Source organism: Vespa mandarinia, chromosome 2, assembly GCF_050613455.1.
Source record: "Vespa mandarinia isolate Hongniang chromosome 2, ASM5061345v1, whole genome shotgun sequence".
Taxonomy (NCBI): domain Eukaryota; kingdom Metazoa; phylum Arthropoda; class Insecta; order Hymenoptera; family Vespidae; genus Vespa; species Vespa mandarinia.
In genome coordinates, this window is record NC_140811.1 from 8289753 (window position 1) to 8361841 (window position 72089).

Genomic DNA, 72089 nt, shown 5'->3' on the forward strand with positions numbered 1-72089 from the left:
AGTTCCAGAAAACTTTTCTTTTGTATTAATGATTGCCCGCGGAAACGATGATTGTTTCGATTCCTTCTGCAGCGTTTTATTCGTAATTCTCGATCTTCAGAATATTATACGCGTTCCTTCTTCGCACGATACATTCGATGATAGTAAAGTCGAGAGAGAGAGAGAGAGAGAGAGAGAGAGAGAGAGAGAGAGAGAGAGAGAGAGAGAAAGAGAGAGAGAGAAAGAGAGAGAGAGAGAGAGAGTGAAAGATAGGAGTAAGCGAGAGAAAGGCGTCTATCTTTTTCTTTGAAAATCGTCTCGAATCGCCCGTGTTTTTCCGATGGATAATTAACTATTACGAAGCCGTACTCTACCGTTAATAATATTTAGAAACTATAGATATTTACAAATACAAAGAAATATGACATGTGTATGCGTCTATCTACGATGCATGCACATGAATATGTACAACACTTACATGTGCTTACATAAATACATACAATACGTAATATCGTACACACCGAACTTCATTTTTATGCTGAAAATATTTTGCTTCGCTCACGATTTTTCCGACGAACTAACAATAGCATTCACAACGAGTTTTATGCCGTTTTTATTAACGATCCTTATGCGAGTAAGCTTCGTATCTTCGAGTGAGAGTGAATAAGAGATAGAAAGAGTGAGGGAGGGAGAGAATCTTGCGGGACTCGTTTTATACGAGTTCTTGTGGAGAGACGAATGAGAGACGGGATTTCGCCGATACAAGTATAAATATCCTATAATCGCGATTCAATTAAAATAAGAATAATCGAACGTTTGCTCTGTGATACGGACACTCTATTGACGTTGCGTTTATAATAATGAGAAAAAGAAAGAGAGAGAGAGAGAGAGAGAGAGAAAGTAAGATGAAAGAAAGAAAGAAAAAGAAAATAAATACAGAGAAAATGTAAAGATGAAACATTGAAAAAGAGAGATTGTGATCTTGCAAAAAAAAAAAAAAAGAAAAAACGTAAATAAAACTAAAGAAGAAGATTGATTGATTAAACTGAGCACGAGTTTGAGAATGTATGAAAGAGAGAGAGAGAGCGAGAGAGAGAGAGAGAGAGAGAGAGAGAGGGAGGGAGAGAGAGAGAGCGAGAGAGAGAGAAAGAGAAAGACGCGCAATATTACGTTTCACAATCGTTTATTCCTTCTCCGATAGACGTAGACATTTCGAAAGTAATCCGTTCCTTAATTTCGTTTTTTTCTTTTGTCTATTCTCGCGGGGTGCAGTTCTTCAGATCGTATAATCGTGAATTGATGTATATTGAACAATGAAATAAGATATAAAGAAAAAAAAAAAAAAAACAAAAAAGAATATGTATTTGTTCCTGAAAAAATAATAAAAGTAGTAATACCGTAATATTAAATATTAATAATAACGATATCGATATAATTTGATGGTACATACTTTCTTATAAGTAACATTATACATTAATACGATTATCGTAGAGTTGGTACGGTCTTCGAGGATGCCTTGCCTGTAAATGTAATACACACACGTTAAATGACAAAAAAGTCTTATTACCTTGTAAATGTTTTACCAAATATAATCGATTATTCAACTTATAATTCGTTTATCTAGCAGAAATTCTTTTCTTCTTATCCCTTTACAAATCCTTTATATATATATATATATATATTTATATTTATATTTATAAAATATACATAAAAAATATGATTATATTTCTTTTGCAATTGAAGTCAATGTTTATTCGTATATCTACTTTATCGATAATTCATTGAAATTGTCATTCAATTTCTATTTTATGCCGTTGTGAATAGTCGTACAATTTTTTATGTGTCCTACGGTCGATAAAGTAGAAAAAGATATTATCTGCAAATATTAACTACAGTTCATTACTACGAATTAAAGAAAATACGAAAGAAACATCGATAAAAACGATTAATATTTTTGGAAATTTAGAAGTTATTTAACTGTTTAATAAAATCTATTATTAAAGTTTTTTCTCTAAAGAAAAATCTTATTGAACAATTTTATAAAACAAAATTAAAAGTGCAAGAAAATTCTCAACTTCAATTATCGACGTATTCCATCCATTATCTTGATATCGCTTTCCTGTTATCAGCGATGCTATCTCGATATCAAATCAAAAAATAGCAGGTATTTTTGAAATATTTTTTTGCTGAATCTCATGATGGAAGAAGCAACAAAAAGAAAAAAAAAAAGAGAGAGAGAACAAAAAGACCAGGATGTTACACACAATTATCCTTGTCGTTGAAAGAATCGTAAAATGGTATACATTTCGAAAATTAGCATTACAAAAGAATATCATTTGCGATAAACGTGAGGACAAATTAAATTCTGTAAAAACAGTTAACATGTAGGAAAAGAAATGTCAGGATAGGAAACCATCAGAGATAGACAAATTCGAAGAATGCACATTGATCCAAATATGATGGATGACGAGAAAATTTTTTTTAACGATGAAAGAGATAACACAACGTGGTCAAATGAAAGTCATGAAACGACTTAATATAATAACGTTAAAGTAATTGCAATTCGTTAAGGCCATTTTAAAAAAATTATTTGCAACTGGAACTGTAAAGATTTTTTACGATTATTTCATTTCTTAGAATGGTTACGACGTAAAAATTCTATCTTCAAAGAAATATCGGCATTGAAATAAATATGGCGAATTCAAAAGTTACTTACTTGGCGTATAGTACTTCTTATTAGTATGTAGTATAGCCGGAGGTTAAATCGAAAGAGAACTCGAGAGAGGACGTTCGCCACGGCACGCACAACCCTCGTGAATCCTGGCTGAGTGTTTCTCGCTTCGAAGGAAGGTCACGCCAAGGTCATCGGTTGTGCGAGCCAACGATCGTAAGACACGCGATTCGCGCCGCTTCAGGAGTTTCCTTCGGCCCTTTTGCGAACAGACCGATATCGTACTCGCTTTCTAATGCACGATCGAAATCTTTCCTATTTCTTCTTACCTTTTACGCAATAATTTCGAGCATTATATTTATTTATTTTTTTTTTCTTTTCTTCGTCTTCTTCTTCTTCTTTTTTCTCTCTCTCTTTCTCTTTTTTCTTTTTCCTTCCTTTCTTTTGTTTTCGTCAAGTTTGAAATAAAAGAAAATATAATATAATTGACGAGTCCGTAAAGAGAAAATAGAACTATAATCAATTAGAGCAAGAAATTGCACATAGAAAAATATAAATAGTGAAGCATTAAAATTGTTTCGAAGAAGAGGAACATCTCTCATCATGACGATATAGCAATTAGCAAATGCAAAATTCATATCGTCTTATGCCTCTTTCCATGTTTTTTCTTCTGGCAATTCATTAAGAATCGAGACTGTAGCCTATGAGTATTACCTTTTAACGACGCAATTAGAACTATTTCCTATCTTTGCTCTCTTCCTCTCTCTCTCTCTCTCTCCCTCTCTCTCTCTCTCTCTTTCTTTTTCTCACTTTCTCTCTATCTCTCTCTTTCTTTTTCTCTCACCACAGCACGGATTTGAATTAGGCGTGATAAACGGCGGTCACGGCGGCCTTTGCTTTTTGTTGTAATCAGACGCTAACAAATTTATTTGCGCGACGGTATACGGGCGCAATAAAGGACTCGCTGGTAGCCAGCTCATTAGTTCTACCTTGCACTCGTAATAAGCCCTTAATCTTCCTACCTCATGGCCGCGTACGTATGTACACCTATAACCAATAATCCAGCGGCAACTATCCTTTCCTCCTACGACGAATCCGAGTAGTCTCTAGATCGTAAATCTCAGTCGGATATATCACAAATAAAGTGAAGGAAGAATAAGAGAGGGAGAGAGAGAGAGAGAGAAAGAGAGAGAAAAAGAGAGAGAGAGAGAGGAAGAGAGAAAGAAAGAGTGGGAAGTGTATCCGCGTTTAATTGATTCATGCAATAATTTCATTATCCAAGATGCATCGATCAAGAAGAAATCTTCTTTTATACTTTATATTTTTATTATTTTCTTTCTTTACGACCAAGAGTATCTTCTGTTATAACAATAATACAGGAAATTATCGAGAAAATATGAGATTTAAAAATACTTGAAAGATAAAGAGAAACGTTCGACTAGTTTTGATTAAGAAAAAAAGAAAAAAAGAAAAGGAATGAATCAAGCTTAAAACACTCGTAAGGACACTTTGATACCTTTTATGTTCCCAATTAAATTCTGTTAATAAACTACGGAGGCAAATCGTTTCGCGCTCGGCGGAATGTGAAAGTAGATAAGTCTATGGTTTGTGACTCGGCCGAGACATTCCGGTAAGAACAAAACTACGCTGCGTGGTGCAACCTCATTATCGGATTCGGTCTTATAATTGATCGAGAATTAGCTTTTGTTCGAATCAAGGGTCGATCGGGTAGATCGTATATGTATGTGTATTCAAGTACTTCGGTAGAGAGTAAGAACGATCGATCGTTCTCAAATGTCATTATCACGATCGAAAGACGAGAGACGGTGAATGGGATTAGCCAACGTCATTGCGTTCGAATGAACGATGATCGATGAAGTTTGTGAGACTCCTTAGATCGATACAACTGAGTACTCTCTTATTATGGAAATGTTTGAATGATATAAAATTTTCGATTTATATCATGATGACATAAGTGAAATTTATATAAATCATTTTTAGTCGTCGATCGTCGAACATCATTTTGTCTCTTTAGAAAGAAATTAATGGTTTAATGAGTTTCCTCCCGTTTGTTTTTTTACGAGCAATTTGAACGGCTAAAGATAGGCCGTATCTCAAAAAAGTGGACATCGTAGTTTATGAGAGAAGAGAAAAGGGTAGAGAGAATCCTGAAGTGTCGGGCGATGGCACCTCTTAAGATGGCGTGACTTTGGTCCTATCGCATGGCAACCTCGTGGTGCATTATCGCCGCTTAATAATGCTACGTTCTAAGAAAAGGTCTTCAAGGATTATGTATTTTAAACGTCATGCATCCTGTATTCGTGGATCATCGGATATTTCACTATGCACGAGAGATTTCGCGGTTTTTGATAACTCCTCGGTTTTCTTTTTTCTTTCTTTCTTTTTTTTTTCAATTTACTATTTCGTTTGATGACCTTTTTTTGAAGGGGATTATAACATTTCTAACAAAAATGTTGCACTTTTAAATTCCTTCGAACATTTGTTTCTTTTCCTTTATCCTACGAGAGACGAGATCGAAAGATCTCGAGACGTTTTCGATAATGATGATCGAAACGAACCGAGTGACTTCGCGAAATGATCGAGCACATTCCTGTGTTCCTGTACGTCGTTCATCGGCAATGGTGATGGCGGAGGTGGTAGTGGTGCAAGGAAGCCTTGGGTGGGGTGACCGTACTGTACAGTTAGGATTTCGAGGAGGCAAAGAGCGTAATGAGAGAAACGTGTTGCCCTCTGGCCCGTGCGAGCCAAGCCTCTCTTCTCTTTTTTCCTTTCCTCTCTCCTCGTCGAATACATTCTCATCGAGAGACGAAATACTTTTTCGTATAGTTTATACATTTTTCTGGTTCGCAGAGAATTTGAAAAAAAAAAGAAAAAGAATAAAAAGAAATAAAGAAACATATCAGTTGTATGTAACATCGATGACCATTAAAAATAAAATTAATACAAATATATTTGCTCAATTAAGCGAATCATCTTTAATTATTTTAATTCTCTCTAAAACCTCTTCTATTGCTCCCTTCCTTCTGTCGTATACATTCCGATCTAGATACGAAATCCTTTTTCGTATTGTTTATTCCTTTTTCTTGTTCGTAAAAGACGATACATCGGTAAAATACGATACATCGGTCGTAAATAAAATCGATATATGTTAAAAGTTAATTATATCCCTGGTAATTAGTAAACCATCCAATTATTCCGGTACCGTGCTAATTATATATGTATCTCTGATAAATAAGACGATGATAAGGTAAAGGATTTTCTACACCTTTCACATAGTATGTGCTTTTTAGTTAATTAGAAGGATAGTTTGAAACGGAGTCGTAAGTCGGACGAGTAAGTATAAGAAAGTCGAGAGGCGTTAGCCGTGTCGCAATTAGCGTAATGCAAACTTCTAATCTTCATGTTCTTCGCGAGTAGGTCGCATCGCGCAAGAAAGGTGGAACGTCACACCCTCGCAAGGACTCCTCTTATTATGACCGAAGACGCACCTTGTAAAAAGAGAAAAGTGTAGTCTACGTAGGACCGATAAAACGTAGGTCGTTTTAACAAGCGAGTTGCGCAAACTACGAGTATTGGTCAGCTATCGTTAGAAATCTCTCGTCGTAGCTAAGCTAATACGAGAGTCAATCCCACGCCTCGATGACCGACCAACTGGGGATCGTTCGTTTCTCCGTGACGAACGAGATGAGTCCGAGTAGTCGACTAATCGGAAACCGGATGAGATATTACGATATTAAACCGTAACTCGCTCTTTATTATCTATTCTTCGATCAAGAAAAGCTTCTCTATCTCTATCTTTCTCTCCATGATCATTATACAAAATTATTATACATTTAACTTAACTCATTAGGATTTATAATGAATATTTACACTTTCACACTTCTCAACGAACATATTTATTGTTAATTATATTATTAAAAAGGAAAGAAAAAAAAAACGTTTCAATATCAGACATTAACTTACTTTTTTTCTACCTGATTTTTATTTAAAATTAAATATTTCAAAGACCGAGCATCATTTGCTTGGTAAAGGAGGATAATAAAAAAATTGAAAAATTTGTCCTACAGTTATTCGACTAAGATGTTGAAGTCCTCTATGCTGTCGGGGTAATTGCCAGTCGAGTTTCATATAGTTACATTCGGATTTACTTCCATGATGTTCCAACACTTCCATAGAACATTACAGGAGTGACGTGGATTCTCTGATGGTAGCAGGACTTTCAAATTGCTTCACCTCTTGACTCGGAAAAAGGCAATGCACAGCATTCCATACTTGCTCTTCTTCGAACGGCGCCATGTTCTTCTTAATAAAATTGAAATCTCGACGTCTCATAGTGCGTCTACGTAGACATATTTCTTATAGTTGAATAAATTTCAATAAAAATCATACATCTATATCTAGCTAAGCAAGCCGTATGAAGTTACGTTAATTATCCGCGTAGCGCGTTTTCTAATGAAAAAATTATTTCCATATCTTTATATTGATAACTTTTTTTTTTTTATAACTAAGACAGTCATATGAAATTCGACAAATATCATAGCGCATCGTGGCGACTACAGTTTGTAATGATAAAATCATTTAAACTTTATCTGATTATTTAATCGCCCTAAACAAGTTCTTTCAAAGTTAAGAGACTTAGTTAAATCGCTTTTTCCTATCCAAAAACGATAGGTTCATTCAAATATGTTAAAATTCTTAAACTTATTTTCAAGATAATATTGACGAATACAGAAGGATAGCTCGTTTAATAACGTAGGATCAATTTTTTATACGATGCTCATTGAAAATTCAACAGAACAATTATATTCTTTCAATATATACTCGAAATTTATGCTCGAAGAAGACATCTAACATCGACCGTCTTGTTTCTTTACGTGGGTAGAACGAGAATACAGTCTCCAAGGTAAGTGGCATGCCAGAGAGACGTCGATATCTTCGAGCTACGAAAGTAAAACCCGTATTCGCACGGTATTATCTCGTTCTTTCCTTCGAAAGCTAAAGTCTAAGAATATGGAGCAACACTAACCTGAGTTCTGCGTTCGAACAACGACAAACCATACCGTATAGTATGAACCATCAAATAATACTTATATACCCATCCCTCCTTCCTGAAAAAAAAGGAATAAGATAGTTTAAAAACGATGAAAATAAAGAACAACTTGAGATTCTGAACTATCTCTACTCTCCTCGTATTTCCCATTCCGGTTAGTGACCTTTATGTTATTACGGGACACGTGCTTTTCCATTTGCTCGGAGATTGAAGTTTCATTCGAGTTCAGATTACATATGTTAACTTCGCGAAATCTAAAAAGATAAAGACAAGAAATAAATTTGCAAAGATTAATATCATAGATTTTTCATATATGTATTTCGTATAATTTATTAAATAATACCTTTGTCAAATAAATCACGAATTAATTCTTTTTCTTAGTAACGTCATTACTTATTACAAATCGTTGAAAGTTTTTTGAACGATTCGATGAAATTTAAAAGAAAGATCGGTGTGAATAAAAATCAGTCGTTTCGAATTTTACTGCGTTATATTCCATGACGAATCTTTTTCAAAGTTTATGGAGGAAGAGAGAAAGAGAAAAAGAGAGAGCGAGAGAGAGAGAGAGAGAAAGAGAAAGAGAAAGAGATAGATGATTCTGATGAAGACGTCCCGGACTCTCCTCGTTTACGTACCACTGGAATAAGTGTAGGTAATTTGTTCAACTGGCTAGACCACTTGTTTTCTGGGGAGTACCGGTGCCGTTTAAAGATCCTTACGACGTACACATACATACGTACACGTAGTCACTTACGTGCTTGAATACACACATCTTTTCTCGCGTTCGTGCTGCCATTGATAACTTTCGCGGAAAAACAACTCTATAGGAATCGTTGGAAGTTGTAATCCTTGGTGAAAATCGTCGTCGAACTAACGAAACCATGATTATCTGAAAAAAAATGTTCTTAGAATTAGTATAAATGATAGAAAATAGAAAGATATTAGAAGCATTTTAGAAAGACCGATTATCCTGAATGTTAATTGCGAAAGAAAGAATAATAAATATTCTTAGAACTGGTATAAAGAAGAATATTACGGAAATAGAAATTAGAGGAATTATTAAAAAAAAAAAAAAAATAAAATAAAATAAAATAAAAATAAAAGAAAAGAAAAGAAAAAAGGAAAGAGCTTATCGTCAATGATGTTAATCGAAAAGTCGAATGGGCGGATCGATTTGATACAGATAAGAAGGTAACAACCTGGAACGAATAATTTTCAGTTTGATACGTACCGATCGAATCGTAAAATTCGATCGGTTTAGAAATAGCTTTCTGAAATGATTCGAAGGTAGATTTCTACGATAGTAAAGCCGCGCTTTCACGCGATTCTATTCCTTTAGTCTCGTGCGTGTACAATGATAGATATCACCGAGTCTCTTCCATTGTAATGCGTGTAATGAGAATCGCAAATAGCTATACAATTTGATAAGCTTGTCAACCGGCGTTACGGTTCGTGGATTCTCGGATAGAATGGAATAGAAGGATTACGGTTATATTCCCTAAGGGCGAAGACTAGGAACGAATGGGATACATGTTTGTGAACGTATTTCTTTTTCTCTTCTCGATGATTTTTTATTATGGTAAGTTCTTTTAACGAGATTAACAGAGAAAGAAGGAAGACGATGAGTTCGCTAAAGAGAGAGAGAGAGAGAAAGAGAGAGAGAGAGAGAGAGAGACTCTTAGTCTTTTCGATTTCGAGAACGTACGATCGTGAGAAATGAGAAAGTCTTCGCATAATCGGAAAGGTCGACCGTCATCGAGATCGTCTCTTTTCAAGTTAGGTAGAAGTATACTTCAATGCGGATAGCTTCCGAGCAGACACCTGTCATGTTTCTCTTACTGAAGAGTCTCTCTCTCTCTCTCTCTCTCTCTTCCTCTTTCTCTCTCTCTCCTTCTTTCTTTCTGTCTGTCTCGTTTGTTTCAATCCAACATATTTCGCTTTCACTGGATCCGATAACAGTATTGATGCACGTTATGAAATCAGTGCCACGGTTGAACGATCGATAAAATCGAGAAGAGATTTTTCACAGACATTATATCGACCTCATCGAGTCGCGAAATATCACGATCACGATCTCGATCTCGATGTCGATCCTCTCGATCTCAAGAGTTAGATGAGATTGGAGAAGCGTACAGTTCAGGCTGTACATAGAGAACGCGTATCGTGCTCGCACAACTTATCGTGCAATAAGAACATTCTAATCTCCGTTCTAGCGGTACAAAGCGCGCGTTAATTACCGTGATTGATTTAAGTCTCCTCGTCGTAGAGTTTAGAGCCTCGCCCGAACACGGCGAACAAGTGAGCAAGTAACCAAGCAGGCAAGAAGGCACAATATTGATCTCTTCGATCCCTTCATCGATCCTCGATCTTCGTCTTGCTAACTTCTGATCCTTGCTTATTTGTGTATGTTCACGACGAACGCATGTTTTATATTCGATAGACGAGAAAGAAACGCGGAATTAATTCTTGAAGAAGAAGAAATCTCTCGATCTCGATGGGAATAATTATTTACGTATTTATATTATAATCATTTTTATACATTAAAATTATATTTTATATCGAATTATTATAACGAATTTTATTCTACCTTTAAACCTTATTGAATATTATAGCACGTTTGTCAATTTCAAATAAATTCTGGGAAAATTTTAATATTATTTAGAAGAAAGATTCTCTATTTATCATTTTTATAAGTATGGTATTATATAGAAGTATTTATAAATGTTTGCGTAAGAAATAGACGTCGAAAACAAAATAAAATAAAACAAAAAAATGAAAATCAGCATTTTTTATATGATTTTAATTATCAATTTTATGAGCTCAAAGAAAAAAATTTGCGAAAGATTATCGAAGAATTACGTTTTAAAATATTACAAGTACAAATTGAAATTAATACGTTACGTGCGTGCGTATTGATACAAAAGGAAAGAAAAAAAAAAGAAAAAACAAGGAAAAGAAGGAAAAAAGATGATCGAGAGGATCTCAAAGGACGTTCTCTCGAGGAGAACACTCAAGATTCGACGAGCCAAGCGACAGCGTCGAGATCGCTCTCGATCCCTCCTCTTATACGCGTGTGTATACGCCTAACAGCGATATATCGAAGAACGGATCAAAAGAAACCGCGACGTTTACCGCGCGAATAGAACCAATCGCGACGACATCGATTTGCGTTTACTTCACTCTGTCCAATCGTATTGCCGTTTGACGTAAACTAAGTCCTTTTTCTTTTTTTTTTCTCTTTTTTCTTTTTTTTTTTCTTTCTTTTAACATCGTTGGAGCCGGATGTTCTTCACAGATGTGACTGTGGAGATCCTCGTCGACGACATTTCCGTTCTGAGATCTGTCACGATAGTAAACTCCACCCAACTAGATCCAGTTCGCATGAATGTTCTGTTAAAGTTACGAAGGAAGACTACAAATTCACATCGAGTTATCTTATTTTCTCTTTACTATCTCTATCTTTCTTTCTTTGCTCTTATTTTACGTCATTCTCTCTTTCTCTCTCTCTCTCTCTCTCTCTCTCTCTCTCTCTCTTTCTCTCTATCATTATCTTTTAGATTTATTTCGTATCTCTTTCTTTTCTTTAGGTTTACACGAATAATTCGATACGATATCGTATAATTGATACTACACTATTGCTATCGCTAATAATTGTGACGTTCTCGTCCTTGAAATACTATACAAGTATTGATATGCACAAAGTCTATTGCAACGTAACATGCATAGATAATAGAGAACCATACGAAGTAATCCGTACATAGTAGGACTCGTTGAAACGTAATGAAAACGTGCCTAACTAATACTCGACTCTCGCTTCGAACTTACTTAACGTAATAATTTGATGGTTATGTCTGGAATCATGTACTATTTGCTCCTTCCTCGCTTTTACGAACTTTTACGAAATTAACGATTACCTCATCAGCTCAACTATTGTTTATTCGTTCTCGAAAGTTAACCTATAGAACAGTATTTTTCTTTTTCTTTTTTTAAGATTTTTAAAAGTGATTCGAAATAATATCTAAAATGATCTAGACGATTGAATGAAAACAACGTTTGCACGTTGATTACTCGTGTTTCACGTTGCTAAAGGATGAATGTTAATTAACGTTTCTGATTACCTTGTAGCTCTCTTTCCCTCCACTCTCTCTCCTCTCTATCTATCTATCTATTTATCTATCTTTATCTATTTCTCTTTCGTACCATTGGAAAAATTCCGATGGAAAGAGATCGCACACGGCGAAGTTCGCGATAAAGTAATATTAAATCCTTTACGTAATCCTGCATCATTCGTAACGGCGTAGAAACGAGAAGGACGTGAGGTTGAAGCGCAAAGAACGTTTTCTCGCGAATCAGCTCGCGGATTAGCATCGGAAATTTTTAATAACCGGCTTGACTCGGACACGCATAATTTAGTAGCCACAGAGCCGGCTTCAAGTATTATATTTACGAGTATCTACTAGCTCGAGAACAACGGCATATATGTATAGAGACGCTTACATGTTAATAGTATCTATGTAAGTACATACAACATATATGTACGTAAAAGCGACATTGCATTTGAAAAGAGAGAGGGAGAGAAAGAGAGAGAGAGAGAGAGAGAGAGAGAGAGAGAGGGGGGAGAGAGAGAAAGAGAAAGAAAACCATGTCGATCGTCTATATATTCCGTCGATCAGAAGCGATTGCACGGTGTTCTGATCACAAGACACGCCGAGCACGCGGAACACCGTCGGCCTACTGCAAAGGGTGTCAATGGCCATGTGATCGTCGATCGGTAACTATGGCAAATAACGACGCTCCACTGGCTTCATATATCCATCATTTTGCTAAATCGTCGACCCAACGATCTGTAATTTTTTTATTATTATAAATATCTCAAATACAAGATGTTTTTATTTCCTTTGGATGAACTAGGAATTTATAAAGTTTACTTTTAGGGATCAATGATTTGTGGATATTATATAAGTAGATATTTATAAATAGACTTTCGATGAGATAGCTTAGAAAAGAAAAATTTCGAATGATTAAAGGAAATCTTATGGTATACATTTGTTTTTATGATTGATTAAGCATGTTATATTCTTCTTTTGCTTATTCAATAATATTTTTTCACGATGTGAAACACGATTATAGATTATATATAGACTATACTATATTTAGTGTTAACGTATAATATATAATATAATATATGTTATAATATATAATATAATGTATGTTTCGCCTATGTTGCCATGATTTTTTTTACGTATTTTTGGTAGTGTAACAAAAGAAGCTTATAAAAAATGATCATTCGTTGGCTCAATTTTCAACAAATTATAAAAATAAAAATTGTAAAAATATTATTTTTCAATAAAAAATCGATGACATTTTTATTTCTTTTAAATGGCACCATATAACTTTTTCTACGGTATATTATAAGTGACAATACGACAAATTCAATAATGTTGGACAAAGGTATATATCTTCAATAACTTGCTGAAAAAAATCATTTTTAATTTAATAATGATCCTGATGAATGCAAACGTTCTTCGAATTTTTCTCCCCATTGGACTCTTATTTATGGGGTATTTATGATAAATTATTTACGAAACATTCATAGATATTATTCAAGAACTTCGAATATTGATGGTATATGCATGTAGAACTATATACTATGAAACTTGTTTGCTGTTATGCATGACAATTAAAAAACCAACACGAACACGAACACATGTATACGTATACATATACGAATACGAACACACGATCACAAATAATATCGACTACCCAAATATAGGTTGTCATATGTAAGAACTATGACATAATCCTTAAATATAAGAAATATCTTAATCGGTAAATTTAACATTTATATAATCTACGATCGATATAGCAACATACTTATTGTCCAATCATTCTTAAATCGAAAAAATACGAGTATGAGGACTACGTTAAATTGTTACGTTCGATCTAATAAATTAACGTAAGAAAAGGCAATAGCAAATATTACGATCGTTGCGAAAGAATGTGAATAAAGTGAAATAGCAATAGGACGAGGAAGAAAAAAATTAAAAAAAAAAAAAAAAAAAAAAGAAAAAAAAAGAAAAAAAGGAAAACAGAAAAAAGAAAGGGAATAGATAAAAAAAAAAGTTCTCACCTCGTACACGATATTATATTATTTTTCCTTTTCACGATCGATTTCGCGTTGCGCTCGGACGCTGAGAAAGAGATAAGAATCGAGATGTTAAATAAGAAGTAAAAGAAATCATCGAGCGAAAGTGACTCGTGTGAATTGAGAATATAAATGGCTTGACGAGTTTATCTCGAGCGCATCTATCGAAAAGCAGGATGAATTGCCGTTGAAAGATTGATTTCTCGCATTCTCATATACACACACACACACACAAACACATACACATACATATTGTACAATGCATACGTAATATATTATACATATACATACACACACATACACACGTAATGTGTAGGTATACATAATATATTTCGCAATTTTCGAGGCACAATTCTCGAAATTATACATATAGCTTGATGTGCAGGGTTAAAAGTGAGTAAAAGTTCGTACGTTAGGAAGTACTTACTACCTGTAACGATCGACTCATGTAAGTTTAGCGCATAACTCGATCGTTGTGAAAAGACGCACGTTTCGGCACGCGTGCTTCAATCGTCTATTCGTGGTTACGCACTAACAAAGCGAATAGTGTCACGTGTTATACCTGAGACGAAAGTACGAAAGGAAGTATGCTTGAGTGACACTAAAATACTTGCTACTAAACGAAAACTAGCTCGAGTATCAGCTGTTGAAGTAAATCTTACGGAATTTATCTTACTTGAAATTATCAACGAAAGTACGAAGTATTCATAGCGCGATTTGGATAATATAATATTAAAGTTTATTATAGATACTGTTTGTATAGAAAAAATTAAATATAATAATTCAGTGGAAAGTTAAAAATAATAAAAAGAAAAAAGTACGAAAAAGAAATTCTTTTCGAATATCTGAAATTTTTTGAAATTGACTCGTGAGACACTAAATACCAGCTGTTAAACGAAATATTGCGAAATGTATCCTACTTCATAAAATATTAAAGTTCATTATAAATTCTCTATAAACGAAATTACATATAACAATTTACTGGACTTTTGTAAAAGTAAAAAAAAAAATTCAAAAAAAAAAAATTCTGATCGAATATTATCGAAATTATCAGAGAACATATGAAATATTCATGGCACGATACGGATTATCCAATATTAAGATTTATTTTAAAATTTATTATTTTAAAATATCGAATATTATATATCGAATTATTATAGTATAATAATTCGAGGGAAATACCTTAAAAATAATAAAAAGAAAAAAAAATGAAGTATAAAAAAAAAATTCTTTTCAAATATTTAAAATTATCAACGAATATAGACTCGATTAAATTAGAACACTCTGTAAATCGATGTGTAATAAATTATTATTACTATAATCACTGAAGTTTTCTTGAAGAAACAACCATGGCTTTGACTCACAAAACGTACGTTTTATTCTCGCAACTCCCACGTCTACGAGATCTCAACACTTTTGGAGATATCATCTCTCTTTTAGAAAGATACTTCGTGGTTCTTTTTCGAGAAGGTAAAATCAGCGGTCGTGGTTTCTCTCAGTCGGTGTAAAAAATATACAGTAATTGTGGTATTATCTCACCACAATAAGTGTGAGTTCCGAGGGAGGAGAATGATTTTGCTTGTAACGTGGTAATGTGACGTAACGTTCGACCATCGTAATCTGGACGAAGGTCTTTTATTCAAGAAATAAAGAGAGAGAGGGAAAAAAAAAGAGAAAGAGAAAGAGAAAGAGAAAAAGAGAGAAAGAGACAGACAGACAGATAGAGAGAAAGAGAGACAGAGAGAGAAAAGTAGGACTACTTCAAAAGAAACTTAATTATCACGTCTTTCTTTCTCTTTCTTTCTTCTCTTTTTTAAATATATTTCAATCATTTTGCAAATAGTTTTATCATAATTAAAATTAAAAATTCATTTCGATCGATTTGTGAATAAAACGAGAACATTTCTATGATCTTAATGAACTTCTTGAAAATCTTTAACGTATTTGACGGATCAAACGGTGATCAAGATGGACGATTGAAGAAGGTAGATGAAGGAATAGCAAAGCATATCGCGATGCACGCTTCTTCTCTTTCCTAAGAACTCTTTCTCTCTCTCTCTCTCTCTCTCTCTCTCTCCCTCTACCTCTCTTTCCCCCTCTCTCTCTCTCTCTCTCTCTCTTTCTCTTTCTCTCTCTCTCTCTCTCTCTCTCTCTCTCTCTTTCTTTAGACCTACGATCTCGCCTATAATCGATACGGAGATGTAGCGATAAACACGGATTATTGTCGCTTGGCAGCATAGCTTACTTAATAAGAAAACTATAAGTATCGAATATTCTCTAAGTATAGTATCTAATAACTCTTCTTATCTAATTTAAGTATTGCTATCGACTTTAATTATACAATAAATTAAACTTGTAAGAATTTGAATAGAATTTATCTTTTCTTAGTAATTATAACAACAACGACAACGAAAACGACGGCAATGGTAGGAACAGTAACAATCACAATGATAATAACAATAACAATACAATAATAATAATAATAATAATTTCAATAACAACAATAAAAATAACAATAACAACGATAACAATAACAATAACAGTAACAATAAAAATAACAATAATAATAATAATAAAGAAAATAAGAAGGATTAGATTTTTTATCTATCTAACGAAATGGACAGCTACTAAGAGAAGAAGCTTAATATAAGATAGGTGGCTGGATGCTGGTACGTTTGGCCGGTGTTTAAGAGTAAAGGTCTGAAACCTACCTAAGGTCATCCGTCTTCCAACGATATGCGATATGCTTCCGTGTACCGGACACGCTATGAGGAGCTTGACCTTTTGAAATTAAATCGTCGATGTTTATTTCTTCTTACCATGAACGCGAGTATAATAAACGGTGCTTTCCTGCAAAATATTCTACAGGACGAAATAAGTACATATTCACGTTCCTTCGGTCTCTCTCTCTCTCTTTTTTTCTCTTTTTTCTCTCGTTGATTTTTAACATAGAATAATATCAAACGAGAAACAAGTCGACATGGGTGGGTCTCCGATGTGGAAAGAAAATGATGAACCAAACGAGCGACGACGAAGATGGACGTTTTGAAAGAAAGGAAAGCTCGATTATGACGTTTCTTCTCGGTACAATCAACGTCTCTACGAGTCAATGATTGTTCTCCGAGATGGCAATTACGAAGGAGACAATGACACTCGCAAGAGACGTTTCGCGTCTAAATACTGACATTAATATTCTTGCGTTCCGGGATAATTATCGGAATATATGTATGTGTATATATGCTCTCGTACAAAACTTTAAGAATGTGAAAGTGCGTTTTTGACAATGTACCATAGAAGGCTTATCTTTTCTTTTATTTGATATTATTCCAATTGACTTTACGATGACAACTATGATTTCTCTTGTTGAATGTACATATTTATACGTACAAAAGGACTTCTTTCGAAATATTTTTTGAAAACATAGTTATGTAAATCTTTCTAATATGTTAGTATGTAAACTATCGAATATATGAAGTTTGATTAGGAATATTGTTTACATCTTTAAAAGATCATCCTTGAAACCTTGACGGTGAAGAATAACTATGATATTTTTCTCTTTATCGAGTGTATACAAATTAAGAACTTCTTTCGAAATATTTTTGCAAAGGAATAACAATAATCTCCATCTATTTATCTTTCGAGCGTATAACTCGTATGAATAATCGAAGAAAAATTTTGATTAAGAATATTGTTGGGATCAATTATTTTCACTTTAAGAAATCATGCTGACGAATGACAACAACGATTTATTCCTATTAAATAATAACGAAAAATTTCTTTCAAATTATTTTTGCAACCGAGTGACACACACAGACCTACGAACATGTAATGAACCGACGAATAAAAAATTTCACGTTAACCATTGAATGAAGAATTTTGTTAGGAATATTTATTAAATCAATTATTTGAAACGTCCTCTTCTTCCTAAGCATGAGACAAACTCGAATAATAAACGACGTATGATTACTTCGAATGGTTTCTGGCATATATTGAAATATGTCAGAAAAGTCGATGACCGATGTATCGATGATGATAAACGAGAAGTTAGAAGTTTGTTCGTTGCTAATTCGCCAGATGCCTTTCGCACATATGGCGTGCTACTTTCCACGAATTTCTCGATAGACCGCTATACAGGTGTATATATATATATATATATATATATATATATATATATATTCAAATATATATATGAATGTATGTATATATATCTGACAATGGAATCTATTCTTTCAACACTATCAAAAGTTCTACCGCCCAGTTCTCGAGCATTATTTTCCTTTCTCAATTTCTCCCCTCGTTCGTTCTAATACTCACAGGTTCGCTTAGCTTCCACGTTCCTTTTTCTAACTGTACATATGTAATAAACTTACACGGTTATAGGAGGCACGCGTCTCTTCATCAATTGTTCTTCCTTTTTTTCTTCGTGAAAGATGATGCTCTTTAAACGTTCGCGGCCTTGCGAATACACGTGGAACCTTGACGTCCGATTTCTTTGGATTCTAAAATAGCTAATGTTAATTAATATTCATATTGTTCTTCGAGAGATATTACACGGTATAATCGTTTTATAAAAACGAATGTTATATAAACAGTAGTAAATTTTAAAAAGAAAAAAAGGAAAAAAAAGAAGAACTGAAGTAACAAGAAATGTTATTAGTTAGATATATGTTGATATTCTATCGATGATAAAAATTTCATAGAGTTTGTTTTACTCGTGAAAAGATCTAATCAAGTCTTTTTGTTTTCTCAATTCTCGGTATTTAAGAACATAAAACTCGAGGATATATTCTAGTGTTATTACAAGTGAAATAATTACGTGTAATCTTATTAACGATGTCTTAGTTGCTCGAAATCTTCCCACTCGTTGATAAAAACAAATATTCTTTATTTAACGATACTCGTTATACACGTTATAATAGATCTAAATTAAATATAATTTTCTTAGTGTCTAACGTTTGTTCATTCGAAGGTAACATAATGCGAGTAATCAAACAAAGTGTGAATTAATTCTAATAAGCGGATATTATTAAACGATAATAAAAACGATAAAATTACAAATTCGTTCATGAGGAAGACGAATAAAGAAAGAAAAAAAAAAAAGAAAAACCGGAACAAAGGAAAGAAAAGGAAAAAAAAGAGAACAAGAAAAAGGAAATAAACAAGAGAGAAAAAAAAGAGATTGAAAAAATTAGAAAGAGATACGAGTAGTAGGATCGTCGCGTACGAAGGACGAGAACGGAGGACGGAAACAGGCGGAGAAAGAAAAGGTAGAGAAGCCGAGTTAGAGAGGAGGTAAGAGGTGGTAAGAGGTAACCAACAAGAGAAGGCGAGTAAAGACACAGTCGGCAAAGCGAACGAACGAAGGAGAGAGCGAGCGATATAGAAAGAAGCTGAGTCTGCGCGATACAGTTTATTTGAAGCGGCACGAAGTGGGGATCCGGCTTGGCACATAGTGCCGCGTCCCCAACGCGTTTCCAAGCTTTAGTCGCGCGATCCCGTTCGAAGCGTCGCCGTATCATCCGTATATAGTGTTGGCTATCTTTCTCGTTTCTTTTGATTTCGATCGATCGATCGATCGATCGTTTGATCGTTCGATCGTTCGATCTATCTCCATCGACGTCTTGGGATTCGAGTAGAAAGAAGAAACAAAATCAATTTATATACTTTTCTTCTCTTTTGTTAGTTCGTTATTTGTATCTATCTGTCTCGTTTTTTTTTATTTATTTTTTTTTATATTGGTCTCTCTTCCATTTTCTTGTAATCACGAATCCAATTCCCTCTCCCTCTCTCTCCCTTTCCCATTTCGAGTTTCATTGTTGTCTCTTCTTTCTTTTTTCTCTTTTTTCTTTTTTCTTTTTCGTACGATTTATCGAGTGAAAGTTCCAAGTAACACCAAAGAAGGATTCGAAGAGAAGGAAAGATGGTGCCGCCTCGTTTCCGTGCACTCCTCCCCGTCTATAAGTTTACTAGTTTGTGCGAGTGGGGATTCGTGTGTTTGATCGGCAATCGTTGAAGGGAGAAAGAAGCAAACAAAAGAAAGGAAGAGGGAGGAAGAAGGAGAAAACGAGAAGAAAGGAAGGAAGGAGATCCTCGAAGATCGAGGTGGGTGCCACTTATATATCCATATACCTATACACCCCTATACACGTACTACTACATAATTTCACACATATATACATATACATATACATATACATATACCTATATATATATATATATATATATATTATATATATATAATATATACCTATATATATATACACGCACACACACACACATATATAATACGCATATCTTTCTTTAATGTTGTGCGCGTCATTTTATCGTGCATCGAACGATGTGACGTTTAGCAGGATCAGTTCGTATTGCGTTACGAAACAACGATTTCACGATCGTTCCCTTCGATCTAGTCGTTCCTGCACACGTGCATGGCCGCGCACGGTTAAACGATAATGGAAGAATTCTTGCGCAGGTCGAATCTCGGTCTACCACTTCGAAATCGTTTGTTACGTAATAAATACCGCAATTTAATCCGGATACGGATCGTCTTTCGTCCATCGTATCACATACATAGATAGATATATAAGTATCTGTGAGAAAGCATACACATACATAAATACTCACATATTAATGTCTAGTTATCTGTTGAATGTGCAAACGATCAGAGTCGATATGTTTTTTATGAATTTTTATACTCAATTGCATCTTTATGAGCGTCACCATAACGAAGAGTCTTGTTCTCTCTCACCCTCTCTCTCTCTCTATATATATATATATATACAGATATATAACGATAAAATGCGATAATTTGTTAACGGTATATTTAATATCTTTCCAAGGTCAGACTTTTTTAAGGGGTTGCGTCCGAGCGTTTTATGACTCTAGCGTGATTTTACGTGTCTAATCGATTTTTTAATCGCTCTTAAGATACGTCTTCTCTTCTTTGCTAGTATGTACTTTACGTTTTAGTTTTTGCCCTACGGGACTGTAAACGATAAACGACGATAAGAAGAAAGAGGAAGAAGAGAAGGAGGAGAAAGAGGAGGAAGAGAAGGAGGAAAAGAAGAAGAAGAAGAAGAAAGAGGAGCAGAAGGAGAAGAAGGAATTAAAATCGAAAAGGAAATGACCGGTACGGTCATCCAAAATGAATGACGAAGTGCCGAACGTTTTCTTCGAGTGAACGCAAACGAACGACCGAGCTCACGAATATACGCGCGAAAGGTTAATCCGTTCGAAATGGCCGCGTGACGAAACGCTTCAATCGAACGTGCGATAATCGAAATACCGAGCGCGTCTCATCGATAGTTTCCTTTCTCCATTATTTTATAAAAAAAAAAAAAATAGGAGCGAACTTGCGAATTACCGAAACGAAAAATAAACAAGGAATATATTTCTATACATACGTATCCATATGTAGAGAGAGAGAGAGACAGAGAGATAGAGAGAGAGTTTTTATCATTTTCAACTAATTATGTTAACAAAGAAATATACAAAAAGCAAGAAAAACATGAGTGCTTCGTTGAAACTTGTATGCATGCGGACGCTCGCGCCCATGCGACCTAACTCTCTTCATTAAATTCGCTCGAGCATTTCGTAGTACTCTTCGTAAATCAGGATTTATGTAAAAGCGAGGCGCGGCGGAACGTGTAAAATAATGTTGCACGGAAAACATAAAGCGTATCCGAGATTAACGCGATTGCTCGACTCCGAGTAAATTGCTAAATCTGAACTTTCACTTTTGTTCGATCTATACCGAGCGCTCTCTACGAATTGAAACGAAAGAATTGTTTCTCTTCTCTTATTGATCTTTTTTTCTTTTTATCAATTTTTTTTGATTTTTTTTCCCTTTATTTTTTTCCACTAATTTTCCATTTGTCCATTTTTTTTTGTTTATTCCTTCCTCTTAATTTTATCGTCTCAATTTGTTCAAAAGAGAATATGCTTCGATTCGATTGATCTATCGAAACGATTGCTTTAAATTAATTTAATTAAAGCTTAATTGCTTTAAATAAATTTAATTTAATTAAATCGATTGCTGTATCTCCGTTGATCTTCGATTTTCATTTGGTGAATGAATAAAAAATCTCGAAGACGTGTGTTATAAACGATCTTTAAGAAATATTGCGATTTAATTAATCCCTCGATCTATTTGTTTAATTCGTCAAATCATGCGTAACGAGAATTTACGAATAGAATTTTTGTAATTTTTCGCTTTGTTTCTCATCGAAGCGAAGCACCAAGGACATGTCTAAAGGGTCAGTAAGATTAAGAATCGACTAGATTCCACTCTCTTTTTCTACGACGAGAGAACCTCGATTTAACATGGACTGTTCACCGCGAGCGGAGAAAGGACGAAAGTCGTGGAATTCTATGAACGTCGAGGCTCTTCGACAATATCTTAGAAAAGATGACTAGAAGGAAAATGTGCTTTTTTTTTTTCTTTTTTTTTTTTTTTGAAATCAACTGAACGTTTCTAATCGTAATCGTCTATCTCATTTATCGAATTCAATATTATAAAGACGATTCGAAATTTTTAGTAATACATATAAAATAGAATTTCAAATTTAAGTATACTTAAGTATTCCCACATAATTTATTAAAAATTTTGTAAATTCTTATCAGAGAATATAAAAGCATGGATTAATGGAAAAAAAATGATCGATCAAAACCATAGGATGTATATTGTATTTCGAAATTTATTGAAAAAAAATTTGGCTCGGTTCCACGTGTACATATTCGTAGGTTAAATCGAAGGAAATCCAAAAAAATGAAAATCAAAATTGTAGTACTGTTAAAAATCTCACAATATTTCCGATCTTGTGTTTGAAAGAAAAAAGACAAAGGAAAAGGAAGAAGAAGAAAAAAAAGAGCAAATGAAAAAAACGAAGGAAACGAGGGGAAAAAGGTCGCGAGTGTTCTCTTGACGTACTTTTATGGTGCAATTAAATCTCTATTACATGGAAATTAACGTCGTGTTCTCCGGTGAAAACATTTTATCGCGAACAAGTCACCTTGGGAATAGGTAAGGTTCGTTTTGCCTATGAGAAGAAAAGAGATGGAAAGGCAGGGTGAAGAAAAAAAGAAAGAAAGACACGATGGAGTTTCTCTCTCTCCTTCTCTTTTTCTCTTTCTCTCTCTCTTTCTCTTTCTCTCTCTTTCTCTCTGTCTTTCTTTCTCTATCCATTTATTTTTCTTTTTCTAACTCATGTGTATTCATGACCAGGACCGTGGATAATGTCCGAGAGTCTCCACGCATCATATCTTACATATGTGGAATATTAATTCTCGTCATTCGTATGCAATGTCCGTAATATTGCCATGAACGCGTCGTGGTCCGGGAAACGTTACAGGTGCAAGTCACTATGAAAGAAAAAGAAAAAGAAGAAGAAAGAAGAAAGGAAGAAAGAAAGAAAGAAAGAAAGAAAGAAAGAGAGATAGAAAGAAAGAAAAAAGAGACAGAAAGAAAGAGAGAGAGAAAGAGAGAGAGAAAGAGTACCTATGTACATGTGTATGTGTATGTGTATGTGTATGTGCATGTGTATGTGCATGTGTATGTGTATGTGTATGTGTATGTGTATGTGTATGTGTATGGTATGTGTATGTGTATGTGTATGTGTATGTGTATGTGTATGTGTATGTATATGTGTATTAGAGAGAACATATTATGTATTCCTTGATCGCTTGTGAGAATATGTAAATAATATCCCGCAAACTCGTGGATTATATGGACGAATAGAATCGGCCTATAATAACACGGAAATAAATCCACTAGAGAAGAACGTCTACCCGTCCGCTATGCAACTAGCTCTTAGGAATACCTATGTGATTCTGTAGTCTTGAATGTTGATTATTTATTAATTGTCAATATGCTTTAACTCAAAGAGAGAGAGAGAGAGAGAGAGAGAGAGAGAGAGAGAGAGAGAGAGAGAGAGAGAGGGAGAGAGAGAAAGAAAGAGAGAGAGAGAGAGAGAGAATGAGATTCTTATAAACATTGTAAACATTGATAAAATTGATGATAATGATTGGTAATGGGCTTTTTTTTATTGAATAAAATTATGTTGTTTTTTCTTTTTTTTTTTTGTTTTTGAAATATAAATACAATAACAAAAATTGTGAGTTATGAGTTAAGTGTACACTCTAAGATTCAAAATTGTAATATGATCGAATATATTAGCTTAAAATGTTATACTTTCATTATCTGTCATTTCAATTAACATCTCCTTTAAATCTCATATTCTTATCGTTATATCATATTATAGTTACTTCCGAAGACTTTCCTATTTAACTTCTTTGTGATATATCAACGAAGCGAGATATTTAAAGAGTCGAGAGGCAAAGATCATTGCGTAGTTCAGTGGTAATAATCATCATCGTAAATCATCATCTTCATCACTATCATCTTTCGTCGTTATTATCACTCTTATCACCATCATCACCATCATCATCATCATCATTATCATCATCATCGTCATCGTCGTCGTAGTCGTCGTCGTGGTCGTCGTCATGACAGTAGTGCCGGCAAGCATCGTCAACCAAAGCCGAAGCGTGATCACTCATTAACTCATACGCTTTTACGCCGCTGGCGAATCACTGTCAAGGCTGCTACGCTTCGTAGAACGACGAATTCCGTAACACGTGCAAGAGAGAAACATGCTGGGCTGTTTAACTGATGGCTCACAGGAAAGCCACGTCTCTTTTTCTCTTTTTTTCTCTATTCTCTAATTTTCCAGTTCTCCTTCCACACTTCCATTTCCTTTGATTTTCTTCACTTTCCCTAATATTACGCATAAGCCATAATAATGTTCCAAGTTTCAACTTGGTTCCATTAGTTATGAAATGTCTATTAGATTACGTACAACTATTATTGCCTATTGCCATTACGAGAATGTTCAAATGATGATGATGATGATGATGATGACAATCATGATTATTATTATTATTATTATGTCAGTTGATGATGATGATGATGATGATGATGATGATGATGATTGGATAAAATTTACACTCGACAAGAACAATCAGTTCACATGATATTTATGAGATAACGATAATTTGAATCGATAATCATAAATAATGATAAAAATAAATAAATACATTTGTGTGATAATTACGAATGTTGGATTTTATTTACTTTCATTTTTTGTTATTTCTTTCTTTTTTTTTTTTTTTTTTTTAGAGAGAGGATAAAAAGAAGAAGAGAAACAATTAAGAAGAAGATGTCGTCGAGCGGAGAATTTTCAACTTTGTCAAGTGGAGAGGCCACCGGTACCGGTGACGATTCTTTGCCAAGTTCTCGGGAAGCCACCGCGGAAGCTGCTGGTTCCGCTGGAGGTTTTATGCCTTTGCGCGATTTCCTTGATAGATTCTCGCTACCGAGGGTGGTCAGAGTTGAAGGTGCCGGTGGACGACCGATTTTACTTTACAAACAGCAGCAAAGATCTCTCAGGGTAACAGCAACTTTACTTATGCATCGTTATCGTCACGATGTCAAGGTTGGACCGGAAATTGTCATACCGGAAGGATATCCTGGTGAGTAAATAATAAATTAAAAGATTTGTAAAAAATTATATATAATTTTTAAATAAAAATAAATAAATTGTATATATATATATATATATATATATAGATATTTATTATATATAAAAAATTATATATAATAAATTTGTAAAATGTTTAAGACACGATTTGTTTGTTTATTTTTCTTTTGTAATAATAAACACGATTGATAGTTTCTTTTTTGTAATAATAAACATAATCTAAAGAAATTTTTAGTAGGAGTTTAGAACAATTTTTATAACAAATGAGAATCACTTGAATATATACTTAACTTCAGGGTTTCTCAATATCACAAAAGGGAAGGTCGCGAAAGAATGACATAATTGTAATTTAAAATACTGTTCTTATTTCTCTTACTCTCTGTTTTTCTCTTTCTCTCTCTCTCTCTATCTCTCCCTCACTCTCTCTCTCCCTAATTCTGTAAGTATGGACCTCCTAGAAAGCACTGCTTACGAAATCGTCGAGATTCTCTCGAGTTGAGGTCTAACCACGTACGAGTTCACCATTCCTTCTCTTATTTACCTACGCCTAACTGTGGGCATATAGTTATTTACGTATATACAAATATATAGTGGTAGGCACACTGCTGGTGGTGATTTAGCGTAAGCCCACGGAAAGAGAGTAACAGATGCTTGTGGGTGGCAGTGGCGGTTGAAACGGTGAAAAGCTTAAGAGTTTGGGTCTCAAAAGTGAAAGGTTCGAGTGACATTTGAAGTCGTTCAAAATGTTCCTTTCGATTCTTGATAATGTGATTTATCATATATCAAATTAGAAATAAAAATAGAAAAAGATAACATTTCAACGTTATTTTCTTATAATCAAAATCTACAAGAAAATGTTTCTCGGATATAAAAGATAATTTTCTTTGAAGTAAATTAAAAAGAGAAGATCGATAAAATAAATAGTCGGTTCGAAGCCATCACTAATATGGCAAATAGGAAGGTTTCGAAGGATCGGCTTATAAATAGCGAAGAAAAGTATGAGGTAACGCGGTAGAGCGTGCCGTGAATTATAATTTAATATCGTACAGTCTCGTAATACCTCGTATATTTACGTTTGTCTATATATGTGTATATACATACATATATACATACATATATATATATATATATATATGTATATGTGTATATATACACACAACACACATACATACATACATATACATATATGTATATATATACGCACAACACACACACGCATACATACATACATACATATATACATATATATATATATATATATATATATATATATATATATATATACGTACACATGTTTGTGCACAACAAGACGAGGAGAACGTACGAATCGCTCTCTTTCTCTCATGCCAACACCCCCGATAAATGTATGCTCACGACTGAGAGACAAAGAGAGAGAGAGAGAGAGAGAGAGAGAGAGAGAGAGAGAGAGAGAGAGAGAGAGAGAGAGAGAGAGAGAATATGTATTATTCAGGCACACTTGGTACGGGTAGGTGGTCAGTGACATACGGACGCGAATAATATCTCGACTCGTATTAGCATAACGCCTCGCAATAGTTTTTCAATGAAAATACATGAATTACAGAGCATACGAGGTTCGAGAAAACGGCGTAGGATGAAATTACGTCAACGCGCGCTAAAGATTCGCTTGAGAGTATATATGAGAGACAAAGAGAGAAAGAAAGAGAGGAGAGGCTATGAGAGATTTAAAGCCTGTTGACATAGGATGCTGAGTTCCTTACGAATGACCGACGCGATCCTTACAACGCTTCTCTAACGAACTCTCGATTGTTCTGTGTCACTTGGATGTCGTCGCTTGGAGCTTCCATTCGTTTGTGAAACTCTTTTCTTTCCTTTTTTCTTTCTTTCTTTCTTTTTCTCTTTTTCTCTTGGTTTTTTTTTTTTTTAACTAAAAAGAAAATAAAAAATTGAAAAGTATGAGAAATATATGATAAATTGAAACGAAATAATTAATTGATCGTAGAATAGAATAATTATAAGAAATTGTGAGTGTTCGAAAGATTTAAAAGAAAAATATAAAATGATATGAGAAAAAAGGGAAAATAAAAAGTAAAAAGAAATTAAAAAAAGAAAAAACCAAGAAAAAAATCTTTTTTATCTTTCATTCTAACGAGAAACAGGATCGTAAAGGATAGATGAATTTTACTCGTGATATTCTCTTCCTTCTCTCGTTTTCTTTTCCTCCATGGAGGCTGGCACAGCCTCTGACCCTCGGCTCGTTTTCTCGCGAGTCGAGTATTATCACTGGCGGTACTAGCCGTGTGGCTGCTACGAGTTGTCTATCAGGTGCGGCCATACTTGACTTTATGTGCTCGAATACACGTTCGCGCGCACTGCGGGGGTAGAAAAAGGGAACCACCTTTACGACGTTTCGCAACGAAGATACGCCGTGTAAAGGTACACTCGTGACTATGCAAAAGTATCTACCGAGTGATATTTTTTATAATAAATTTTGTCAATAATGTTTCTTATATTTCAATAAAAATATTTAAAATTTTTATTTTCTAAAGAGATTAGAAATATTATAAATATTACAAAGATTAATCTCTATAAATAAACGTCATTTTATAAAATCATTTTATTCCCTGTAACTATTTTTATTATAACATATTACAATTAATGTTATAATAAATTTATAATTTATATATTTTCTTTTTATAACATTTATATACTCATTATTCGCGCATCAAAAATAATAAAAAGATTGTTTGAAATATGAAAAAAGTGTAAAAGAAATTTGTTAATCGAAAAGGACTTAAAGCAATCACTACTGAGAGTTCGGTAGTGGGTGCAGGAAGATAAAGGAAGGGTCGAATGTTGTCTAGCGGAAGTAAAGCCTTGCGCACCCATCTCTCTATGAATAACGCGATGATTTACGGCTAGAAATAAGTCGTGCTCGCAGATTTTCACGGGCACTCAACTTGACCAAGACCAACTTGGCGAAGAGAAGAATTTCCTCACCTTTTTCATTTGCGGTGTACTACCCGTTTGCTTTCTCTCTCTTTTTCTCTGTCTCTGTTTCTCTTTCTCTTTTTCTTCGGATTTGCATAAATCTTTACAAACACGCGCAGAATCGAAAGCTTGGCATCGTCAGCCCGAAGATATTAACTAGCTTCGAAGTAAAGGCGTACGCGATTTTACGATCAAGCGTTGTGCTTTTGCGAGAAAGAGATAAAGGACGAGAAAAAGGAAAGATTGTTTTTTCGTTTCATTGCTAAGTTGATCGTTTCTTTCTTCTTTTTCTTCTTCTACTTTTCATCCTCTCGAAAAAGGAAGGAAAAAGATGAAGAGAATGGAAGAAGACTCAAAAGATATGAAGACTCGATTTATGATGAATAAAATCGAAGAGCGTTTGACTTTTGCTTTCTATCTTCCAACGTGAGAAGCGATTTCTTTGCATCTGTCTCGCTAAATGAGAAATATGTTTTCTATAGAATCGAAGCAAAGGAATTGTATATTTTAAAGATCTTTAGTCGATTGATTTATATCGGATAAAAAGAGAAAAGAAAAGATAAATAAAGAAACGAGAGAAAAGATGAACCTTAGTCGAGGATCGTCTTCAAATTAAGCTATTCAACAGAGTGATTTTTTTTATGGCATTCTCGACGAAACGAGATAGCCCCGATCTTTATATTAATACGATGTCGCTTTTGAATGATCGATCATGCCATCCAGAGTATATTCGTTCGAACGTTGAAGGATCATGAAAATATAGGGCGCCAGGACAAGGATCGTACATCATCTTAATTGAGATCGTCGGGCCGAGGTTAACTCCATTTTCTCGAACGTAATAACGGTGAAACAGCGATCGATTATGATGCAGCGAACTGACTCTTCTCGTTCTTTGGTTTGCGTCGTGACGATGCCAGGATGGTACTCGTCTTCGGTAAAAGAAAGTTCGAGTACTCTTCGTTAGTTTATTACATTGATAAATCTTGTCTATGTATGTGCGTGCGTGCGTGCGTACGTGTGTGTGTGTGTGTATGTGTGTGTATGTGCCGTACGTCTACCGCATTTTTCACGCACGACACCAATTGCCCCGTTTAACTCGAGTAACGATATAAGCTCCGCAACAAAACGTGACTCGCGGCTACCCATTTCAAGGTTCAAGTGTAAATGCCGCCTTGAAAGCGCGTAAATGCATAGCCGGCATATCTAATAGTTGCACAAGCTACATAGATCACCTTCTCTCCTTTAAATGGGGAAAAGGGAACTATGACTCTCACGGTTTCACTGAGATCGATCCTATTATATGATCGATTCACTTATTCACTATCCGTTAACTACTTTCAAACTAGAACGGCAATTATTTAAAGGCGTTCGAAAGAATTTAAAGTTCTACGATATTACATATATTTTTCCTTATCCATTCTCCAAAGTTAAAAAAAAATTAAACATCGAGAATATCTTTACTTTCTTTTAGTAGTCCAAAGGAAAAAAGGAATATCCCCGTGGTTCTCGTTAAGCACTAGTGTATCCACTAGAGAGAAAGAGAAAGAGACAGAGATTGCTACCCTTACGAGAGAAGAACGCTCTTTGAGCTCTCGCACGGCGGGTTGTAATCCACGGATAATTCTCGAAGTACCACCTTACCACGCTCTCGTGGTATTCGCCACAGATGTAAATACCCGCGGGGCCTCTGAAGGGGCCTGCGGGTATTAAATATACGTTCCCCGGGTACTCGACAAATTGCTCCCATGAACCAGAATAATTAGCATCGCCAGCCTCCGGTACTTGTCTACCCATCCTTTTTCCTCTCTCTCTTTCTCTCTCTCTCTCTCTCTCTCTGTCACATACACACACACACACACACAGACACACAGACTCGTCTATTCTTTGTGTACGATTACCCAAGAAGGAGAAAGAGAAAGAGAGAGACAGAGAGAGAGAAAGAGAGAAAGAGAGAGAGAGAGAGAGAAAGAGAGAAAGAGAGAGAGAGAGAGAGAAAGAGAGAGAGAGAAAGAGTCTAGGGCGGCTCAGGAATGCCCAGAAGAGACCACCCTCTTTCTTTCTTTCTCTCTCTCTCTCTCTCTCTCTCTCTCTCTTATTCTCTCTTAGTCTTCTCTACCCTCTCTCATCTATCACCATCCATTTTTGCTCTGCTATCTATCCCTTTCTCTCTTTTTTTTTGTCTTCTTCTCTTTTCTCTCATACCATGGTTCTGTCTCATTGTGCCGATCCTCCTCGCACGGCTGCGTTTAATCAGCCCGTTGACTTGATGCGCGGCCGTACTGTTCTCGGCCTCCGCTGCGCCGCTTGGTATGCTTAAGAATGTAATTTAATATGCAACGTTACCGCGGGCCCCGCCGTGTCATATTTATAGGTATTTATGCGTCAGCTTCGTGGCCACGTTTACGCCGCGAGAGTCCGGTGCACGCGAGATCATTGAAATTACCTCTTTCTTCTCCCTCCTCTTCCTTCTTCTTCTTTCTTCCTCTTCTTCTTCTTCTTCTTCTCCTTCTTCACCTTCTTCTCCTTCTTCTTTTCCTTATACTCTTTTCCACATCGGAGTACGCACTTATGTCGGAGGACGTGGGAGGAATTTATCATTGTTTATCAGTTGTTAGCTCTGTGCCAGGGATTTGATCCACTCGAGAAAATTTTCTCTTTATATATATCGTCGATCATGTTCTCAGACAATTATTCCTCCTTCCATACGCGTTCGTTTCAAATCTACACCTGTTATTATAATTCGTCCTTAACCCAATATTCTCTATGATAAATCATAGACGTAACTAAGAACTTGTAGACTTTATTATTATTCTTATTATTATCATTATTATCATCATCATCATCATCATCGTCATCATCATCATTATCATCATCATTATCATCATCATCATCATTATCATTATCATTATCATTATTATTATTATTATTATTATTATCATTATTATTATCATTATCATTATCATTATTATTATTATTATTATCATTATTATTATTATTATTATCATTATTATTATCATTATCATTATCATTATCATTATTATTATTATTATTATCATTATTATTATCATTATTATTATCATTATCATTATTATTATCATTATTATTATTATTATTATCATTATTATTATTATTATCATTATTATTATCATTATCATTATTATTATCATTATAATTATTATTATTATTATTATCATTATTATTATCATTATCATTATCATTATCATTATCATTATTATCATTATTATGATTATTATTATTATCATTATTATTATTATTATCATTATGTTTATTTTATTATTTATGGATTTTCAAGGGTCCCATCGAGACGATCGATTTTTTCGTTCAAGATTGAAATAATTAGCAAGGAAACTTGAAAGGATTAGCATTTTGAAAAAGCCAGCACTTACAAGACTTATCTTTTATATATCTTTCATACTACTGTTCGATCTTCAACACCGTATGGAATGCACGAAGATGGTTCCTCTTTGTCGTCCGTTCGAAGACCAATCACAAAGCTCCATCTTCAGCGGCACAGAGAGCGCGATTTTTCAAGCAAGCACACCTCGCCGTATCATGAATGTTTTATGCGTTTATCTTTAGCGAATCGTTCCGGTGGTCCACCATGGATATTCCAAGCACGAGCGTCCTTCCACGAAGCGCGATTTATCGCGCTTGCAAATGAGTTAGCTAGGGTTCTTTTGAGACGCAAAAATGACCATCCTTGCTGAAATGGATGCTAAGTACGACAGAAATTTCATTCTTTTTTTTTGCTTTTCTTTTTTCCTTTGCTTTTTTTCTCATTTTTTGTCTTTGCATTATAACGTGCATCTAGGCCACGACGATTACGCGCTTTCGAATACTCGACTGAGATTGGTTGCTCCACCGTAATAAAAATTTCAAGTATTTTTAGAAATTTCTTCAAATGAAAATAAAACAATGACAATCGAATTAGAATTAATTAATTAAGTCAACTCGCGCCTACACTTATAATTAATATTTATTCGAATATAAATTATCATTTTAAAAAATAATATGTTCTTGAAACATTACCGATATTATCTAAGAAAGATAATTTCAAAGATGAAATCAAACGAGTTTTTAGGAAGGATTAACGAGGAAATTTTTTTTATTACGATCTCTCTTAATCAACGATCGTTGAATTCATATTGATTATCTCGAATACGTATAAAATTTCTTCGTTACTTCGAAGAAGAAACAAAAGAAAAGGAAGAGAGAGAGAGAGAGATAGAGAGATAGAGATAAGGACTAGAGGTCTAAGTTGATTGCGTTAAGCTAAGATTACGTTACGCGTCTTCTGTCAGCAACCGCAACGATCATTGGGTGTCTGGCGTACCTCGCTTTTACGAAGTTACACGAACTGACGGTGTCTAGTAGTTTTCCTTCTCTCTCTCTCTCCTGCTCTCTTTTTCTCTCTTTCTCTCTCTATCTATTTCTTTCTTTTGTATTAACAGAAGAGATGATTAAAGATAAATTACATTGTGCAAGGCGTAAGAGAGTAAAGATACACCGTTTCTACGATCCTGACCTGTTTTTCTCGAGCTCTCGTCACTCATTCTGTCTCTCGATAGCTGTCACGAATGCCAAGGTTACATTCATATAATCTTTTATTTCCATAAGATTTTTTGTGAATTTTAAATTTTGAGAATCGAAGAAATCTAATGATTTCCTAACTGTTTAATATAATTGTCTTAAAAAGAGAAAAGAAATTTTTTTATCAATTCAAGACAATCGTGATCTTGTTAAAATAAAGAAATAACGAGTTCACATATAAAATTTTTCAACTAGGACGACAATACCGTTCCATTTTGTTCCATAAAAAGAGGAGAACATTCGCACGTTCGAATAGAAAAAGACGATGAACTCGGAAGACTTCAGAGAATAAATAGCCAACCGGAAAAAGGGTTGAAGAGGAACGTGTAAGCAGCTACCGCTCGCGTAACTCGTTAGAGGTAAAAGCAAGCATCAGCGCGGTGTCAGAGAGCTGCATCAGCATTGCTCTTGAACGAAGTGGTGGTGAAGGAGGAGGAGGAGAAAGAGAAGAGCGAATCGAAGACAAGACAACGACGACGACTAAGACGACAACGTCGAAGACGACGACGACGACGACGACTAAGACTAGAGACGGTTACTTTTACCATGCCGATGCTACCGTTGCTCTTGCTTGTTGTTGTTACTTTTGCCGATGCTGATGCTACCGGTCATCGAGCTTAATGCAATCAACCGGCTTTCTCTATGTCTCCCTCGGACTCTGAGATCGTGAACGAGAAGAGAAACAGTGAATACGTTTATACCAGCTTACGTGTGTATATACATAAAGCTATTATAGTGCACACGGAGGAACGTTTACTTAACGCTCATGATAGCCAGGGCAAGTCCAGTGCGGTCCAACGGTGCCTCCGATCACGTAATCTGACTAATCGTTTCCGGTTTGGCTAACACACACCATCCCCAACACCACGAACTCGCTTCCAGTATTATGGCTACGCGAGGTAATGTTAGACCATCCCGTTCTTCCTCTCTTTCTCTCTCTTTCGCTCTCTCTCTTTCTCTCTCTCTCTCTCTCTCTCTCTCTATCTATCTCTCTCTATTTCTCTCTTTTTCTTCATCTCTTTCTACCTGATGTAGATGATAGACCTCTCCCGTATCTTCACGGAGAGCGTGGGCCACGTAATCCATTCTGAAAACCCACGATGGTGGAGGTTAAACGCATCGTTTAACCTTCTCTTGTGTGGGGGGTCCTCGATACGCGTTCACTCAAGGCTATTACGTACAGTTTACAGAAAAAGAAAGAGAATAAAGATTCAATTGGATATTGTGAAATACACGAATACGTTCATATCACTTCGAGAGTAATCTGTGATTTTTTTAAAGAATACTTTGTTTTTTTAACTTTAACTTTTTTTATCCTATAAGAATATTTTATTTTTTCAAAAATAATGATTGAGTCGCTCGATTTTCTTCTGCTTCGATGTAGTAGCTGTTCTTATCTCTGTCGTGCAATCAAATCATCATACGTAAACGGTACCAGATAAAATGTATTCACAATAATGAATACCTATCATTGCGGATCGTCCAATTTCTTGTCATGGGATCAGCTTAATTTCAAATGAATTTGCGTATCAATTAGACAAGTTTATATTAACTAGATGTAATTTTTTCGTTAATGAATTTATAAGAAACATATATATATATATATATATATATATATATATATATATATATATATATATGGTCCGAACAATCAAGATTCTTTCGAAGAACCACCACAGAGAAGGGTATCATATTTCCGAAGATGAATTCTGAAAAAAATGCAAATATCTACTTGGATATTACGAGAGATGAAAAAATAAAAGAAAAAATAAATAAAAAAAAAAGAAAAATAAAAAGAAGATGAAGAAGGGAAAAAACTGGCTGAAGATAGTCACTGTTGCTTTGGAAATCCAATAGGGAAGGTTCACCGCAGAGGTTGATGCCACTGGAATGCCCGTGCTTCTTCGGAATCCCCGGTACATCGTGACACCTAGGTCTTGAGCAGGCTTGAGGATATTACGAGGTCATCGCAAGGTCATGCGAGCGTCGTCGTCGTCTTCGCTGTCCTCATCGTCGTCGTCCGCCAGTAATAAGGAGAATATATCCAGCAGTGCGATCTCTCCAAGAGGAGGGAACCGGTCACGAGGAGGACCGGTAAGGGGGTAACGCACGGCGTCGTGCATTATGTTGCGATGTCAGAACTCGCCACGAACCGCCGGGCGTCGTCCTACCTTCCTCCCCCTCCTCCTACTCCTCTCTCTCTCCTCCTGTTCCTCCACCTTTTCCTCTTCCTCCACCTCTTCTCCTCCTCTTTACTCGTCGATCAGGGTTCCTACGAGCGTCTTGAATTCCTTCGAAAGCGAACAAAGTTCGCCATGCTCTTTGGTATGCCTGAAAGCTTCTATTAGCCATCTTCGGTATCGCGTGCCAATGTGGTATGTATATACATATATATATGTGTGTGTGTATGTGTGTGCGCGTGTATCTATAATTGTATATGTACGGATCGTGACGTGAATTTCTTTCGGACTCTAAAGAGTATTTATTTCAAAATTATTTTCAATTGAACGTAGACTTTCAGGCTTGATATTCTTCTTAGCTTTATTTAAGACAAAGAGATAAAGAATACATAGTTCCGATATATTATATCGCGATCTTGAAGGTTGAACTTTGTTGAAGATCGATGATCTTTAAATGATAATGAATGATGACCGATCAACAGAAAAAATAAAGGATTCTATGCTGGATGACTTAAATAAAAAGATAATAACAATTTAGCAATATGTTAAACTTCTTGCCTGCGTGTGTATATATGAGAAAGGGAGAGAAAGAGAGAGAAAAAGGTAACGCATTAGTCACTAGACAATGTCGACCGACCTGTCCGGAAGAAATCGAGAGTAGCTCAGGCAAGATAGCCGGGACAAGGTCGTAATACCAGCGTCGCGGTCGGAAAGGGGAGAAAGTATTTAACTCGATCCCGTCGAGAAGAGAGAGAGAGAGAGAGAGAGAGAGAGAGAGAGAGAGAGAGAGAGAGAAAGAGAAAGAGAGAGAGGGCGACTTCTTTCGAAAGTATCGAACACGATCCTCCAAGCCGAACGACATTGCATAATCGACCATCCATAACGTTGTTCCTATTTTTTTTAACATTTTTCTTTTTTCTTTTTCAATCCCTTCCTCTTTCTCTACCTTCTCCATCTCAACCTCGACCTCCTCCAGAACTCTTTTTTTCTTTTACTTCTTTTTCTTCTTCTTCACGAGATACTTTACGATCGAATTTACGACGAACGCGGCTATCGTGGAAGTTTATACCGCTCGCGCGAACGAAAAAGAAGCGAGATAGAAAGTCGAGATATCGTAACGCGCCGACGAAGCGTATCTCGATGTTCCTTCAAAGGCAAGCGAGAGCCTTACCAGAGAGTGCCGTATGAGCGGTGTGTAAGCCGATAAAGGATCGAGCGAATTCAGTTGCAAATGCGTAAGATGAGGGGGAGAGAACTAGTGAAGGAAAGAGAGAGAGAGAGAGAGAGAGAGAAAGAGAAAAAGAGAGAAAGAGAGAAAGAGAGAGAGAGAAAGAGAGAGAGAGAAAGAAAGAGAGAGAAAGAGAGAGAGAGAGAGAGAAAGAGAGAGAAAGATAGAAAGACAAGTAAAGAGAAAGAGAGAGAGAGAGAGAGATAGTGTGTACAAGAGGGAGGAGAAAAGGTCGAAGACCTGGACGCTTACGAGGCGAGGAAGAGACGAGGAGTCCAAGGACGAAGGGAGTTCCAAGAGAGAAAAAGAAGAAGAAGAAGAAGAAGAAGAAGAAGAAGAAGAAGAAGAAGAAGGAGAAGAAGAAGAAGAAGAAGAAGGCAAAGACGAAAACGAAGACGAAGACGAAGACGAAGACGAAGACGAAGAAGAAGAAGGAAGACAAGAAGATAGAAAAGGACAACGACAACGACAACGATGAAGCGATTGAGCGTCACGAATTTTCGTGCTAGGATATCTCATAGAGATTGAATAGGGAAGGCCTTCGTTACCGTCAAAACTTACGAGGCCTTTCGTTGGCGTTCGCTTGCATAACGAACGGAGGAGATAGTCTGCGATTTGAAAAATGGTGCCACCGATTCAATTGCAAATTAGTTCTCGTGCCTCGATCCTCCATGGCACTATCTATATATATGTATATACGTATATATGTGTGTGGTTGACTATAAGAAAGAGACAAGGTCTCTCTAGTCGAAGGTATTAACGATCGATGGTGTCCCTCAATAAAGAAACCAGGTTTCGATGAGAATCATGGATCACCAAGAAATGAATTCCTCTATCTTTCCAAACTATGCCCAATACGATTTATTATCCAATTTTGAAAGGATATAAAGGATGGCAAGGTGGTATTATAATAATTAATGCCCTAACCTTTTTTGCTAAAAGTCAAAAGTCTTGATTTTTAAACAGGCAGAAGTAATATGTATTCATATGAAACATCTGTCGAATCGAATGATACATTCGTGCATTCTTTCTTTTTTGTTTTCTTTTTCTATTATTTTTCAAATCCTATTCCCTCTTCTTATTATTATTCAACGAACGATCAGCTTGTATTTTATTTCTATCATAAGACCATACTCTTTCCATTCTAATGATAAAACGATATATTTTTTCATTTATAATCCCGCTGTCATGGAATAGAATATTATATCACTCCTAATACGACAACGTTCGAATAAGATTAGCGAATCCCATAATTATAACTTCTAAAGATTTTCTCTTTCTATTTTCTGTTATCTTTATTTATTTGACTAAGTAGGTATAATTATTATCATTAAACGAATGATCTAATGCTTGGAGGATGACATTTATCGTACAATAAAACAAATTTAATTAACTTATATCGATAAATGAAATCAGAAACGAAGAATTTAATGGAAAATCGTTGAAAGGAATAAAAAAAAATAGATATTTGCCATCGAACTAAAACGAGTTAACAGTCGTTTTCGCTCGAAAGAGATAGCCACATCTTAACGTATAAATTTCACTCAATTCCGAAAGGGAAAAAAGACGGACGACACGAGGAAGTGACAGTACGAGAGAGAGAAAGAGAGAGAAAGAGAGAGAGAGAGAGAGAGAGAAAGAGAGAGAGAGAAACGACGGGCGAAGCTAGGTTGAATTTTAATGATTCTCCTTCTCAACCCCTTCTTCTACTTCTTCTTTTTCTTCCTCCTTTACTCTTAAGGTTCATAGGTTAACTAGGAAGCCAGTGTGCGAATACAAGTCTGCGTGCGAATATAATTACGGTTTATACATGTGTACTATTCGCACACAAGTGTTATGCAAGAGTTATACGAGTACAGATATATATGTATGCGTATATATATATATATATATATATATATATATATATATATATATGTGTGATTACGACGTGTCACGCACCGTGCAATGGCCGTGTTAAACCGAGCGAGCGAGCTTCTATTTTCATGAGAGAAAACTCGAACTTACATTACCTACGCGTGAAAACATGTAAATAATGGGCGAACCCTTCCGAAAATTTTATGATCCAATCGGATACGAGATTATTAACGACGATCGGCCTCGCTCGATAGTTAGAAGCTTAAAGTATGCTTCATGTAGCGCGCATGTTACTATCCATATCATTAATATTAACTATTATTATATTACTATACTGGCTGCTTGCTACGCCTATGCTATTTTCTTTCTATTCGTAAATTCTAAGAAGGCGTCTTATATAAAGGCTATATCGAATATTTGAATTATTACAATCGAAACGATAGTTCGTTAGAAAGTTTCCGTGGATATTGCTTGCACCGATTGAATATTTTCATATCATGATTAATACTTCGTTAACTTTCTTTCATTTTATTCTGTCAACTCTTTTCTCTTCCTTCTCTCTCTCTCTCTCTCTTTTTCTTTCTTCCTTTGTGGAACGATCAGTTCGAAAGGAAGAGAGCGCGGGAAAGAAGAGACTGTTTCTTCCTACAATACCGTTTGAAATTCTGTATTCATTCGAATAGATACCACTGGAAAGTAGAATCTCTTCAGCACGGAAGTCGACTCCCTCGAGTGTTGCTAGCCCTCTTTTATCTGATCTATAGAGAATTGTATAATATATTATAATCGTGGAAAAAAGAAAATACGGAAAGAAATTATTATTTTGAAGAGAAAAACGGACCGTGAAATATCTTCCTAAGAAACTCTCGCGAATTTAAATAAAGATCGTAAGATAATATTTCTCGATCGAAGAAGGAAGTATATAAATGCATTTTTAATTAAATTAAATTTTCAAGCAATATATCGAAAGTGCGTTGATGGAACTCATTATTAAAAATTATTACGTTGTCCTTATAAACGCGATTATCACAACGTTCTTATAAAAATCCTGTCATTTTGTGGATTTGATTAATTTTTGGACATGTAGTTTTTGTTATTCTGAACAAATGTGGTAACGAGCACAACTTGATCCTACGAACGTTGGAAGATTTACATTTAACATGCATAGGTCTTTTAGAATCGATATATCTGCATGCACGTGTGTGTGCATGCGTGCGTGTGATGTACGTACATGCATGTGTGTAAAATTGCGTAGGTACTTATATACAAAAAAAATATAATATATGTTTCGTCATTTCACATACTATTTTTATATATGTCGGATGTCGCACATAATCTCTATCAAATACTAATACAAATACTCTTAAGAATACATGTCCACCAAATGAAAAAATGTCTACCAAATTTTTGTATATATCATATTAGATAATATCACGCCGCGTATTTATAAAGAAAAAAATTACTATAGGCACATTTATCTGCATAGCTGCTATACATTATATAATCTTGTCTCTGTGCATATATGTCTTGTAATATTTGTACATATGAAATTCAAATACACACTATCTAGTTGTTTAGTTACATAACATGTATTAATATATAAATTCTAGTATCAATGAAATATATTAAACTAATATATATATATATATACGTACGTGTATATATATATATATATATATATACACGTACCTACGTTTGATCGAGGTCGACAGTTTGAAGTTTTTGTAGTTTTGAAAAGTCTGTACCTTTGTATATTTAAATCTAAATTTTTCAGCGCAGAAACGACTCGTAGGATAAAGTTATACGCATTGAGAAATTTGTTCAGAGTAACGAGAACTACAAAATATTCAAAAAATTAGTCAATAAAAATAATGAATTAATTCTTTCGATAAAACTCATTTTTAAATACAAAGAAAAAAAAAAGAAGGAAAAGAATTACAGATTCGTGAAAAAGAAACCTTTTGTTTTGTAAAGCGAAACGATAGATGAAGGAGTTTAATGATCGCTCACGCGATCACGAAAGTATAAAGAAAGAACAGATGCACGTGCGCGTGTGTGTATGTGCGAAAAGAGGCGATTACGTAACGTGAAAGTCAAGACGATGGAATACTCTCTTATTGCCTGCGCTCCCTGACCTCCGAGATAATGAGAGTGTTCCAAATAATCTGGACCGATATATATATATATATATATATATATATATATATATATATATATTTGGCAATGGACGCTAAACTCTTTTAACAAGTTACGACAACTCCCTCCCCTCTCTTCTCTCTCTCTCCTACTATTTCATTCCCACTCCTTTTATCTTTATTTCCTTTCTTTTTTCTTTGCATCACATAAGAAACAATTAGCATGTAACTTACGTAATTTCGAGACACAGAGAGATGATAATCGTACATCACAGTGTTCCTTCGAAAAGGTTGCGGGCTTAATAGTCTCGACTGTTTCATTGATCGTAGATCATTTTTCAAATTTTATTTCGCCTACGGTCTATGACAAATAACTTACAAAATTTTACCCTCATACATTTTCATAGGAGAGTCCCCACCGATATAATTAATTTCTACTAACCTGAAATGGATTTCAAATCTCAACACACGTTAATATAATACATTTGCATATGTATGTATGTGTAGATATATAAGTATATATCTATACATTTAAAGAGAAATTGTTGTGATCGTTGTCAGAGATAACTCGTCATCGTTATTAGGCAAAATTAGGCACGAGCTCGAAGACGGCTTCCGAATTCTGATTATTACATTGTATAAGAAGTATTAATATTGTAATGTATGTAAATGATAGAAGCGGATGATGATATTCATTTGAGATATCGAATGAGAAGCCGTTTGATGGCTCGCTAAACGACAAACTTGAACTTATCTTTTCTCTCTCTCTTTTTCTCTCTTTTTTGTACCAGGTAGTTTAAGTAACGGCCTGATACAAAAGCCAAGAAGCTATTTGAGACAGCTTGCGACTCTCATTCACCATAAATAACTATGTAACTCGGGCGAGACGCCAGTTTTTCGATTTATTCTTATTTTCGTGGCAATATCTTGAACGCACCTTCTTCTTTTTCTTCTTCTTTGCTACGTGTATCTATCTACCAACGAACGAACCAACCAACCAACCAACCAACCATCTTACCTACCTACCTACCTACCTACCTACAGTCCACAACTATACTCTATAATTAAATCTAAAAGTGATCTCACGGCGTGAAGTGCATCTTTATGACGATCTACTGAGGGAGAGAAAGAAAGGGATGGGATAAAGAAAAAAGAAAGAAGAAAGAAGAAGAAAAAATAAAGAGAGAGAGAGAGAGAGAGAGAGAGAGAAAGAGAAAGGGTCGTATTCACGATCAAAGAATAATGAGACAGAAAAGGATGAAAAGAAATGATCATCTTCAAGACGACATCCCTAGTACCGGAATAATTATTGTTTGTTGAGACTCGACATCCACTTGCCGTTAAATCGAACGTGAATTACTACCGGTTTGTATAAGCGGCGCTGGCTGTTTAACGGGCCGAGAATAACAGAGAAAATCAATCGTGAAATCGATCGGTTTCTTTGCGATTTATTGTTAGATCGGGAATTCGAAATTTTTATGCTTTCGAAATAACAAACATCATTTTTATACAATTTCGTTTAAGTTATGATTTGTAATTAAGTTTTTGTACTTCAAATTTGCGAAGAATAAAAAAGAAAAGAACAAAAAAAGAAGAAAAAAGAAAAACACAAAAATTGTTGCTAACTATCTCGTAACGTTCTCGTATTCGAGTGAACGTGTTCTCGTGTCTTTATTAACCCGCAAAGTTCACGAGAAGGGATTAGGGTAAGAAAAATGTTTAGATCGTAAATCGTTAAAGCCTTCCGATAATGGCCGTTTCTATCCTTCGTCTAGGCAGGCTCACGTACTTACGTAAGCGATCTTCCCTTCGACCCCTTTAGCCTCCAATCCCTTTTCCATTGCATGGATTGGATCGTCTGTACCGGCAAATAGCCCGACAAACTATTATTTTATAATCTGCACTCTGGCTCTCTATATCGGTGGATACGAGGCAAATTGGTCGTTAATGTCGATGAAACTGCGAGCGGTTCTGCCGTAATTAGAAGCGAGTTAGCGATCGTTCTGCGATATCTATACGGTATTACCTTTCGTATTATCTATTAAGGGCAGAAAGTTAGATACTACCGATTAACGACTGATCGTCTGTACTCTTTGACGACTATTATTTCTTTTAAATCTTTTAATATATAAGACTCTTCAAACTTCCGTTAAGATTATTACAATAAATATATGCATATTGAAAATATTCATGCATTACGTAATGTCTATAGAAACTCCTGACGTAAATTGAAAGCTAGAAACATTGGATTATGATTTATTAAAATACTATAGCGGTACCTTAAATGTATATTTTTAAAATAACATTTCAAATACATAAATATATAGCATAAATATATAGTACATGCTTATATATTTCTACGTAAAAGCTCGTTAAAAAAGCTACGTAAAAAAAAAAAAAAGAAAAATAACCAATAAAATTTTTGATTCTCTTGAAAAATATTTCAATGGCTCTAGCAAGAGGACGACCATATAGAAGGTATAATTAAACGATTACGATGTCGGATTTATTGCGACTTGCGGTGACTTTATATGCATATACATATACATATGCATATAAATATGCATGTATATTGTAGGTAGATGATTCCAAAGTTTGCAAGTTGTATGCATGTGTGTATGAGATAAACCTATTGGCAATTAGTTAAAAGATGGAAGGTTCTAGGATCAATTAACTGTGTGTATGCCTATATGAAGTAAATAAATCTATCGACAATCAGTCAAAGCGCGGTCCGTTCTTTATAAGACACGTTGTTTATGAAAATATAGAGAAGGAATTGAGATTGGAAGAGAGAAAGTGAGATGAAAATGCAGCATGAGTAAAATAAATAACGAAACAAGAAATAGAACAGAGTGATAAGGATTGTGGAATGCATATATACGAATGTGAGTGGATGGAATGAGAAAGGCTACGGGACGTACGTAAGAAAAGAACAACGAAGGGATAGTCTACAGGAAAACAACAAGTGAGTAGTGGTTTCTAGCCAAAGAAAAGTAGTATTTTCGCGTTCGAAGAGACCAACATTCTATATATTATATTATTTTTTTTGTTATTGTTTCATAGTAAATATCCTGTTGTTTTATTTCTTTATTAATCTCGGCTATCTCTGAATATATAAAAACGCCTATAGATTTTCAGAAAGGATTATAGGAATTCTCATACTGTATATATATATACATATATATATATATATATATATATATATATGTATATATACATATAGAGAGAGAGAGAGAAAGAGAGAGAGAAAGAGAGAGAGATAGAGATAGAGAGAAAGAGAAAGAGAGAGAGAGAGAGAGAGAAAGAGAGAGATAGAGATAGAGAGAGAGAGAGAGAAGAGAAGTTCGTAGTTCGATAGCTTTCTCGCCTGATGGAATTATATGATAATTTAATCCTTCTCCATGACTTTATCCGTTGTTGTCGGCCATTGTATAAATAACATTTCATAAATAACATTTTTAAAAGAGTTCCTTCATCTTCCTGGCGAGGTTAAGAACAAAACGCGCTATTAAAACCCACGTTGTGGTTAAGCTAAAAACAATCGTTGGATTCTTACGAGTAAATACTTACATTGGTGCCAGTACTATGAGCCGATAATATTTTTCATCGAAAGAAGTTATGAGGTTTTACGCGAATGCGAAAATCACGTTTGCTAGGAACTCGCTCGATCGTAAATCTCTCTCGAGATTGTCCGTTAAAAAAAAAAAAAGAAAAATAAATAAATATAGAAAAAATAAATTAAACAACGATAAAAAAAAGAAAAAAAATAGAAGAAAAAAGAGATACGAAAAATAATAAATGATAAAAGTTCTAGGTCTTTCGTTCTCAGAAAGCGGTGCGTTTCGCGGGAAAGAGAAGGCGGAATATAATCGTAGGAACGTCCGATTAGACGTGTCGTTGTAAATCAATTCGAATAAAAGAGGGAGAGAGAGAGAGAGAGAGAGAGAGAGAAAGAGAGGAAATACGATGTAAGGACGCTCGCAAATCGATCTTTGCAATTTATACGTCCCCATTGTACAAATACTCGTGAAAAAGAAAGAGAAAGAGAGAAAGAGAGAGAGAGAGAGAGAGAGAGAAAGAGAGAGAAAAGTGAAGGATAACGTGAGCTGGATGTTTACATTCGACCGTAAATTATCATGCGAGTAGCGCGTCCACGCGCAGGGATATCGACGATAAATTATTAATTTAACATCCTTAACGTAGAGAGAAGTTTGAAAGAAAAAAGAGAAAAGTAGAGAAGTCAGATATATATATACATACATACATATATGTATATATATATATATATATATATATATATATATATATATATGAAAAAAAAGGACGAAAGAATGAAAGAAAGTAACGATACGTCCGTTGAAAATGAGTCCTTTCTTCTGCAATTTGCAATAATTAACATGATAGTTGACGATTTCTACGAGAATGAAGACATATGATAAATTCACAAGCTTAATATTCATGAAATTAGTTATGAAAATGGAGTTGTTACTCGTTTAAGTTCGTCCACTCTTAAAAACGTTTCCGACTCTCTTGGCAAACGAAACGAACTAAGTACGCGAAGTGCTGTGTATTACCACGTAAAGTGGGTCAAATTGACATTGTGATTTCGCAAAGGATTATTAGTCGCCGTGCGCTGTCACAGTTGCGCGTATTTAATGGTCTCCATCACGAATCACGTTGATTTTATGAGACCAGTAATCGTTTCTTTTCGTTTTTTCTTCGTTCTTTGTCGTGAAAAGTACAGAATTTAAAACCGAAACGTGTTCTCACATTTAGAACCTCGTTGAGATAGATACACGTAATGCGTACATGTGTATACTTAGTAACGTTAAATACATATGTACATATATATATATGTATATATGTATATATATTTCTCGACTTCCTTCGAGAATCAAACGTGATTCAATCTGTTTCTTGATTATATGCTTAGATCCAGTATCTAAATAATATCGTATCTTTTCTATATTATATAAATTATCCCCTCTATGACAAGATGTCTCCAATCTTGTTTTATATAAATAACTTATTTACTTACTACACGTTTATGTTGTACAAGTTTTAAGATTAAGAAAAAAAAAAAAAAAAAAAAAAAGAAAAATATATATATACTTCACGCGTAATTCATAGAAATTTGTTAAAAGTACTCTAATCGTGTATATTCTTTATCTGTTTTATTTATCGTTATATTCATCTTGGCGATCGAAATAGATTTCAACGATGGATATCGAATGAATGAACGAACGAACGTTCGGATCATCTATTATTAATTAATATTCGTAGGAATGACGATTCGACGTGTCTGTTGCAGGCTGGTTTTCGGTCGTGTCAAACAGCAGCGGTACTGGAAACGCGCGTGTCTACAGAAGAGTCGGCGCTTTGGTCCGAGCCGGTGTGCCGGCTTTTCTACTCGCAAAGCCGCTCAGAGCTTACACGCTCACGCACTCGAAGATGGGTAAGTCAGCGTGATTTAACAGGCGACACTCGCAAATTAATCCTCCTACGGATAGAGCGATTACCCTGTAGGTACTTACTCTCTCGGCGCTTACCAATGCCAGAGGAAAAGAGAAATATCATTTTCTCTCTCTCTCTCTCTCTCTCTCTCTTTTTCTTTCTTTTTCTATCTATCAAAGAATAAAATTCGCTTACCGATAATACTCTCATCTATTATATAGTTACTGATAGAACTATTACATTGAACTATCGAAACGTTGAAAGTACATTTAAACATGCCAGTTATACAGGATGACTCGTGTGTAATATGATTATTTGAAAAGAGTCTTTTATTTTAATTTATCAACCAACCAAGTCCATATTAATAATTTATTAAATGAAAAAAAAAAAAATAAAAAAAAAGAAACTTTATCTCTTCGATTGCCTATATAAATTTTTAAAATATATCTCGTCGTTTATTATATTGAACAATTAATTAAACGAAGAACTCGCTAGTAAAGTTAATTTGAATATCAAATTATGTGAGACCATATTGAACTTGTTAAACCTGACAACGAAGAACGTAATCGAGAAAAGGGAAGTTCTATCTGTTAGATTTAAATGTCGATTTCGTAGACAGCTCGCGTAAAAGGTGTGTCAATGTGTTCGAGGAAAGTAGAAAGATCTAAAAGAGGTAAAAAGAAAGAGAAAAAGAAACAGAGAGAGAGAGAGAGAGAGAGGCACGCGTCTGGATCAGAGACGTACGTCGTAAGCATGTCGTCGTCGATAGGATAAGACAGGACAGGACTTGGGATAGAACAAGACAGGACAGTCAAGGTGTACTCACTTTCTCGTCTACGCGTCCGCGTAGACGCGACAATGCGGCTAGCTGCACGCACGTCGTCCCAAAGGAGCCTATTATTTTCTTGGGTGCAGCGACTGGCCGTGACATGAATGTCAATGTGTCTGTAATGCGACTTACCTCGTTCATTCCCTTCTATTCTCTTCCCTTCCTAGCCCTTCTTCTTTTTCTTCTTCCTTTTCTTCCTCTTCCTCCTCCTCCTCCTCCTCCTCCTCCTCTTCTTCTTCTTTTTCTATCTTACCTTTCCATATAGTCAGTTTGCTTTTAAATGTAGGCGAGCCGGCACCATCAGCATGTACCTCTATTACGTTACGCCGGTGTGTTGTGTTGGCGGCGAGTACGGTGAAAGCCGTTCTTTCTCAGTCCTTATTTCTTACGATACGCACGACTCGTGTTACATGCCATTAACTATTAGAACATTTTATGGATTATTGGAAAATCCAAGGGTTTCGTGCCTCTTCTCTGTGGTTAAAGATTTTCTAAGTGTATGCGATACTCTTCTTTTACAGTCAGTTTTCCTTGGTACGTAATGTTGTAACATTTTTTTTTTATTGATAAAATTATTAACGTATAATTAATTTCATCGTTTATAGAAATATTTTATAAAGTAAATTATTATACGTTTTACGGCATATATGGATTTACGTATATACATGTACGTAATATAATTTTAATTATTTTCATAAAATGTTAAAAGGTGGATAAAAGAGTAAAAAAGAAAAAAAAGAAAAAAGAGAAACCAAGAGAATATTCTAATATTTATAATTAATTTTAGCTAGAATATATGTATATGTAATTCACGTCGCGTGCGCCTTAAGTTATTTTCTTGGATGTTGCGTAGTTGGGCGTGGAGCATATTCTTGTGGCTGCTGTTCATGTACATACTATAGTTCAGCGACTCTCGCTCGGTGTCGTCTCGATGTCCGTTATCACGTCGCTTACGTGCGCGTTTATTGCCGTTAATTGCTCTCTGTTCTTCTTCCGTCTCTTTGCTTTTCTCTTTCTCTCTCTCTCTTTCTTGCACACTCACGAGTAAAATAGTATGTACAAGCAAAAATTAGGAACGGTCGATCTATTCCAAGCGTCCTTAATTATCAAAGAACTTCGTTGTACTAATCTCAGACTTATTTATTGTCTCTAGTTTTACGTTTTGTTTATGTTTTCTTTACGTATATCGAGGAATTTAAAGTTTCTTGTTCGATGATATCATCAGTATATATATTGTTATGGCTTAGTTGGTGAATGTTGATAAATAATTTTCTTTTTCACCGTTTTTTTCTGAGTACTTTATTATCAACGTGTAAAGTATCATCGTCCGAAGTAAATATCAAAGTTAATCGAAGACCGAATTACAACGTACTATACGTATATGAATTTTTCTTTTCATGGTGCATTTGCCTTATCGGAAAACGATGTGAATTGTTATTTTGCCCGCAGAAAATGGGAATTTGCGAGCACATTATACGAAGACCACCGTACGAGCTGGCGAAGTGCTCCGATTAACCGCCGTTTTTCAAGACACTAGACGAGCTCCGGTCTCCAACAGCGGCATATCCGGCGTAATAACTGGCATTCCGGATGGAAAGAGCTCAAGATCGTCGGAGAGAGATCAGTACGCTCAGTGTCTAGATTCTCATGGGCACGAGCTATTTGCTCCGCTTTCGGCGAGAGGCGAGTTTTATGCCACTTGTCAAAGTGGAACCCTTGATACTGGAAGCGACGCGGTCCTTTACAGAGTTCATCAGCTCGCTAGGAGAGACCTACCACTTAGAGTAAACTTTTTTCGTAGATTTCCTATGCTAATAAGACAGAAATATATTTCAAATTAATGTAATACAAGTTCATAGACATTAAGATTTGTTCGACGTAATTCGTGTAATGAAGAAAGAAAAAAATATTAACAAAATTGTTAAATGTCGTGATTGAACAAGGGATCCTTTTTTCTATTAAATTTCAAATTTTAATTGATAAAAGTATGTACAATTGATACAATGTTAATATCATTTTGTTCTGTTTCATAGGTACGTCTAGTCGCAGGGCCTTTACCAATACCATTACCACGAGATTATAGTGGATTGATGCAATTGGAAGGTGCGACAAGAGGACCAATAGTATTAGGCTGTGCAGTACCACTGATGCCTGAAAGACCTTTGCCAAATTCTACGGTACCGGAATTATTAGAACTCGTAGCTACCGGTCCAACTGCGCCAAGAGTGAAAAGAGCACGATTAGGATGTCCTTCCGAAGCAAGGCTATTGGCGTCTCCGAAAATGCAACGATTATTATCGGCATGCAGGTAATTTTTAAGACATATATAAATATTATTATATTTTATTTGACGTTTTACATAAGGACGTGATCATCATCATGCAATAATTCTAATGAAAATATTTCCGAGAAATCGCACATTTTTTATCCTGATTACAGAAGAGCATTGGATCAGAGAGCAACGGAGCCTCGAGTGGCACCACCAAAACCTTGCATCAATGGTGGCCAATTGAAGGAACTTCACTTGAAGGAAATTAAATCTAAACCTGAACCTAAACCGATACTTCAGAGTCTTAAAGAAAGTTTAGAACATATAAAGAGAAGCACGATACGAGATCGTAGCAACGGGAGAAACCTTAGTACCGGTAACAATCACAGCTTTCTCGACAAAATCTCGAGGATAGCCCAAGGTGGTAGAAGCCGGAATCCAGCGAAAAAGTCAGCGTCCTTCACCTTTGCCGTTAGACCGGAAATTGGTATGAGATCACCGGAGAGATACGCGAGTCTCGAGTCGGAAACAAATCTCATGCATGCATCACCGTCTTCGAGGCATCAGGTTCAAAGATCGATCTCAACGAGTGTGCTAGAGATTCAATCCCAGGCTGAGGCCGATCCTCCTTATTCCAAGGTCAGAGATAGTCTAACACCATTGCCACCAACACCACCACCAAGAACGGAAGATATCTACGCTGAGATTTGTGAACCACCGAACAGAAAAATACTTCGTGATTCTCCGGAAGAGAAACCACCGCCTCCTCCACCAAGTAAAAATCAGCAATGTAGTGGTGGTGGTAGTGGTACCAGGGAGAAAGACAGAGGTTACGTCAAGTTGGCTTTAACACGATCGGAAGTATCTGATGTTTCAACAAGTACGAATACCGTAGACGAAGAGGGAATTTATAACACTGTTTGTTGAGAATACTCACGTTACAACATTTCCTTCTTCTTTTTCTTCTTCTTCTCATTCAAAGAAGAATGTGCAGAAGAGCAAGCTCGTCGAAGATTAACCATAACGTTGAAAAAAGAAGAAAACTTAGAAGGATGAAATAGAGAGAGAGAGAGAGAGAGAGAGAGAGAAAGAGGAAAAAACAAAAAAAAATGAAAAAAGAAAGAAAGAATTAATTGTGAGATTGAATCTTCAATGAGAAGGCTGTTCGAACGTGGACATCCTCGACGAGAGGACCGAACAGGAAAGATTTGCAAGGCCATTGACCGAAGAAAATCATCCAGTAATTACAGACTCGCGGACGAGCAACGGATATAGCGGTTTTCTCCGAAGATGGCTTTCGCAATCTGGCTTCCGGTATTACGGCGATACTGTCGTCGAAACTACCTCAGACTCGAGTTCAATGAAAATAACATAGTTGCGTGTGTTTATGGGAATTCCTTGTCCTATACGAAATGTAATCTAATGAATTCTTGGGAAACAGTTGAAAGAAAAAAAATATAAGGAAAAAAACGAAAGTAATTGATACGATCTTCGAAATACCTGTTTGCATTAATTTTTTCTTTTTTATTTATCTTTATTTTCGATTAATTAAAGACGATCTTTTTTAAAAGGACGAACGTTCATCGAAGTTCGTTGGGGAGAGAGATCTTCAGCACAAAAAAAAAAAAGAAAAAGTATTAAATGAAAATAGGAAAGAAAGAAATCGAATCGAAGAAGATCGAGCAAGGGTGACAATTAATCTATTAACTCGTCATGCTCGATGAATGTTCGCTTCCTCTCTTCTTCTGGTTCGTGCTGCTCGATTGAAAGTACTTACGAAGCGAAGTATCGCGTGACGACTCGCGATTGGCTTGCTCCTTCAAACGTATACCTTTACGAAGGAAGGCCCATCTTGGTTGTTCGGTCTTCATCTAGAATCACAATTTGAAGCGCTTCGAGGAAACTGCCAACCCTCGTATGATGAAGCGTTAGAACGGAGATTGTGGAAAAAAGTGAGAAATGAAAAAATATACCGGGTGAATAAGAAGACGAAGAAGAAGATGAAAAAGAAGAAGAAGAAGAGAAGAGAACAGAGAAAAGAAAGAGAGAAAGAGAAAGAGAAAGAGGAACGGAGGTCGAAGGAAAGGTGGGGAGAGGAAAAAGCCCGGCGGGAAGATACAAGAAAGAGAGAGAGTGAGAGAGAAAGAGAGAGAGAGAGAGAGAGAGAATGCATGCATCGAAAAGCTCAGAAGAAATGTGTAATCTTCTCTAATTCGATGTTCCTCTCTCCTACGTACGCGCATACACGAATGCTGTAATATTACTGTAATATTTGTATGTTTTGTGTATATTCCGTGCATAGAGGATATATCGAAGAAAAAAATAATAACGATTTTTATCACAATCATCTATCCGATCCTTCTTTCCTTCCTTTCTTTTTTTCTTTTTTTCTTTTTTTTTTCTAATCACATTCCACTTTCTCTTTTTACTATGTTCCAACTGATCTTAATGATGTACAATACAATGACTTAAGAAACCCTTAATTAGATTGCATCGCGACAATAAGATGAGATCGTTTCTCATGATGGGAATAACTCGCGACAGATGTTGTAAGTATCATAGTTCTTTTGAAATATAATTAGAGTATGTACAAAAGAATGATAGAGAAATAGAAATAGATAGATAGATAGATAGATAGATAGATAGATAGATAGATAGATAGATAGATAGATAGATAGATAGATAGATACAGAGTGAGAGAGAGAGAGAGAGAGAGAGAGAGAAGAAAATGTAAATATCAAGGCAAAAGTCTTAAAATGATACACAAAATCGGCAAAGGATCGATCTACGTTGTATCGATCTGAGACAACGACGCTATCGAGGCACGATAATCTTGGTCCACGGGTGCATATTTCAAGATCGGCATGCGTGAACGATTTCATGGCCGTCGGGTTGCCTTGCGGTCGTGTAACTCACGTTTATAACGTTAATGCGACGGGCGCAGAGTGTAGACTATCGTATTTCGCAGCCCTGGTCCACCGATCGACGAGGCATGTTTTAATATGCAAATTAAAATGCAAATATCCCAGTGCCCTCCCTTCTCTCTCACTCTCTCTCTCTCTCTCTCTCTCTCTTCCTTTCTCTCTTTTTCTCTCGTTTTCTCTTATTTTATCTTCGTTCTTTGTCTTATTTCTATTTCTCTCTCTCTCTCTCTCTCTCTCTCTCTCTCTCAATTCCTCGTTGATTTCTTCTTTGAAAAAGAATCTCTTTTCTTCGCGATTACGAAATTCAGGTCTCTCCGTTTTGTTGTTTCCCTTTGATTTAAAAATGTTTATAATCTGTTTAATCTTGATTCAAAATATGAATCTTTATGAAATTATATATATATATATATATATATATATATATATTTATTTGTTTCCGAAATTGTTCATAAAAACTTCGAATTTTTCATATTTTTTTTTCTTTTTTCTTCTGAAGATTTAATCTCGCTCGTTTTTTATAAGAGAGAAAAACATTTATGAAAGGGAAGGTTTTTACGACGGACAAATTCAAAACGTTTAAATTATGACTTGCAAAAATGAAGTATTGAAGTGAAGCGTTCACGTTTTATTCATGAATATCTCGAAGAAATAGATCGTTGAATGTTCACGAGCCTATCGTTTGATATCTAGCGGTTACATATTGTTGCTTTCTCCTGTATCTGTCTGGCTCCATGTACACTCTCCGAGTATATATATATATATATATATATATATATAATATATATATAATATATATATATATTTATTTATATATATAATATATAAATCAGGACATTTATCACGGGAATATTTATTAATTATACTCCTATAACGATGTTATGTTATATTAAAGAAGCAACATAGTACACTTTCCTACGTATTTAGAAAAGGACAATGGGAACAGGTAATAGACGTTAGACGTGTTGTAGAAGTAGAACGAATAAAATTAAGACGATACGTTTGATCAATCGTGAGAAAGGTATATAACGCGTTCTACTTGGGAGAAAAATAAATGTAAAATTAATATTAACCTTTGAATGAAAGGTCTTTCTATATATGGTCGATACAAAAGATGCAATCTAGTGCTTTTCTAAGTGATTCAATATAGATGTCGTCTTTCAATGCGAACAGGAGACTACTAACGCGTATCGAATTCTAAAGAATTTTCATTCTGGAAAAACGATGAAAGAAATGGAGTATTTGCGGCACCAAGTTTAAAGGGACCAAACAGGCTCGTATATTCTCGTGTATCGAGTACAGGGTAACCGAACACCCCCGCATCCTGATGTCTTCTCGTATCCTTTTCTACGAGACAAGATCGTAGCCGTCGTAGTTGTAGTTGTCGTTGTAGTTGTCGTCGTCGTTCTTCTTCTTATTCCCTACAACTCGGATAACATCTTCTTCCCTGACAAGCTTTTTGTCCTGATCTACGAGACGGTTGACTGGTATGGTACCGGTGGTACTGCTAGTAATGTCGGAGGTACTCGAGCGTTGCACACGACGAACGACGACCGAGTGTCAAGTACACAAGTTGTCTTTCATTTAGAGTCCCTTATTTTTCGTATTTCCTTGAAGCATCTGAGTAAAGAGGGAAGCTGACAAGTGTAAATCCGGTGATGGAATACGTGAAGTGAAACTAACGAATCTCTTGGAAAATTAAAAGAGAATGGAGCACTTGTTTACGAATAATTACAATAATTATTAAAATAAAATACATTTAATTTAACATAATTATATTAAAAAATTTCGAATATCTAATTTATTATAAGAAACGAATTATTAAAAGATACATATATTCCAGATTAAAATCAAAGATTTTGACGAATGATATAATGTAAGATTCTTTACTTTCGCATTTTTTATTTCTCTCTACTATCATAGAACAGAGATAACGAAGTAGAAACGCATCCGTGTCAGATATCCTTTGGTTCGAGCATCTTAACGAGCGAACTTTCCGCTTCGTACGCTTATGCTTGAGCGGATAGACGATGAAAAGAACGGCAAAGACAGCCCAAGGAAAGCAGGAAAAGTGTTAGTCGAATAAAACCGTCGGCTTCACTTTTATAAAGAGACCTTGTTTATTCAAATTACCCGAGACGTACGTTAATCGCCATGCTTCATAAAGAGCGTATACGGGTAAAAGCAAAATGTTGATTTACCCTTTCGCTCTCCTCTATCCCATTTGCCTTCCTGTTGGTTAGTTAGGCCAACATAGTTAACAGTGTGGTTCGTTTTTCCAAGAATAAGAGCACCTATTAACGGACACGAATCTTAATTGGTACTTATTAATAATTTATTAAATGGTCGTTTACTTTATCTCTTTATCTCTCTCTCTTTCTCTCTCTCTCTCTCTCTCTCTTTATCTTTCTCTATTTCTCTTCGTCTCGCTCTTTGAAGTTTCCAAAGCAATCTTTATAATATTATAACGCAACTTCTTCGCTGTCAAGAAACACTGTATGTAAGGAATCTCGTGTCCTTCGTTCGGCGAGTTCGATCGGAAAATCGTTACAAAGTGAAGCGATACCGAAAAAGGAAATGGTGACACCTACGCTGACGCAAAAGACTCACGACCATCATTTATATTACCTTTATGTAAGGGAAATTTAATTTATGAGCTTGACGATTTCAGGACGACGAAATCGTCCTCGACTTTAATCTCTTTTTATAACACGGGAGGATAAAAAATTTACGACAATCTTTATCGTCTCGATAACGCCTTCAATTAAAGGGATAATCTTCATTTCGATACTATTTTCTCATAATAATTTCTGTATTCTATAATAAACAAATGTGAAAAGTTACAACGTAGGCGTATCTAATATTGGCGAATATAAATGCGTGTACGATCGAATGCGATTGCGAGAAACCCGCTAGGCTTATGCGTGACATAATCTAGTGCTATGTAATCCGTGAGTCCGAGCTTGCGTAAAGAGAAAGAGATAGATAGAGAAAAAGAGGGAGAGGGAGAGAGAGTGAGACAGACAAACAGATAGACAGAGAAAGAAAAAGAGAGAGAGAGAGAGAGAAAGAGAGAGAAAGAGAAAGAAAGAAAGAAAGAAAGAGAGAATGGGTGCCGGTAGTCTTGAAGATACGACAGGATCGAAGAAATTCCCGTTAGATGACAAGGAAAGAGGAGGAAGAGGAGGAGAAAGTAAGAAGAAGAAGGAGAAGAAGAAGAAACAAAAGAGAAGAGAAGAGAAGAAAGGAGAAGAGAGGAGAAGAGAAAAGGTGCACATCTCAAAGGAATAGTATCCTCCTCACGCTGGGCCAGCACCTATTGCGTAGCTACTTTCCAATACAAGTTCTGGAAAATCGATCGTAGGCTAGATAGTCGGTAAGTCGCGCTACTAGTCGCGCTACTAGCTGAGCTACTAGCCGCTAGAATCGAATGAATCAGCCAGTCGGTCTCTCAAGCGGCCTTGCGCGAACGCTGAACCGGCCTGTTTGAGGTCTCCGCTTGAGGTCTCCTCGGGATAGTGCAACGCGTTACAGAATCTTCTCTTCGTCGTAATACGAACGTAGTTCGAGTAAAACGATTTCTTTCAAAGAATTCGAAAGCCAATAAATAAAGCTTTTACCATCGAACCATGTCAATTAAAAATTCTTTAATATGGTTTATTCTAATTTTTTTCCTTATTATAATTCCTTTCTTCAAAGATATTAAATTATTACTCCAAAATGTATCTGTCCACTTTTATTTAAACATTTTAACAATAATACGTTTTATTAGCTTTCCTCTCTCTCTCTCTCTCAACAACTCAATCACCCTCATGCACCCGTAAACCAAAAAAAAAAATATAAAAAATAAATATAAAGTAAAAACAAATTTAAAGGAAGAAGAAGAAAGAAATCATGATATTAATAACTTATATTTCGATTTCTCTTGTAATTTGTGATCTGCATGAGTAAACTAACACGAAGGAAAGTCAAGAAAAAGAAAAAGAAAGGAAAAAAAAGGATAAGAGTCTGTATAGTATATATATATATATCGAGAGGTAGAAGGTTTTACGCGTCTCAAGAGTACTCGCGTAATGGTTCGTCGGGGTAACGCAAGAGCACACGGTTGCATTATTGCGATACCGCGATGGGAGAGGCCCCGAAGGGCGAGGCGGAGGGGCCAGGCAATGGAGGAGGTGGAAAGACGAGGAAAGGAGAGAAGAGAGAAAGAAGAGGAGGAGGAGGAGGAGGAGGAGGAGGAGGAGGAGGAGGAGGAGGAGGAGAGCATGTTGGCGTCGCCTGGAATGCCCGCGGACCACGAACGGTGCCGGTACGACGAGTTTACCTTTTACAGCCTACCTACCGGTCGTTTCACTCTGGCTGCACCTTCGACATGTCCGCGTTATCCTTCGCTCCTTTATCTAGCTCTTCTAACCCTCCATGTCCTATCCAAGTAACGTTGTTTGTCCCGCTAACGAAACGATAAACGGATGGAACTTGCTTTTCATTTCATTTATTTTCTTATTTAATCTTCGATAGCAAGACACGAGACATAAAACGACAATGATCAGATTCATTTGGAATTGATTGAATAGATTTAACGAAATTGTTAAAAGTAATAAATTTTGTATTTTCTATTTACACTTGAATATATATATATATATATATATATATATATATATATATATATATGATTTCTAAAATACACCAAGAGATGATATCTAACCAATGAAAAGGAATCGATTGAAATTATTGGTTAAAATCTCAAACGCGAATCTAACGTAGTGATACAGTGGTAAAATTGAATCTTAAAGAAGAAAAATATTTCGAGTGGACGAGTGTAAAAGTGGTATTACTAAAGAGAACTAGCGCGTCCAGTTGTACGAGCTTTCGAATCGTCGTTTTATACGAAGGAACTAGCTGAGAAAAAGTTATATATCGAAGCGAGTGAGCGTTAAGATAGAGTTAAGATAAATTAAGAAGTGAAAAGCCGGTATTCGAAGTTAACACGATCGAACCATTCGATTTTCTATGCGACATTCCTATTTACATTGGCGTAGGAGAAATAATCTTTTTCTTTTTTCTTTTTTTTTCTTTCTTCTTTTCCTTCATCCTCCGTGAAACGATCTATCGATCCTCTTTCGGTCGTAAGGATCATCCTTCGAAGGTGAGTGGGAGGAGTCGTGCTCGTTCGCAAGAAGAGTGGAATTAAGCTCGTTGCCTCTTTACGAGATATGTAATCGAATGAATTTGGTACAACGAGATGCAACGTCGTAACCACCGATATCGGCTCTAACCTCGGGAGATGTCATAATTTCCACGGTTAATGTTTATTCATGATCACGATTAGTCGTTTGCTAAAGCGAACCTACGATCTTCCTTTCTCTCTTTTTCTTTCTAACTATCTATCTAGTCCTCTTGTACTCCTCTGCTTGCCTCGTGAATTTTCATGGGCCATTGTTTTCTCGATTCTACGGAATCTATTCGAGGAAGGGAAGAGATCTTCCGTTGCTTCGAGGCGAAACGTTTTATAATAGTTAGACTTTTTTCAGTTCGAACTAGAAAAAAGATTTTAAAAAATGAATAAATAAAATGTTGAACTAGTTATAACAGTTTGATTCTTTTCAAATAGAGCGATAAAAAAAAAGACAAAATGGATAAATAAAATCCATCGATTAACAAAATTTGAAGAGATAATAAATTAAACGGAAGAAAAATAAAAATAAAATAAAAAGAACAGAGAGAGAGAGAGAGAGAGAGAAAGAAATAATGACTAGTGTCGAGAATTTTCTTGAAATATCGTACTTCTTTCAGTGTCTTCGTATACCGTCATCGGTCAAGAAAGAAGTTGGTAAAAATATCACTCCTTATAAAGGAGCGAAACCGCGAGCGTACGCGAGGCAATCGTACGAAGAACGATTCGGATAGAGGCGACTGTGAATAATGAGAGAAATAAGGGGGTCGAGGTAGGGGCGATCGGGTCGATCGATGGCCACAGCGGCAGCCTCATTCGAGCTAGAGGGCGGTACTTATTTGCTCTCCCGGTTTATCTTAATGGGATTTCAATATTCTGATTCGATATCTTTTCGTGCTACCAACCGCGCCATTGTTTCGTCGTATAACATTGTGAACGAAATTTTTTAAAAAAGAAAACGAGAAAGAGAGAGAGAGAGAGAGAAGGAGGAAAAAGACAAATGGACATAGATAAAGATAATCATTAAATTGATTAAAAATATATATATATATATGTTAAGTAGATATATCGAACTTTTGATTTTCATCAAATTTTCATTTTGGTAAATCGAACGCAAACAAGCTTTCATTTTCTAAGAGGGTCAATGAAAGGGTGAACGGACCTAGCACCACACCGTTGTCGTTGTCGTTGTGACAAACACGATTTGACCCATTAGCACAATCATACGAAGCTCCGTCTCGTTCGTTTCGAGTTAACGCATCTAACGGAACCGACAGGAGCAAACCGGAAAAGAGTGCCACACTTCAGAATGTCGACGCGTGCCACCGCATCGCTCGCCTTGCCCTGCATGTCCATATAGGAGAAACTCGGAATGGAGAATTGTGCCTACGACGATCCTTCAGACTCACTCGCCAAGAGTTGGTACGTACCTACTTATTTCTTCGCGGACACGTTGGGAAATATAGGAACTTACCAAGCTCACCGTCAACGGACTCCGGTTTTTCATCGGGTTTTACTATCCTTCCAAAGGAATTCCGATTGTTCCAATCTTATGGTCTTCTAAAGGATCATCGATAAAGCAATTAAACATTACGTCATCATTTTTAATTATCCTTATCATTATTTTCCTTATTTGTTCTCGACTTTAATTTCAATTTGATATTTTTCTGCTTTTAATATCATACGATATTATAGAAAATATATCTATTTTCTAATAATATATATATATATATATATATTCTCTAAACAATTTTTTGATTCGTTTTATTTAACCAAATAAATAAATCATCGAGTCAGATGCGATTTTATAATATAAAGAATTAAACATCTTTCTAAAAATGTTTTCTTATGGCAAAAATATTATAATAAATAATTGAATTATACATATATTAATTATATAATTGACTTAATTTAGATACTCGTGAAAAAGATATTTGTCTATTTAAGATTTAAGAAGATGATTAAAAATATTTAAAATTTCTTTCTTTTTCGTTTATTTTAAAAGATCTGCTATTGAAAAGACGAGACAGATTTACGGGTGAATGTACTTTGAAAGATACCCCGAAATGGATCATCGTGAAGAAAATGATGTCCCCAGACGCCCACTCGACCTTTGTCGTTTGAAATAAAATTCTCCCATAGTCAGGTATAGGAGATGTGTACAAAGCGAATAAGAAGGTACGCGTTTCAAAGAAGAATGCGTGTAATCCTCGACAGATCCTTCTATAAAACGATCTCGTTGATAGAAAGGAGAGGGTTTCGATTAATCTTACCTAATGAAGAACCCGATCTCTCCTATACTTTCGTATTTTTCGAAAAGTAACATCGACAAATCCCGATTAGGTTTTAATTGTCGATCAATCAAGGAGATACGTTTTATCGACTGTATCACTTTAAAATAGTGAAGGCGATGAGTCACCGATGAAAATTATTTTGAACATGCAAAAGAGAAAAAGAGAGAGAGAGAGAGAGAGAAAGAGAGAGAGAGAGAGAGAGAGGCCGCAACATGGAATAAGATACTTGTTTGAATTTGCGAGATATTTAGAGACATTGCTACTCTTTGAAAAGACGGTAAGCCGGCACGCCAAATAAGGTTGCTCACCTCGGGCAACCTTCGTTGCACCAGCCCGAAGAGAAAAAGAGATAGAAATAAAAAAGAAGGAACAAGAGAAAGACAGAAAGAGAGAAAGAGATAGAGAAAGAGGTGGACTGGCCCTTACGAGATATCCTTTGGGCCTTCTACAGCCTGTCCCTTATCTTAATCGGCGAATCTGACGAAGGACCGCGGATACGACGCGGAGAAAAAGAAAAAGTAAAGGAGAAGAGATTGGACGACGAGAAGAGAACGACAAGGCGGTGGACGATCGGGCCGGACGTCGAAAGAGAGAGAGAGAGAGAGAGAGAGAGAGAGAGAAATAGAAAGAAACGGGGATAGAAAGAGCGAGTTCGTTTACCGCGAGTACATCGAATTAGGCGGACGTCTGAACGGAGAAATTCAGATAAGCAAAAAGGGAATATGAGGGATCGAAACGAGTCTTTCATTCTTTTTTCTTCTTTTTCTATTACTACTACTACTACTATCACTACTACTATCACTAATACTACTATCACTACTACTATCACTAATACTACTATCACTACTACTATCACTAATACTACTATCACTACTACTATCACTAATACTACTATCACTACTACTATCACTAATACTACTATCACTACTACTATCACTAATACTACTATCACTATTACTACTATCACTACTACTATCACTACTACTATCACTAATACTACTATCACTATTACTACTATCACTACTACTATCACTAATACTACTATCACTATTACTACTATCACTACTACTATCACTAATACTACTATCACTATTACTACTATTACTACTATTACTATTACTACAACTATTATTACTACTACTACTATTACTACTACTACTATTACAGTTACTACTAGCACCACTACTACTACTACTACTACTATTACATTTCTCATCGTCATCCTCGTCAACCCATCATACGTCTTGATTCACATCTATCACGGCGGGTTGTAACATGAAAGCGTCGCGACTAATGTAAGAACTCGATCGTGATCCTATCGCCTCATGCAATACCTTTCTTCGAATCACCTCGATCGAGAACCCTTGCCTCGAACCATCGTTACGTATTCCGTTCCTTACGCAAAATCTTACCGAAAGGTAAGCCTACAGTGTCTCTCAAAATTTATTGACACGAGCTCCTTTCTTTTTTTTTTTTTCATTTAACGACAGATATCCTAACTGGTCTTCGAATCGATCCAGCCTTGAATCATTAAACGCCCACTTCGTGTAATTTCTCTTTTTGGAATACCTCACTTTGATCTCTACGTGTAGATTAAAATGATTGATTTATTTTATACCAAGACATTGTCGAACAAATTGAATAGCGATAGAACATTATCTTGTTCATGCGTACTAATCATCTACGGACCAATTTTGTTTGGTTCTATTTACACAAATATTATATAATATTTAAATTATAGCATTACTTATGCTAATGTAATATTATGCTAATGTAATGTAATATTATATTAAGTATAACTTGTAACTTGATACTTTTGATATGAAGTAACAATATATATATATATATACATTGATAAATGTGTGACTACAAAGTAACAGCGTTATGAAATGTTAACAATATATTAATACAGGTCGAATTTTTTTCTAACAATAAGGAAGTACTGTTGGAATCTTCAAACGAACGAACGAACAAAAGGCGTTATCCGATTGATCTATAAGAAGACAGATAAGATCTGTAATCTCATTACCTTTTGAACTTTACGAAAGAAAACTTAGAAATAGGAAAGAGAAGAAAGATGAAGAGACTAGGAGGCTTTCATCGAAGTACGGTTGCAGGTCACTAGTATGCGAGGAGGAACCGTTATGAGTCACTACTATAAGCCGATAGAGTGCATTATGCATAGCACTACGTGCATAATCCCAGCTTCCAAGAAGCGATCGCTCATTGATCCTTGGCTTTTCCTCCTATCTCTTCTCCTCTAATTTCTTATCCTATGAAGAAGATGACAACAATAACGAAGACCAAGACTACTACTACTATTACCACCACCACCACCACCACCACTACTACTACTGCTACTACTACTATTACTACTACTACTACTACTACTACTAAGGCACAGGTCACGTCTTTAGATAACGGATTCGTCCAAAGGACACGTGCCTCCATACCCTTTTTTTATTTCTTGACTGATCGACACAACGTGATCCTCCTAATCAGTTTGACATATACTTCTAGGATATTCTATTGTAAATGAATAACACTTTCGTCCAAACTCTTATTATTATTCTTGGCTTCGATCAGGTGATACGTTACGGTAAATTTGTTCGTTGAACGATACGATCATTCCATAGATCTTTCGATCTTTCTTATTAGATCAAAAATACAAGATTCTACCTAGGAGTTTAACGAATGCAAAATACAGAGAGATGAGTGTGTAAGAAGACATTGTGCAATACGATACATTTAACTTCTTTTCTTTTTTTTTCCATCGTGGAATGCGGTCTGGGAAAACCTGTGCTCCTTGACACACATGAGAGCACGTATCGACCAACGTTATGCATGTGTGCGTACGCGAGCGCGTAAGCGAGTGTTTTATTAATCGTCGTCGTTGTGTCGTCGTCACCATCGTCATCACCCAAATACACGTAAGTCGTTACGGAACGAGTATACATTACGTGACGTCATTGTTTGGTGAATAATCAAATTTTAGACAAAACGATGACTAATTTAATCGATAGGGAAAATATTCCAAAGGCTATCAGAATTACGTATACTGTTCGCGTATATCTGTATATCAAGAACCAATCGTTCGAAGAATTATGACGAAAGATTTACACAAAGTACTTATATTTATGTCGTTGTTAAACGATGTATGAATAACTCTTTTAATACTATTTCTAATTTATAGCGAATGAACCCTTATCGCACTGAATTTATAATCGTATAAAGAGTATCGTATGTTCTCTGTTAAGATGGTGCTGGAAAATCTCATATCATAAATTCTATTCGAGAACGCACATAGGAAAATTTTTCCTTATTATCGATTCGCACCGTTGCCCTTCCTAGCGGCACGCTCGTAGAATTTGTTAGAAATATATATTTGAGTGCTTGATATTTACAATCTATACTTACGCGAATGCATATAACTTCATCTTCAACGATATACATATACATATATATATATATACACACACACACACACACACACACACACACACACACATATATATATATATATATATATATATATAGATAAATATATGTTTTAGCTTTAGCAAAGATCCTCTTCAATGTGTACTACTGACCAGTAACCTGCCGATACAACGAGAATGTACGTTCGATGTTAGATCATGCATCAAAGTGCAACGGTACTACTCTGCCGTATGTTTTCCCATCGTTACTTCACCATATGGTCTGAACGAAATCCTCATGGTGGAGTGGACCACTCTTCGAAATGATACATAACGCGTCGTGGCATAATGAGCTTCCTCGCGCGTTTATTTCCGTCTAGAGTTTAGCGATACATCATTAGTTGGAACGACTGCTGTTAACGTTCAAAGAAGAACGATAGTTAGACTTAAAATAGATTCTTCTTTGACGTTCGAAAGACATGGAATCCATCGTTAGATCTTCTTGGACGATATTATTCTCGAATGGCATTTAAGATGTTTGCATACCTTATCGAGTTTCGTTAATTCCGCCTTAGAGTTCGAACATGAATAATGGAGGGATTCGAGTTAACGATAAAAACTTGGTTTTACCAAGTCAATGAGGAAATAAGCTTTACTACGAGAGCTCTTATCGTTCTTATCCGATAAAGAGAAGTTCGAAAGCGTAATGTTCACAGATACCCAGGTTTACGGTTATCCCGTAAGACATTCTCATGAGTTCATTTTTTTTTTCTTTTTAATTTTTTTAATTTTTTTCTTCCTTTTTTTCTTTTCCTTTTTCACATAGAAAATGAAAAGGTGAAATGGAAAAAGGTGACTACTATCGGCATGGGAACATCCTGTTAGGATTCGATCCCCCCTCGAGCTAACTTTTACGTTCCCGCGTCTATGATACACGATCGAATGCCGATCGTTCATCCGTCCATCTATCAAGTTACAGTTACCTACTGAAGCAAAGCAGGCGTTACCAATCGATAACACGCGATATCGGGCTGATCGGCACCATCACGCGTCTCTCTGACGATTGGAAAAAAAATAGAAAAAGAAAAAATGAATACTTTTCCGTGAAGAACCTTTGACCAACAGAAATTGCGTACCACGTAATATGAACCGCAAATTCCTGCATAACTTGCGGCAAATGCTTAAACAAGCTAGACGAGGTAGAAAAGCAAAAGTTATCTTTTATTTTGAAAGGTGCAGATGAAGAGATAAAAAAGAAAATAAAGAAGAAAAAAAATGAATGCAAAATACAGAGAATAAAAAAAGAAAACAGAAAGAAAAGAAAAGAGGAGAGGAAGGAATTTCTACCAAAGAAAAAAGAAACGAATAGCAAACAGGATTTTCCTTCCTTTACGTTTCGTTCGTCATGGAATTTATTGAATATAGAAGAGAGAGAGAAAGAAAGAGGGAGAGAAAGAGAGAGAGAGAGAGAGAGAGAGAGATGATAAGTATCGACCGAGTGCCACGAATGCATACGACTCGATTTGGCGTAATGATCCGCATTTCGCGATCGAATCGTTCCATCCCAAGATCTCTTTACGCCCGAACATACGGAGGTGGGGAAGAAAATACTTGGAGAAGATGTGGGAAAACGCTCTCTCTTTCTCTCTCTCTCTCTCTCTCTCTATCTCTCTCTCTCTCTTTCTCTCTCTCTCTCTCTATCTCTCTCTCTCTCTTTCTCTCTCTCTCTCTCTCGATCGTTTCAAAGAAAGTAATACGCAAAGGGGGATCATGCTGAGTAGATCCTCGCGCGGGTACGTGCGTCTGGTTATGCTAATTATATTGTGCCGGTATTACCGAGATACAGTCGGTCCGGTCGTTAAATATCTCGCTGTCGTACATAAACAATAACTTTATTTTCCGCGAGAGAGCAATGCCAATCGGATTCGTGTCTATGGTCAAGGGTAGTAGTAAAGAGACGACTCGATAGATATCGGGAGAACTCTCGTTACAATCGTGGATAACCGGATACATGAGAGAACATGAGACAATGTGTAAGAAAAGAATAAGATAGAGAAAGAGAGAGAGAGAGAGAAATATATCGAGTATTTAGAGTCATAATAAATGAATCGTCCCACATGTGTTTCCATTTAATGCAACGATTTGAAATATTCCACTTTCGTAGGAGTATTCATAAGAAAATATCTACGATAATTCACTTTTTTCAGATACTACAGAAGATATCTCGATATTTTTTCAAAAATATTCGGTATTAATCGATGATTATTGTAAATATAATAGAACGAGTTTATAGTTTATCAAGTAAGATTTAAGATTTACATTTCTTCTCGTTCGACGTTTCTTTATCAAAAAATTGTGCACGTGTGGGAATTACGAGAGATGTTGTTGGGTGGAGTAGAAAAAAGCTAACGAAGAGAAAAAGAGAAAGAAGGATGGTATAAGAGAGAAAACGTACATTGGACGTATAACCCGCTATACATTCTATATTGAATCGAAAGGCGAGTTTTTTCTACTGGTCCTTGCCCGAGAGAGGTTATCAACCTTATCTGAGTAAGTTTTGGAGACAACATGAACGCTCTCAATGGTTCCCGGTTACTACTTTGTGTTTCCCTTCGTATACCACTTATATTCTCTTTTCTTTCCGCGTACGAGTGTTACCACTACCACCATCGTCCGTATCCATTGGCATCATCGAATCACGAAGAAGGATTCGAACGTTCGAAAGTTCGACGACCTTACATGTCAAGACGTATGTACGCTTCTTATTCAGCGACTCCTTCAGCGACTCACAAGAAAGAAGAATAAAGGAATCAAAAGAGAGATGCAAGAACGAGGCGAATGGAGGGGGGAGGGGAAGGGGCAAACAGCACCCATCGAACACCACAGATCGTACGGCCGACACAACGACGTTATTCGATTCAGGATTCTGCGATTCGTTAACATTCTTCTCGGACCAAACCTTTTTGAAGGTTTGAGTTCATCCATGAGTCTACCTCGGCCGAAATCTGTTTCGGCAATGCGGATAATGCTCGATTCCAAAGACACAACAAACGAGGACCTCCTTGGACCCACTGTATCGATGTTGTGATCGAAAACCCTTTTTCTTTGTGTGTGTATGTGTATGCTCGAAGTACCTCGTTAAAACACAAGCTATTCGATAAAATCGAACCGTTATGATTCTGCGAATAGTTAATGATCGTCGTTAATAAAGATCGTAAAAATAAGAAGACTAAGGTACATCTTGAATCTTTAGAAAAGCGTAGGAGATAACGACTCGAAGCAATCGAGTAAATCGAAGCTTTCTTGATAGCTCTCTACAACCAGTCATTCCTGAACCTTTTTAAAAAATCATAGTAAACTCGATATATACGCTTTGTCGCGGGAAAATGCAAATACCTATCTTATAGCTTTAGAGGAGAGCGTTTTAGAGCACGATGAGCGCAACAGCATCGACGATCTCGGGATGCCGATCATTCTAAATTGGATTAAGGTGGAGTTCGAGCTCCCTTGAAATATCCTAAATGTTCGTGTAAAGTAAACGATCTAAAAGGGATCTTAAATTTCCCATTAACGTTTAATCCTAAAAAAATAAAGGTATCTTTTTTTCAATAATTATTTCTAAAATAAGGAAAGAAAAAAAGAAAAATAAAAGAAAATTTGAATTTTTCAAATCCACATATATTCGTTTATTTGAACATCGAAAAATCATTTTTAATGATAATCGTGATCTATTTGAAATTAAAAGGAAATGTCGTCCACGCGTAAAAGCGTTCTATCGTTCTATGAGTACCGTTCGTTCATGGCTAGGAGAGTAAATCGAGGTTCGAAGTAATTGCACCAACCTAGCAAACGCTCCCTCATGAAATCCCAGTTTTCATGGAGTCCTCGCGTCCACAGAATAAACTCGGTAATTGGTGAGTCGTGGACGCGTTAAGTAGGAATCCAGGAACGAAGTGCCTTTCTCATTGATAACGTTTACGCGATCATGTCTAAAAAAAAAAATAAAAAGAGAAAGAAAAAGAAAAAGAGAGAAAGAGAGAAAGGGAGAGAGAAAGATAAAGAAAAAGAAGAATCAAGAGAACGGATACGATAGGAATTCAATGCGTTCGAATACAAGATTCTCTTTTTGCTTCTCTCTTTTTCTCTTTCTTTCTCTCTCTTTCTCTATCTTCGTTTCTCATTGTCCTTTGGCATGGGGCGCCATTAGAAGGAATGGAGCGTGAGCTCGTAGAAGATGCTAAAAATCTTTCTCCGAACGCGCACCGACGCTAAACGACTGCAATGTTAATGTCTAAAGTATGTTTCCTCTCGAAGCGTACCGCTTAATGGCCGTCGATCCTAAACTGGAAGAGAAAGAGATAGAGGTTGGTCGAACGTTAGACGATGTGCTGCACCTTTGTAAACGCTGCGCCTTCGTCGCACTGTAAAACAGGGCATCAATTTATTTCGTCGCTCTAACAGAGAAAAGCGTGGGTACTATCTCTCTCTCTGTCTCTCTCTCTCTTTCTCTTCCTTTCTTTCTCTTTTTCTCTTACGTGCTATTCAATACCAGGATGAAAACTTATCTGAAGAACTTTACGAATACCGTTTTGTTCTAGCTAAAATGGATAAGATATGGCGCAATTAAAGGTTTAATAGGTGTATCCTTCGCTTACGGAAACGAAGGTGGTAAGAATCCTCTCTTGGTTGCTCTATTTACGATTAAAACGACGAACGTTTCTATTGAAGGAACAGACAAAATTTTTATTTTAATCCATAGAAACGAACGGATAGATCTAGTTACCTTTATGGTTTTATCCTTTTATGGTTTTTCTTTATATCTCGTTTCTTTTTTTTGTTTTCTTTTTTTTTCTTTTTTTAATATCTCTCAAAGATAAAAAGATATGATTTAGTACGTACTCCCTGTACTATCTGATATCTAAGTAAAGCTATAAGAAGATTAGGAAATAATACCAAGATGAAGGAAAAGAAATGGAAGAAAGAAGTAAAAAATGAAAAAGGGAATAAGGATATAAAAAACAAAGGGTAGACTACGCCTAGTGAATTTTGTATGGGCGTAGCAATGCCATAAAGCTTAAAATACGATGTTCCCGCGATGGACACGTTAATTGCTACGTAGAACGGTTCGGATGAAAGGAGCGTTTGATAAATTGCGTTGTTAAGGCGTCGTGTTAGAGAGTATACGAGATGGTGCGCTCGCGCGTGTTATCCGCGAGGCGCGGATATTCTACTCCGTAGTTATGTATGTATGTACGTAGGACACGGTATTACGAGGGAGTGTATTGGTAAGGCGCAACGCGCTGCTCACCTGCCCCGATCTTTCGGTTCTGATATATCGTTTGCCGAAGGACTGGGCCCCATCGATAGCCTCGAGGCTAAGAAGCAACGAACGAACGTATAAACGAACGTACAAACGAACCAAGTACTCAAGAGAACGACGTGAAATCCTTCTCTTCGATTCTCTTCTTCTTTGAAAAAGTCCGAAAGAGAGAGAGAGAGAGAGAAAGAGACAGAGAGGGGAGAATATCACGGATCTCTGTATTTCTTCTTTCGTTCAAGATATTCTTTCTGTCTTTTTAATTTCAATTTAACTCTTAACTTTTGAGTTAAATCCCACAAAGGTTATCACGAGTTATATTTGTTAAATTTCATCCCACATGAATTTTGTTTATATGTTATACAAAAATGTCAGATCTGGTAACACTAATTTCTTTGTTTATTTAATCGGACCTATTTGTAGAATGAAAATGTTGTCGGCAAAATAAGTTTTGTTATAAATGTAAAAAAATTAGCTCGAGGCAATAATTCATGAGGTCGTAAGAGTTAAACAAGATATTACGGAAAAAAAGAAAACGTCACGCATGAGTTACCAAAATCCGAGAAATTTTCACCGATCGATCAAATCGATGACTTTCCATCGACACGCGATCATCCATGGAATGCATTTCTATGAGCTGAAGGGAATAGTAAATGAAGGTAAGATGCAAGCGAAGTCGACGACACGAGTAACCGCTCGTCAATAAAAAAGTTCTCGGAGTCGACGTGTGCACCATTCGCGGTAACTCCGTGACGACCTAACCGAGGTTAATAACTATTGTGATCGTCGTGCACGGCTGTCGAGCCAATGGTTAAGGTCCATGCTCTTGGCACTAACCTCTCGCTGGCAAAATTCCGATATAATGGAGATGACCTACGACTCTTAGGCGACTTAAGTATCCTTCACCTTGAGAGAAACGTCCGCAGAATCTTTCTTCGACTTACGTCAACTTAACTCCTATTTCGTTTTCCGTTGAAAAGAACAAATACGATTAAAATGAACATGTAATTAATGTTTCAAGAACATTACGCTACTTTGTATAAAGTTTATACGTAATAATAAGTTGTACATTATCTAATCTCTATAATTACATAAGAACGATTATAAAATGGAAGAAAATCCGATTTGAAGGTTAAGAAATCGAGATAAACGATGTTTAACCCGTTTGACGCATAAATCGTAACAAACCTGAATCATTCGCAAAACGAGACAAGTTATTTTACCGAAATAACAGATCGATCAAATTCTTAAATAGAAATTCCGGGCATACATGAATCGCAAACTAGCGAATTATAAATTGAACGTGACGGGATAACTGTCTAACCACTTTAGTATGTGTCGTTGTTAAGTTACCTAACAGCATCATTTCAGTCTTTTAAGAGTCAAAATTTTCGCATGTTTTGTAAACTTTCAAAGATATTATGCTTCTTCAAGACGATCGTAACGAATCTAAAAATAATTGAATCTTTTACTTTTTGTACGATATTATTTGACATAAAGCTTACAACCCATGAAATATTAATATTGTATATTTTTTGTAATATTAAAAAAAAAAAACGTTCTCTTTCGTTTTACTCAACTTGGAAAATTAACGTAATCTATTTGCAATTGACGAGACACAACGACGTTATTAAGAAATTTCTAAGTGGCCTCATCGAAGCGCGTGTATATATCAATCCTCAGATGATTCGAAGTTGTATTATATGGAAATGATCGAGTATTTCATTGCTCTCGGTCGTACAGGGAAATGTTCTTTCAACTCTCGCTATCCCGCTGTGCCAGAAACGCTCTTATATACAGGGTGGTTTGCTTAAAAAGCAACGTTCGATTATCTCACTGCTTTCGAACTCGCTAAAGGGAATGAATCTCGTTTCGTCTCGTCCGGTAAAATACAAAGAACGGAAACGATCCTTTTTGTTCTTCTTTTTTTTTTGTTTTTTTTTTTTTTTTCTTGCGATGCTATCGTCTCGGTCGTTAACTGATATTTCCACGAAATTTCCTGCGCAAGTGTCTACAAATCGAAAAGAAAGTTAAGAGGTAATAAAATGAACCAAAAGGAGTAGGACGTAAATAGAGACGATACATTATGCGATCGATCAATCGTTCTACAAGTCGTTAGAAAGTGGAACGATAAATTGACGTACTCCGCCAACCATTGAGATTTTCACTTTCGAAAAAATGTCTCTACCGGTTTTACGCTCTCAAAAAGTTAATAAATCGAGATTTACGAAAGGATCTTGATTCTATGAAAATCAAAGAGAATTCGATCGAGTTAAAGCGATTAGTTAAGAATGTCCTGAAAATAAATGGAAAAAAGAAAAAAAAAGAAAAAACCAAACGAATAAATGGGAAAAGAAGAAGCAATCGTACCAATAAAAAATATCTACGATAACTGCATAATGATTACTCTGCTCTTTATCTATATTCCTCTCGATCAATGTTCGTATTTTCCTATGCTTGAGAAAGCAAGAGAAAGAGAAAACAACCATTGAGATTATTTGAACGAATAGCAAGCCGGACGTAGAGTTACACGTGTTCTCGCGCAAGATGTTATAAAACAGTGAGCCTGTTACGGACTCTGTTACTGTTAAACCAAAGGTAACCACAGCAAAAAGTCTAATCGAATAATCCCTCGTCCTGTTGCTCTTTCTGAACGTTTATCCCTTTCCTCTTTTCCTGCTCTTTCCTTATTCGTTCTTCCTATATAGCAGTTTGTCTCTCTTAGTATCCGTCTTTCTCTCTGTCTTCTCTAATGTTCTCTCGTTCACTTCCATTCTCGGAAATATACGTTTCGTATGGGTAAGTTTACCTTCGTTACGTGGACTGAATCACGCCCCGTAGAAACATATCGAATGTAATTGAAAAGTTAATTACTAGTTGAAAAGTTAATTACTTGAGCATTACGAATATATATATATATATATATATATATATATATATATATAAATATATATATATTATATTTGTTTATTTAATATATATATATATGTATATATATATATATATATATATATATATATATATTAATAAAATCTCTTGGCAATAAACTTAATATACACATATTCCATTATTGCATTAGTAATAGTTTTTACTTATTTTCATAATAAACTTATGTTGATAACCTTGAATTAATATATTTCTAAGCAAATGTATATTCAATTTTTGTAAGTCATGTTGCCAAGATAATCACGATATCGAATACATATAAATAATATAAGTTAATTTACATCGAAAAAGTTGATTTTAGGATACACTTTAATTAGGATACATTTAATTTTTTATTCATCTCAGAGAGTATTATAAATACTTGAAATATCCGATCCTCTTTTCTATCATCCTATATATACATTCATGTTTGCTCGAGAACAAACTACGACTTATCTATCTTCCCCTTTTATCATAGAATAGTTACCCTTTCCGATTTACGTAGAAGAAGAAATAAAAGAAAGAAAAAGCAAAAGACTTGAAGAAGAAGCTATAAATCTTAAAGAAAATCGAGAAGCTTCGTTCGTCCCTATTATCAATCGATACTCTATCACTCTCTCTCTCTCTTTACCTCACACTCTCTCTGTCTATCTCTCTCTCTCTTTCTCTCACACTCTCTCTGTCTGTTTGTCTGTCTCTCTCTCTCTCTCTCTCTCTTTCTCTGTCTCTCTCTCTCTCTGTCTCTTTCTCTCTCTCTCGTAACTAAATTTACTCTTTCATTTGCTCGTATAATAATCGGCCGTAAAGGTAATTTGCAATCTGGAAAGGTATACGCCTATTTCGACGTCGTCGGTAGGAAGAAAGGAAGGGACTCTCTTAGAAGTGTTGTTCGGCAGACGAGATAAAGTTTATCTCAATGTGATATTTCATCCATGTTCGACGTAGATAGAAGCACAGATGTCGTGCGTTTCGATTAAATCGTCGATCAAGGATCGTCGATTTCCCAGGCGCAAAGGTATAACGCGTTTATAAGGTGTTTGCGTACACATGAAGAAAGCAGGCGTGCAACGTATAAATTATTTAAGAAACACGTATCTTACCATCGTA

At 35.7% G+C, this 72089-nt stretch overlaps 2 protein-coding genes and 1 long non-coding RNA gene across 20 annotated transcripts in view; 2 read left to right on the forward strand and 1 right to left on the reverse strand.

Annotated features, from left to right (window-relative positions):
* LOC118439698 (uncharacterized) overlaps nucleotides 1–1336 on the forward strand; it is a 69511-nt gene extending 68175 nt beyond the window's left edge. For all 8 annotated transcript variants that reach the window (XM_035861657.2, XM_035861658.2, XM_085655336.1 and 5 more), the window contains one exon: nucleotides 1–1336. This exon is cut by the window's left edge and continues 4047 nt beyond it. The gene's annotated coding sequence lies outside the window, so the exon portion shown is untranslated.
* A 5280-nt stretch (nucleotides 1337–6616) lies between these two features.
* LOC118439699 (uncharacterized) lies at nucleotides 6617–11119 on the reverse strand. 9 transcript variants are annotated; one of them, XR_014981800.1, is made up of 5 exons: nucleotides 9959–11119; nucleotides 8357–8610; nucleotides 7856–7975; nucleotides 7698–7777; nucleotides 6617–7010 (listed from the first exon to the last, which is right to left on the reverse strand). It is a non-coding gene; the product is annotated as an uncharacterized LOC118439699 (long non-coding RNA). The 9 variants fall into 9 exon arrangements; XR_004837627.2 differs by adding an exon at nucleotides 7493–7611 and having other exon boundaries at nucleotides 6618–6970; nucleotides 7698–7975; XR_004837626.2 differs by adding an exon at nucleotides 7493–7611 and having other exon boundaries at nucleotides 6618–6973; nucleotides 7698–7975.
* An 8106-nt stretch (nucleotides 11120–19225) lies between these two features.
* On the forward strand, nucleotides 19226–51285 carry LOC118439697 (uncharacterized). 3 transcript variants are annotated; one of them, XM_035861653.2, is made up of 6 exons: nucleotides 19229–19968; nucleotides 25043–25395; nucleotides 45696–45839; nucleotides 48117–48451; nucleotides 48701–48975; nucleotides 49107–51283. In XM_035861653.2, the coding sequence occupies exons 2-6, from the start codon at nucleotides 25083–25085 to the stop codon at nucleotides 49861–49863; spliced, it is 1824 nt and encodes a 607-aa protein (XP_035717546.1). In that variant the 5' UTR covers nucleotides 19229–19968; nucleotides 25043–25082; the 3' UTR covers nucleotides 49864–51283. The 3 variants fall into 3 exon arrangements, with proteins under 3 accessions (XP_085521046.1, XP_035717546.1, XP_085521047.1); XM_085664920.1 differs by lacking the exon at nucleotides 45696–45839 and having other exon boundaries at nucleotides 19226–19968; nucleotides 49107–51284; XM_085664921.1 differs by lacking the exons at nucleotides 19229–19968; nucleotides 25043–25395; nucleotides 45696–45839 and adding an exon at nucleotides 46390–47201 and having other exon boundaries at nucleotides 49107–51285.
* Nucleotides 51286–72089: the final 20804 nt, after the last annotated feature.

Excerpts from the sequence above, each read along its gene's own strand:
- LOC118439697 (XM_035861653.2), top strand. The coding sequence starts at position 25,083 with ATGTCGTCGAGCGGAGAATTTTCAACTTTGTCAAGTGGAGAGGCCACC. Across the intron at positions 25,396-45,695 it reads CATACCGGAAGGATATCCTG|GCTGGTTTTCGGTCGTGTCA; the intron begins GTGAGTAAATAA and ends TGTCTGTTGCAG. Across the intron at positions 45,840-48,116 it reads GCTCACGCACTCGAAGATGG|AAAATGGGAATTTGCGAGCA; the intron begins GTAAGTCAGCGT and ends TTTTGCCCGCAG.